A 71,438-nucleotide genomic window follows, 5' to 3' on the forward strand; every position below is an offset into this window, starting at 1 on the left:
TTGAATGCACGGAACAGAAAATTTCACAGAATGCTTCTGTGTAGTTTTTATTTGAAGATATTCCTTTTTCCACTGTAGGCCCCTTAGCCCTCCAAATATCTGCTTGCAGTTTCTACAGAAAGAGTGTTTCTGAATTGCTCAATCAAAAGAAAGTTTGAACTCAGTTAATTGAATGCACGGAACAGAAAGAAGTTTCGCAGAATGCTTCTCTGTAGTTTTTATTTGACGATATTCCTTTTCTCACTATAGGCCCCTTAGCGCTCCGATTATCCACTTGCAGTTTCTACAGAAATAGTGTTTCAGAACTGCTCAATCAAAGTAAGGTTCTACTCTGTTAGTTGAATGCACAGAACAGAAAGTAGTTTCGCAGAATACTTCTCTGTAGTTTGTATTTGATGATATTCCTTTTTCAACTATTTGCCTCTTAGCGCTCCGAATGTCCGCTTGCAGTTCGTACAGAAAGAGTGTTTCAGAACTGCTCTATCAAAAGTAAGGTTCCACTCTGTTAGTTGAATGCACAGAACAGAAAGATGTTTAGCAGAATGCTTCTGTGTAGTTTTTATTTGAAGATATTCCTTTTTCGACTATAGGCCCCTTAGCGCTCCAATTGTCTGCTTGCAGTTTCTACAGAAAGAGTGTTTCAGAACTGCTCAATCAAAAGTAAGGTTCAACTACGTGAGTTGAATGCACAGAGCAGAAAGAAGTTTCGCAGAATGCCTCTGTGTAGTTTATATTTGAAGATATTCCATTTTACTTTTCCACTACACGCAAATTAGCGCTCCGAATGTCCGCTTGCAGTTTCTACAGAAAGAGTCTTTCAGAACTGCTGAATCACAAGTAAAGTTGACCTCTGCGAGTTGAATACACAAAAAAGAAAGAAGTTTCGCAGACTGCTTCTGTGTAGGTTTTATTGGAAGATATTCCTTTTTCCACTATAGGCCCCTTAGCGCTCCGAATGTCTGCTTGCAGTTTCTACAGAAAGTGTGTTTCAGAACTGCTCAATGAAAAGTAAGTTTCAACTCTGTTAGTTGAATGCACAGAACAGAAAGAAATTACGCAGAATACTTCTGCGTAGTTTTTATTTGAAGAGATTCCTTTTTCCGCTATATGCCCCCTAGCTCTCTGAATGTCCCTTTGCAGTTTCTACAGAGAGAGTTTTTGAGAACTGCTCAATCAAAAGTAAGGTTGAAGTGTTAGTTGAATGCACAGAACAGAAAGAATTTTCGTGGAATATTTCTGTGTAGTTTTTATTTGAAGATATTATTTTTTCCACTATAGGCCCCTAAGTGCTCTGAATGTCTGCTTCCATTTCCTACAGAAACAGTGTTTCAGAACTGCTGAATCAAAAGTAAGTTTCAACTCTGCGAGTTGAATGCTCAGAAGAGAAAGAAGTTTCGCAGAATGATTCTGTGTAGTTTTTATTTGAAAATTTTTCTTTTTCCACTGTAGGCCCCATAGCGTTCCGAATGACGGCTTGCAGTTTCTACAGAAAGTGTGTTTCAGAACTGCTCAATCAAAAGTAAGTTTCAACACTGTTAGTTGAATGCACAGAACAGAAGAAGTCTCGCAGAATGCTTCTGTTTAGTTTTTATTTGAAGATATTCCTTTTTCCACTATAGGTCCCTTAGCTCTCTGAATGTCCGCTTGCAGTTTCTACAGAAAGAGTTTTTCACAACTGCTCAATCAAAAGTAAGGTTCAACTCTGTTAGTTGAATGCACAGAACAGAAAGATGTTTAGCGGAATGCTTCTGTGTAGTTTTTATTTGAAGATATTCCTTTTTCCAGTATAGGCCCCTTAGCGCTCCGAATGTCCGCTTGCAGTTTCTACAGAAAGAGTGTTTCAGAACTGCTCAATAAAAAGTAAGGTTCAACTACGTGAGTTGAATGCACAGAATAGAAAGATGTTTAGCGGAATGCTTCTGTGTAGTTTTTATTTGAAGATATTCCTTTTTGCACTATGGGCCCCTTAGCACTCCGAATGTCTGCTTGCCGTTACTACAGAAAGAGTGTTTCAGAACTGCTCAATCAAATGTAATGTTCAACTCTGTTAGTACATTGCACTGAACAGAAAGAATTTTCACAGAATTCTTCCATGTAGTTTTCATTTGAAGGTATTCCTTTTTCCACTGTAGGCCCCTTAGCACTCCGAATGTCCCCTTGCCGTTTCTACAGAAAGAGTGTTTCAGAACTGCTCAATCAAAAGTAAGGTTCAACTCCGTTAGTTGAATGCACAGAACAGAAGAAGTCTCACAGAATTCTTCTGTGTACTTTTTATTTGAAGATATTCCTTTTTCCACTATAGGACCCTTAGCCCTCCATATATCCGCTTGCAGTTTCTTCAGAAAGAGTGTTTCAGAACTGCTCAATCAAAAGTAAGGTTCCACTCTGTTAGTTGAATGCACAGAACAGAAAGAAATTTAGCAGAATGCTTCTGTGTAGTTTTTGTTTGAAGATATTCCTTTTTCCACTATAGGCCCCTTAGCGCTCCAATTGTCCGCTTGCAGTTTCTACAGAGTGTTTCAGAACTGCTCAATCAAAAGTAAGTTTCAACTACGTGAGTTGAATGCACAGAACAGAAAGAAGTTTCGCAGAATGCTTCTGTGTAGTTTATATTTGAAGATATTCCATTTTACTTTTTCCACTACACGCAAATTAGCGCTCCGAATGTCCGCTTGCAGTTTCTAGAGAAAGAGTCTTTCAGAACTGCTGAATCAAAAGTAAAGTTTACCTCTGCGAGTTGAATACACAGAAAACAAAGAAGTTTTGCAGACTGCTTCTGTGTAGGTTTTATTGGAAGATATTCCTTTTTCCATTATACGCCCCTTAGCGCTCCGAATGTCTGCTTGCAGTTTCTACAGAAAGAGTGTTTCAGAACTGCTGAATCAAAAATAAGGTTGAAGTATGCGTGTTGAATGCATGGAACAGAAAATTTCAGAGAATGCTTCTGTGTACTTTTTTTTGAAGATATTCCTTTTTCCACTGTAGGCCCCTTAGCCCTCCAAATATCTGCTTGCAGTTTCTACAGAAAGAGTGTTTCTGAACTGCTCAATCAAAAGAAAGTTTGAACTCAGTTAATTGAATGCACGGAACAGAAAGAAGTTTCGCAGAATGCTTCTCTGTAGTTTTTATTTGACGATATTCCTTTTCTCACTATAGGCCCCTTAGCGCTCCGATTATCCACTTGCAGTTTCTACAGAAAGAGTGTTTCAGAACTGCTCAATCAAAGTAAGGTTCTACTCCGTTAGTTGAATGCACAGAACAGAAAGTAGTTTCGCAGAATACTTCTCTGTAGTTTGTATTTGAAGATATTCCTTTTTCAACTATTTGCCTCTTAGCGCTCCGAATGTCCGCTTGCAGTTCATACAGAAAGAGAGTTTCAGAACTGCTCAATCAAAAGTAAAGTTCCACTCTGTTAGTTGAATGCACAGAACAGAAAGATGTTTAGCAGAATGCTTCTGTGTAGTTTTTATTTGAAGTTATTCCTTTTTCGACTATAGGCCCCTTAGCGCTCCAATTGTCTGCTTGCAGTTTCTACAGAAAGAGTGTTTCAGAACTGCTCAATCAAAAGTAAGCTTCAACTACGTGAGTTGAATGCACAGAGCAGAAAGAAGTTTCGCAGAATGCCTCTGTGTAGTTTATATTTGAAGATATTCCATTTTACTTTTCCACTACACGCAAATTAGCGCTCCGAATGTCCGCTTGCAGTTTCTATAGAAAGAGTCTTTCAGAACTGCTGTATCAAAAGTAAAGTTGACCTCTGCGAGTTGAATACACAGAAAAGAAAGAAGTTTCGCAGACTGCTTCTGTGTAGGTTTTATTGGAAGATATTCCTTTTTCCACTATAGGCCCCTTAGCACTCCGAATGTCTGCTTGCAGTTTCTACAGAAAGAGTGTTTCAGAACTGCTCAATGAAAAGTAAGTTTCAACTCTGTTAGTTGAATGCACAGAACAGAAAGAAATTATGCAGCATACTTCTGTGTAGTTTTTATTTGAAGAGATTCCTTTTTCCACTATATGCCCCCTAGCTCTCTGAATGTCCCCTTGCAGTTTCTACAGAAAGAGTTTTTGAGAACTGCTCAATCAAAAGTAAGGTTGAAGTGTTACTTGAATGCACAGAACAGAAAGAAATTTCGCGGAATACTTCTGTGTGGTTTTTATTTGAAGATATTATTTTTTCCACTATAGGCTCCTAAGCGCTCTGAATGTCTGCTTCCATTTCCTACAGAAACAGTGTTTCAGAACTGCTGAATCAAAAGTAAGTTTCAACTCTGCGAGTTGAATGCACAGAAGAGAAAGCAGTTTCGCAGAATGCTTCTGCGTAGTTTTTATTTGAACATTTTGCTTTTTCCAGTATAGGCCCCATAGCGTTCCGAATGACCGCTTGCAGTTTCTACAGAAAGAGTGTTTCAGAACTGCTCAATCAACAGTAAGTTTCAACTCTGTTAGTTGAATTCACAGAACAGAAAGATGTTTCACAGAATGCTTCTGTGTAGTTTTTATTTGAAGGTATTCCTTTTTCCACTATAGGCCCATAATCGCTCCGAATGTCCGCTTGCAGTTTCTACAGAAAGAGTGTTTCTGAACTGCTCAATCAAAAGAAAGTTTGAACTCAGTTAATTGAATGCACGGAACAGAAAGAAGTTTCGCAGAATGCTTCTCTGTAGTTTTTATTTGACGATATTCCTTTTCTCACTATAGGCCCCTTAGCTTTCCGAATATCCACTTGCAGTTTCTACAGAAAGAGTGTTTCAGAACTGCTCAATCAAAGTAAGGTTCTACTCTGTTAGTTGAATGCACAAAACAAAAAGTAGTTTCGCAGAATACTTCTGTCTAGTTTGTATTTGAAGATATTCCTTTTTCAACTGTTTGCCTCTTAGTGCTCCGAATGTCCGCTTGCAGTTCGTACAGAAAGAGTGTTTCAGAACTGCTCAATCAAAAGTAAGGTTCCACTCTGTTAGATGAATGCACAGAACAGAAAGATGTTTAGCAGAATGCTTCCGTGTAGTTTTTATTTGAAGATATTCCTTTTTCCACTATAGGCCCCTTAGAACTCCGAATGTCCGCTTGCAGTTTCTACAGAAAGAGAGTTTCAGCACCGCTCAATCAAAAGTAAGGTTCAACTCTGTTAGTACATTGCATTGAACAGAAAGAAGTTTCCCAGAATGCTTCCAGGTAGTTTTTATTTTAAGATATTCTTTTTCCACTATAGGCCCCTTAGCTCTCAGATTGTCCCCTTGCAGTTTCTACAGAAAGAGAGTTTCAGAACTGCTCAATCAAAAGTAAGGTTCAATTCTGTTAGTTGAATGCACAGAAGAAGTCTCACAGAATGCTTCTGTGTTGTTTTTATTTGAAGATATTCCTTTTCCCGCTATAGGCACCTTAGCGCTCTGAATGTTCGCTTGCATTTTCTACAGAAAGACTGTTTCAGAACTGCTGAATCAAAAGTAAGCTTCAGCTCTGCGAGTTGAATGCACAGTACAGAAAGAACTTTCACAGATTGTTTCTGTGTAGTTATTATTTGAAGATATTCCTTTTTCCGCTATAGGCCCCTTAGCACTCCGAATGTACGCTTGCCAATTCTACAGGAAGAGTGTTTCAGAACTGCTCAATCAAAAGTAAGCTTGAAGTGTTAGTTGAATGCACAGAACAGGAAGAAGTTTCGCAGAATGCTTCTGTGTAGATTTATTTGAAGATATTCCTTTTTCCACTATAGGCCCCTAAGTTCTCTGAATGTCTGCTTGCATTTTCTAGAGAAAGAGTGTTTCAGAATTGCTGAATCGAAAGTAAGGTTCAACTCTGCGAGTTAAATGCACAGAACAGAAAGAAGTTTCGCAAAATGCTTCTGTGTAGTTTTTATTTGAAGATATTCCTTTTTGCACTATAGGCCCCTTAGTGCTCCGAATGTCTGCTTGCAATTTCTACAGAAAGAGTGTTTCAGAACTGCTCAATCAAATGTGATGTTCAACTCTGTTAGTACATTGCACCGAACACAAAGATGTTTCACAGAATGATTCCGTGTAGTTTTTATTAGAAGGTATTACTTTTTCCACTACAGGCCCCTTAGCAATCCGAATGTCCCCTTGCAGTTTCTACAGAAAGAGTGTTTCAGAACTGCTCAATAAAAAGTAAGGTTCAACTCTGTTAGTAGAGTTCACAGAAGAGAAGACGTGTCGCAGAATGCTTCTGTGTAGTTTTTATTTAAAGATATTCATTTTTCCACTATAGGCCCCTTAGTGCTCCGAATGTCCCCTTGCAGTTTCTACAGAAAGAGTGTTTCAGAACTGCTAAATCAAAAGTAAGGTTCCACTCTGTTAGTTGAATACAAAGAAAAGAAAGAAGTTTAGCAGAATGTTTCTGTGTAGTTTTTATTTGAAGATATTCTTTTTTCCCCTATAGCCACCTTAGCGCTCAGAATGTCTGCTTGCATTTTCTACAGAAAGAGTGTTTCAGAACTGCTCAATAAAAGTAAGATTCAACTATGTGAGTTGAATGCACAGAACAGAAAGAAATTTCGCAGAATGCTTCTGTGTAGTTTTTATTTGAAGATATTCCTTTTTCCTTTTTCCACTATACGCATCTTAAGGCCCCGAATGTCCGCTTGCAGTTTCTACAGAAAGAGTGTTTCCGAACTGCTCAACCAAAAGTAACGTTCAAATCTGTTAGTTGAATGCAGAGAACAGAAGAAGTTTCCCAGAATGCTTCTGTGTAGTATTTGTTTGAAGATATTCCTTTTTCCACTGTAGGCCCCTTAGCGCAATGAATGTCCCCTTGCCGTATCTACAGAAAGAGTGTATCAGAACTGCTCAATAAAAGTAAGTTTCAACTCTGTTAGTTGAATGCAGAGAAAAAAGAAGTTTCGTGGAATGCTTCTCTGTAGTTTTTATTTGAAGGTATTCCTTTTTCCACTATAGGCCCCTTACGGCTACGAATGTCCACTTGCCCATTCTACAGAAAGACTGTTTCAGAACTGCTCAATCAAAAGTAAGTTTCAACTCTGTTAGTTGAATGCACAGAAAACAAAGAAGTTTCGCAGAATGCTTCTGTGTAGTTTTTATTTGAAGATATTCCTTTTTACACTATAGGCCCCTTAGCGCTCCGAATGTCTGCTTGCAGTTTCTACAGAAAGAGTGTTTCAGAAGTGCCCAATCAAATGTAATGTTCAAGCCTGTTAGTACATTGCACCGAACAGAAAGAATTTTCACAGAATGCTTCCGTGTAGTTTTCATTTGAGGGTATTCCTTTTTCCACTATAGGCCCCTTAGCACTCTGAATGTCCCATTGCAGTTTCTACAGAAAGAGTGTTTCAGAACTGCTCAATCAAAAGTAAGGTTCAACTCCGTTAGTTGAATGCACAGAACAGAAGAAGTCTTGCAGAATGCTTCTGCGTAGATTTTATTTGAAGATATTCCTTTTTCCACTATAGGCCCCTTAGTGCTCCGAATGTCCGCTTGAAGTTTCTACAGAAAGAGTGTTTCACAACTGCTCAATCAAAAGTAAGGTTAGACTCCGTTAGTTGAATGCACAGCAAAGAAAGAAGTTTAGCAGAATACTTCTGTGTAGTTTTTATTTGAAGATATTCCTTTATCCACTATAGGCCCTTTAGCGCTCCGAATGTAAGCTTGCAGTTTCTACAGAAAGAATGTTTCAGAACTGCTCAATGAAAAGTAAGTTTCAACTCTGTGAGTTGAATGCACAGAACAGAAAGACATTTCGCAGAATGCTTTTGTGTACTTTTTATTTGAAGATATTCCTTTTTCCACTATACACACATTAGTGCTCCGAATGTCCGCTTGCGGTTTCTACAGAAAGTGTGTTTCAGAACTGTTGAATCAAAAGTAGGGTTGAAATCTGCGAGTTGAATGCACAGAAAAGAAAGAAGTTTCGCAGAATGCTTCTCTGCAGTTTTCATTTGACGATATTCCTTTTCTCACTATAGGCACCTTAGCACTCCGAATGTCTAGTTGCAGTATCTACAGAAAGAGTGTTTCAGAACTGCTCAATCAAAGTAAGTTTCTAATCTGTTAGTTGAATGCACAGAACAGAAAGTAGTTTCGCAGAATACTTCTGTGTAATTTGTATTTGAAGATATTCCTTTTTCAACTATTTGCCTCTTAGCGCTCCGAATGTCCGCTTGCTGTTCGTACAGAAAGAGTGTTTCAGAACTGCTCAATCAAAAGTAAGGTTCCACTCTGTTAGTTGAATGCACTGAACAGAAAGATGTTTAGCAGAATGCTTCTGTGTAGTTTTTATTTGAAGATATTCCTTTTTCCACTATAGGCCCCTTAGAGCTCCGAATATCCGCTTGCAGTTTCTACAGAAAGAGTGTTTCAGAACTGCTCAATCAAAAGTAAATTTCAATTCTGTGAGTTTAATACACAGAACAGAAAGTAGTTTCGCAGAATGCTTCTGTGTAGTTCTTATTTGAAGATATTCCTTTTTCCTTTTTCCACTATATGCACTTTAGGGCTCCGAATGTCCGCTTGCAGTTTCTACAGAAAGGGTGTTTCAGCACCGCTCAATCAAAAGTAAGGTTCAACTCTGTTAGTACATTGCATCGAACAGTAAGTAGTTTCCCAGAATGCTTCCAGGTAGTTTTTATTTGAAGATATTCCTTTTTCCACTCTAGGACCCTAAGAGCTACGAATCTCGGCTTGCCGATTCTACAGAAAGAGTGTTTCAGAACTGTTCACCCAAATGTAAGGTTCAACTCTGCGAGTTAAATGCACAGAACAGAAAGAAGTTTCGCAGAATGCTTTGTGTAGTTTTTATTTGAATATATTCCTTTTTCCACTAAAGGAAACAGCGTACCGAAGGTCAGCTTGCAGTTTCTACAGAACAAGAGTTTCAGAAATGCTCAATAAAACTAAGGTTCAAATCTGTTAGATGAATGCAGAGAACAGAACGAAGTTTTGCAGAATGCTTCTGTGTACTTTTTATTTGAAGATATTCCTTTTTCCACTTGAGGCCCCTTAGGGCTCCGTATGTGCACTTGCAGTTTCTACAGAAAGAGTGTTTCAGAACTGCTCAATCAAAAGTAAGGTTCAACTCTGTTAGTTGAATGCACAGAACAGAAAGAAGTTACGCAGAATACTTCTGTGTAGTTTTTATTTGAAGATATTCCTTTTTCCACTATAGGCCCCTAGCGCTCCGAATGTGCGCTTGCAGTTTCTACAGAAAGAGTGTTTCAGAATTGCTCAATAAAAAGTAAGGTTCAACTCTGTGAGTTGAATGCACAGAACAGAAAGACGTTTTGCAGATTGCTTCTGTGTAGCTTTTGTTTGAAGACATTTCTTTTTCCACTATACGCACCTTAGCGCTCTGAATGTCCGCTTGCAGTTTCTACAGAAATAGTCTTTCAGAACTGCTGAATCAAAAGTATGGTTCAACTCTGCTAGTTGAATGCACAGAACAGAGAGAATTTTCGCAGAATGCCTCTGTGTAGTTATTATTTGAAGATATTACTTTTTCCACTACAGGACCCTTAGCACTCCAAATGTCCGTTTGCATTTTCTACAGAAATAGTGTTACAGAACTGCTAATCAAAAGAAAGTTTCAACTCTGTTAGTTGATTGCCCAGAACAGAAAGAATTTTCGCAGAACACTTCTGTGTAGTTTTTATTTGAAGATATTACTTTTTCCTCTATGGGCCCCTTAGCGCTCCGAATGTCGGCTAGCAGTTTCCACAGAAAGAGTGTTTCAGAACTGTTCAATTAAAAGTAAGGTTCAAATCTGTTAGTTGAATGCACAGAACAGAAGAAGTTTCCCAGAATGCTTTTGTGTAGTTTTTTTTTGAAGATACTCCTTTTTCCACTGTAGGCCCCTTAGCGCTACGAATGTCCGCTTTCCGATTCTACAGAAAGAGTGTTTCAGAACTGCTCAATCAAAAGTAATGTTCAACTCTGTCAGTTTAATGCACAGAATAGAAAGAAGTTTCCCAGAATGTTTCTGTTATTTTTTATCAGAAGATATTCCTTTTTCCACCGCACGTTCCTTAGCGCTCCGAATGTCCGCTTGCAGTTTCTACAGAAAGAGTGTTCAGAACTGCTGAACCAAAAGTAAGGTTCAATTCTGTTAGTTGAATGCACAGAACAGAAAGAACTTTCGCAGAATGCTTCTGTGTAGTTTTCATTTGAAGATATTCCTTTTTCCACTATAGGCCCCTTAGCGCTCCGAATGTCCGCTTGCAGTTTCTACAGAAAGAGTGTTTCAGAACTGCTCAAACAAAAGTAAGGTTCCACTCTGTTAGTTGAATGCACAGAACAGTAAGAAGTTTAGCAGAATGCTTCTGTGTAGTATTTATTTGAAGATATTCCTATTTCCACTATAGGCCCCTTAGTGCTCCGAATGTCCACTTGCAGTTTCTACAGAAAGAGTGTTTCAGAACTGCTCAATCAAAAGTAAGGTTGAACTATGTGAGTTGAATGCACATAACAGAAAGAAGTTTTGCAGAATGCTTCTGTGTAGTTTTCATTTGAACATATTCATTTTTCCACTATACGCACCTTAGCGATTCGAATGTCCGCTTGCAGTTTCTACAGAAAGAGTGTTTCAGAACTGCTGAATCAAAAGTAAGGTTGAACTCTGCGAGTTGAATGCACAGAAAAGAAAGAAGTTTCGCAGAATGCTTCTGTATAGTTTTTATTTGAAGATATTCCTTTTTCCACTATAGGACCCTTAGCGCTCCGAATGTCCAATTGCAGTTTCTACAGAAAGAGTGTTTCAGAACTGCTCCATCAAAAGTAAGATTCAACTCTGTTAGTATATTGCACCGAAAAGAAAGAAGTTTCACAGAATGCTTTCGTGTAGTTTTTATTTGAAGATATTCCTTTTTCTACTATAGGCTCCTTAGCACTCCAAATGTACCCTTGCAGTTTCTACGGAAAGAGTGTTTCAGAACTGCTCAGTCAAATGTAAGGTTCAACTCTGTTAGTTGAATGCACAGAAGAAGTCTCACAGAATGCTTCTGCGTAGTTTTTATTTGAAGATATTCCTTTTTCCACTATAGGCCCCTTAGCGCTCCGAATGTCCGCTTGCTGATTCTACAGAAAGAGTGTTTCAGAACTGCTCAATCAAAAGTAAGGTTGATCTGTGTTAGTTGAATGCACAGAACAGAAAGAAGTTATGCAGAATACTTCTGTTTAGCTTTTATTTGAAGATATTCCTTTTTCCAATATACGCCCTCTAGAGCTCTGAATGTCTGCTTGCAGTTTCTACAGAAAGAGTGTTTCAGTACTGCTCAATAAAAAGTAACGTTGAAGTGTTAGTTGAATCCAAAGAACAGAAAGAACTTTCGCAGAATGCTTCTGTGTAGTTTTTATTTGAAGATATTCCTTTTTCCACTGAAGACCCCTTAGCGCTCCGAATGTCCGCTTGCATTTTCTACAGAAAGAATGTTTCAGAACTGCTGAATCAAAAGTAAGGTTCAACTCTGCGAGTTGAATGCACAGAACAGAAAGAAGTTTCGCAGAATGCTTCTGTTTAGTTTTTGTTTGAAGATATTCCTTTTTCCTCTATAGGCCTCTTAGTGCTCCGAATGTCTGCTTGCAGTTTCTACAGAAAGAGTGTTTCAGAACCTCTCAATCAAAAGTAAGTTTCAAACCTGTTAGTTGAATGCACAGAACAGAAGAAGTTTCCCAGAATGCTTCTGTGTAGTTTTTGTTTGAAGATTATCCTTTTTCCACTCTAGGCCCCTTAGCACAATGAATGTCCGCTTGCCGATTCTACAGAAAGAGTGTTTCAGAACTGCTTAATCAAAAGTAATGTTCAAATCTGTTAGTTGAATGCACAGAACAGAAAGAAGATACACAGAATTCTTCTGTGTAGCTTTTATTTGAAGATATATCTTTTTCCAATATAGGCCCCCTAGCGCTCAGAATGTCCACTTCCAGTTTCTACAGAAAAAGTGTTTCAGAACTGCTCAATCAAAAGTAAGGTTCAACTCTGTTAGTTGAATGCACAGAACAGAAACAATTCTAGCAGAGTGCTTCTGTGTAGTTTTTATTTGAAGATATTCCTTTTTCCACTATAGGCCCCTTAGCGCTCCGAAAGTCTGCATGCAGTTTCTACAGAAAGAGTGTTTCAGAACTGCTCAATCAAAAGTAAGGTTCAACTATGTGAGTTGAATGCACAGAAGAGAACAAAATTTCGCAGAATGCTTCTGTGTAGTTTTTATTTGAAGATATTCCTTTTTCCTTTTTCCACTATACGCACCTTAACGCTCCGAATGTCCGCTTGCAGTTTCTACAGGAAGACTCTTTCAGAACTGGTGAATCAAAAGTAAGGCTGAACTCTGCGAGTTGAATGCACAGAAAAGAAAGAAGTTTCACAGAATGCTTCTGTGTAGTTTTTATTTGACGATACTCCTTTTTCCACTATAGGACTCATAGCGCTCCGAATGTCTGTTTGCAGTTTCTACAGAAAGAGTGTTTCAGAACTGTTCAATCAAAAGTAAGGTTCAACTCTGTTAGTACATTGCACCGAACCGAAAGAAGTTTTGCACAATGCTTCAGTGTAGTTTTTATATGCAGATATTCCTTTTTCCACTATAGGCCCCTTAGCAGTCAGAATGTCCCCTTGCAATTTCTACAGAAAGAGGGTTTCAGAACTGCTCAATAAAAGTAAGGTTCAACTCTGTTATTTGAATGCACAGAAGAAGTCTCACAGAATGCTTCTGTGTAGTTTTTACTTGAAGATATTAGTTTTTCCACTATAGGCCCCTTAGCGCTCCGAATGTCCGCTTGCCGATTCTACAGAAAGTGTGTTTCAGAACTGCTCAATCAAAAGTAAGGTTCAACTCTGTTAGTTGAATGCAGAGAACAGAAAGAAGTTACGCAGTATACTTCTGTGTAGTTTTTATTTGAAGATATTCCTTTTTCCACCATAGGCCCCCTAGCTCTCTGAGTGTCCGCTTGCAGTTTCTACAGAAAGAGTTTTTCACAACTGCTCAATCAAAAGTAAGCTTGAAGTGTTAGTTGAATGCACACAACAGGAAGAAGTTTCGCAGAATGCTTCTGTGTAGTTTTTATTTGAAGATATTCCTTTTTCCACTATAGGCCCCTAAGTTCTCTGAATGTGTGCTTGCATTTTCTACAGAAAGAGTGTTTCAGAACTGCTGAATCAAAAGTAAGGTTCAACTCTGCGAGTTAAATGCACAGAACAGAAAGAAGTTTCGCAAAATGCTTCTGTGTAGTTTTTACTTGAAGATATTCCTTTTTGCACTATAGGCCCCTTAGTGCTCCGAATGTCTGCTTGCAGTTTCTACAGAAAGAGTGTTTCAGAACTGCTCAATCAAATGTGATGTTCAACTCTGTTAGTACATTGCACCGAACAGAAAGAAGTTTCACAGAATGCTTCCGTGTAGTTTTTATTTGAAGGTATTACTTTTTCCACTACAGGCCCCTTAGCACTCCGAATGTCCCCTTGCAGTTTCTAAAGAACGAGTGTTTCAGAACTGCTCAATAAAAAGTAAGGTTCAACTCTGTTAGTAGAGTTCACAGAAGAGAAGAAATCTCGCAGAATACTTCTGTGTAGTTTTTATTTAAAGATATTCATTTTTCCACTATAGGCCCCTTAGTGCTCCGAATGTCCCCTTGCAGTTTCTACAGAAAGAGTGTTTCAGAACTGCTCAATCAAAAGTAAGGTTCCACTCTGTTAGTTGAATACAGAGAAAAGAAAGAAGTTTAGCAGAATGTTTCTGTGTAGTTTTTATTTGAAGATATTCTTTTTCCCCTATAGCCACCTTAGCGCTCCGAATGTCCGCTTGCAGTTTCTACAGAAAGAGTGTTTCAGAACTGCTCAATAAAAGTAAGATTCAACTATGTGTGTTGAATGCACAGAACAGAAAGAAATTTCGCAGAATGCTTCCGTGTAGTTTTTATTTGAAGATATTCCTTTTTCCTTTTTCCACTATACGCATCTTAGGGCTCCGAATGTCCGCTTGCAGTTTCTACAGAAAGAGTGTTTCCGAACTGCTCAATCAAAAGTAAGGTTCAAATCTGTTAGTTGAATGCACAGAACAGAAGAATTTTCCCAGAATGCTTCTGTGTAGTATTTGTTTGAAGATATTCCTTTTTCCACTCTAGGCCCCCTAGCGCAATGAATGTCCGCTTGCCGTATCTACAGAAAGAGTGTATCAGAACTGCTCAATCAAAAGTAAGTTTCAACTCTGTTAGTTGAATGCAGAGAACAAAAGAAGTTTCGCGGAATGCTTCTGTGTAGTTTTAATTTGAAGATATTCCTTTTTCCACTGTAGGCCCCTTACGGCTACGAATGTCCACTTGCCCATTCTACAGAAAGAGTGTTTCAGAACTGCTCAATCAAAAGTAAGGTTCAACTGTGTTAGTTGAATGCACAGAATTGAAAGAAGTTACGCAGAATAATTCTGTGTAGTTTTTATTCGAAGATTTTCCTTTTTCCACTATAGGCCCCATAGGGCTCTGAATGTCCGCTTGCAGTTTCTACAGAAAGAGTGTTTCAGAACTGCTCAATCAAAAGTAAGCTTAAACTCAGCTGAGTGTACAGAACAGAAACAATTCTATCAGAGTGCTTCTGCGTAGTTTTTATTTGAAGATATTCCTTTTTCCACTATAGGCCACTTAGTGCTCCGAATGTCCCCTTGAAGTTTCTACAGAAAGAGTGTTTCAGAACTGCTCAATCAAAAGTAAGGTTCAACTCTGCGAGTTGAATGCACTGAAGAGAAAAGTTTCACAGAATGCTTCTGTGTAGTTTTTATTTGAAGATATTCCTTTTTCCACTGTAGGCCCCTAGCGCTCCAAATGTCCGCTTGCAGTTTCTCCAGGAAGAGTGTTTCTGAACTGCTCAATCAAAAGAAAGGTTGAACTCTGTTAGTTGAATTCACAGAACAGAAAGAAGTTTCGCACAATGCTTCTGTGTAGTTTTTATTTGAAGGTATTCCTTTTCTCACTATAGGCCCCTTAGCGCTCTGAATGTCCACTTGCAGTTTCTACAGAAAGAGTGTTTCAGAACTGCTGAATCAAAAGTAAGGTTCAAATCTGCTAGTTGAATTCACGGAAAAGAGAGAAGTTTCACAGAATGCTTCTGTGTAGTTTTTATTTGAAGATATTACTTTTTGCGCTATAGGCCCCTTAGCGGTCTGAATGTCTGCTTGCAGTTACTACAGAAAGAGTGTTTCAGAACTGCTCAACCAAACGTAATGTTCAACTCTGTTAGTACATTGCACCGAACAGAAAGAAGTTTCGCAGAATGCTATCGAGTAGTTTTTATTTGAAGGTATTCCGTTTTCCATTATAGGCCCCTTAGCACTCCGAATGTCCCCTTGCAGTTCCTACAGAAAGACTGTTTCAGAACCGCTCAATCAAAAGTAAGTTTCAACACTCTTAGTTGAATGCACAGAACAGAAGATGTCTCGCAGAATGCTTCTGTGTAGTTTTTATTTGAAGATATTACTTTTTCCACTATAGGCCCCTTAGCTCTCTGAATGTCCGCTTGCAGTTTCTACAGAAAGAGTTTTTCACAACTGCTCAATCAAAAGTAAGGTTCAACTCTGTTAGTTGAACGCACAGAACAGAAAGATGTTTAGCGGAATGCTTCTGTGTAGTTTTTATTTGAAGATATTCCTTTTTCCAGTATAGGCCCCTTAGCGCTCCGAATGTCCGCTTGCAGTTTCTACAGAAAGAGTGTTTCAGAACTGCTCAATCAAACGTAAGGTTCAACTACATGAGTTGAATGCACAGAACAGAAAGAAGTTTTGCAGAATGCTTCTGTGTAGTTTTTATTTGAAGATATTCCTTTTTGCACTATGGGCCCCTTAGCACTCCGAATGTCTGCTTGCCGTTACTATAGAAAGAGTGTTTCAGAACTGCTCAATCAAATGTAATGTTCAACTCTGTTAGTACATTGCACTGAACAGAAAGAATTTTCACAGAATTCTTCCGTGTAGTTTTCATTTGAAGGTACTCCTTTTTCCACTATAGGCCCCTTAGCACTCCGAATGTCCCCTTGTAGTTTCTACAGAAAGAGTGTTTCAGGACTGCTCAATCAAAGGTAAGGTTCAACTCCATTAGTTGAATGCACAGAACAGAAGAAGTCTCGCAGAATTCTTCTGTGTAGATTTTATTTGAAGATATTCCTTTTTCCACTATAGGCCCCTTAGCCCTCCAAATATCCGCTTGCAGTTTCCTCAGAAAGAGTGTTTCAGAACTGCTCAATCAAAAGTAAGTTTCCACTCTGTTAGTTGAATGCACAGAACAGAAAGAAATTTAGCAGAATGCTTCTGTGTAGTTTTTGTTTGAAGATATTCCTTTTTCCACTATAGGCCCCTTAGCGCTCCAATTGTCCGCTTGCAGTTTCTACAGAAAGAGTGTTTCAGAACTGCTCAATCAAAAGTAAGGTTCAACTACGTGAGTTGAATGCACAGAACAGAAAGAAGTTTCGCAGAATGCTTCTGTGTAGTTTATATTTGAAGATATTCCATTTTACTTTTTCCACTACACGCAAATTAGCGCTCCGAAAGTCCGCTTGCAGTTTCTACAGAAAGAGTCTTTCAGAACTGCTGAATCAAAAGTAAAGTTGACCTCTGCGAGTTGAATCCACAGAAAAGAAGGAAGTTTCGCAGACTGCTTCTGTGTAGGTTTTATTGGAAGATATTCCTTTTTCCACTATACGCCCCTTAGCGCTCCGAATGTCTGCTTGCAGTTTCTACAGAAAGAGTGTTTCAGAACTGCTCAATGAAAAGTAAGTTTCAACTCTGTTAGTTGAATTCACAGAACAGAAAGAAATTACGCAGAATAGTTCTGTGTAGTTTTTATTTGAAGATATTCCTTTTTCCGCTATATGCCCCCTAGCTCTCTGAATTTCCCCTTGCAGTTTCTACAGAAAGAGATTTTGAGAACTGCTCAATCAAATGTAAGGTTCAACTCTGTTAGTTGAATGCACAGAACAGAAGGAAGTTTCGCAGAGTAGTTCTGTGTAGTTTTTATTTGAAGATATTCCTTTTTCCACTATAGGCCCCCTAGAGCTCAGAATGTCCGCTTGCAGTTTCTACAGAAAGTGTGTTTCCGAACTGCTCAATCAAAAGTAAGGTTCAACTCTGTTAGTTGAATGCACAGAAAACAAAGAAGTTTCGCAGAATGCTTCTGTGTAGTTTTTATTTGAAGATATTCTTTTTTACACTATAGGCCCCTTAGCGCTCCGAATGTCTGCTTGCAGTTTCTACAGAAAGAGTGTTTCAGAAGTGCCCAATCAAATGTAATGTTCAAGTCTGTTAGTACATTGCACCAAACAGAAAGAATTTTCACAGAATGCTTCCGTGTAGTTTTCATTTGAGGGTATTCCTTTTTCCACTATAGGCCCCTTAGCACTCCGAATGTCCCATAGCTGTTTCTACAGAAAGAGTGTTTCAGAACTGCTCAATCAAAAGTAAGGTTCAACTCCGTTAGTTGAATGCACAGAACAGAAGAAGTCTTGCAGAATGCTTCTGCGTAGATTTTATTTGAAGATATTCCTTTATCCTGTATAGGCCCCTTAGTGCTCCGAATGTCCGCTTGCTGTTTCTATAGAAAGAGTGTTTCACAACTGCTCAATCAAAAATAAGGTTAGAATCTGTTAGTTGAATGCACAGCAAAGAAAGAAGTTTAGCAGAATACTTCTGTGTAGTTTTTATTTGAAGATATTCCTTTTTCCACTATAGGCCCCTTAGCGCTCCGAATGTAAGCTTGCAGTTTCTACAGAAAGAAGGTTTCAGAACTGCTCAATGAAAAGTAAGTTTCAACTCTGTGAGTTGAATGCACAGAACAGAAAGACATTTCGCAGAATGCTTCTGTGTACTTTTTATTTGAAGATATTCCTTTTTCCACTATACACACCTTAGTGCTCCGAATGTCCGCTTGCGGTTTATACAGAAAGTGTGTTTCAGAACTGCTGAATCAAAAGTAGGGTTGAAATCTGCGAGTTGAATGCACAGAAAAGAAAGAAGTTTCGCAGAATGCTTCTGTGTAGTTTTATTTGAAGATATTCCTTTTTCCACTGTAGGTCCCTTAGCGCTTCAAATGTCTTCTTGCAGTTTCTACAGAAAGAGTGTTTCAGAACTGGTCAATGAAAAGTAACGTTCAACTATGTTAGTACATTGCACCGAACAGAAAGAAGTTTAGCAGAATGCTTCCGTGTAGTTTTTATTTGAAGATATTACTTTTTCCACTGTATGACCCTTAGCACTCCAAATGTCCCCTTGCAGTTTCTACAGAAAGAGTGTTTCAGAACTGCTCAATCAAATGTAAGGTTCAATTCGGTTAGTTGAATGCGCTGAACAGAAAGATGTTAGGCAGAATACTTATGTGTAGTTTTTATTTGAAGATATTCCTTTTTCCAGTATAGGCCCCTTAGCGCTCCGAATGTCCGCTTGCAGTTTCTACAGAAAGAGTGTTTCAGAACTGCTCAATGAAAAGTAAGGTTCAACTTTGTTAGTTGAATCCACAGAATGAAAGAAGTTTTGCAAAATGCTTCTGTGTCGTTTTTATTTGAAGATAATCCTTTTTACACTATAGGCCCCTTAGCGCTCCGAATGTCCGCTTGCTGATACTAGAGAAAGAGTGTTTCAGAACTGCTCAATCAAAAGTAAGTTTCAACTCTGTTAGTTGAATTCACGGAACAGAAAGATGTTACTCAGAATACTTATGTGTAGTTTTTATTTGAAGATATTCCTTTTTGCACTATTGGCCCCCTAGGATTCCGAATGTCCCGTTTCAGTTTCTACAGAAAGAGTGTTTCAGAACAGCTCAATTAAAAGTAAGGTTGAACTTTTATTTGAATGAACAGAACAGAAAGAATTTTCTCAAAATGCTTCTGTGTAGTTTTTATTTGCAGATATTCCTTTTTCCACTATAGGCCCCTTAGCGCTCCGAATGTCCGCTTGCAGTTTCTACTGAAAGAGTGTTTCAAAACTGCTCAATCAAAAGTAAGTTTGAACTGTTATTTGAATGCACAGAAGAGAAAGAAGTTTCACAGAATGCTTCTGTGTAGATTTTATTTTCAGATATTCCTTTTTCCACTATAGGCCCCTTAGTGCTCCGAATGTCCGCTTCCAGTTTCTACAGAAAGAGTGTTTCAGAACTGCTGAATCAAAAGCAAGGTTCAATTCTGCGAGTTGAATGCACAGAACAGAAAGAAGTTTCGCAGAAAGCTTCTGTGTAGTTTTTATTTGAAGATATTGAATATTCCACTATAGGCCTCTTAGCGCTCCGAATGTCCGCTTCCAGTTTCTACGGAAAGTGTGCTTCAGAACTGCTCAATCAAATGTAAGGTTCAACTCTGTTAGTTGAATGCACAGAACAGAAAGAAGTTTCGCAGAATGCATCTGTGTAGTTTTTATTTGAAGATATTCATTTTTCCACTGTAGGGCCCATAGCGATACGAATGTCCACTTGCCGATACTACAGAAACAGTGTTGCAGAACTGCTCAATCAAAAGTAATGTTCAACTCTGTTAGTTGAATGCACAGAACAGTAGAAATTTCGCAGAATGCTTCTGTGTAGTTTTTATTTGAACATCCTCCTTTTTCCACTATAGCCCCCTTAGCGCTCCGAATGTCCGCTTGTCGATTCTACAGAAAGAGTGTTTCAGAACTGCTCAATCAAAAGTAAGTTTCAACTCTGTTAGTTGAATGCACAGAAAAGAAAGAAGTTTCGCAGAATAGTTCTGTGTAGTTTTTATTTGAAGATATTCCTTTTTCCACTATAGGCCCCGTAGAGCTCGGAATGTACGGTTGCAGTTTCTACAGAAAGTGTGTTTCCGAACTGCTCAATCAAAAGTAAGTTTCAACTCTGTTAGTTGAATGCACAGAAAACAAAGAAGTTTCGCAGAATGCTTCTGTGTAGTTTTTATTTGAAGATATTCCTTTTTAAACTATAGGCCCCTTAGCGCTCCGAATGTCTGCTTGCAGTTTCTACAGAAAGAGTGTTTCAGAAGTGCCCAATCAAATGTAATGTTCAAGTCTGTTAGTACATTGCACCGAACAGAAAGAATTTTCACAGAATGCTTCCATGGAGTTTTCATTTCAGGGTATTCCTTTTTCCACTATAGGCCCCTTAGCACTCCGAATGTCCCATTGCAGTTTCTACAGAAAGAGTGTTTCAGAACTGCTCAATCAAAAGTAAGGTTCAACTCCATTAGTTGAATGCACAGAAAAGAAGAAGTCTTGCAGAATGCTTCTGCGTAGATTTTATTTGAAGGTATTCCTTTTTCCACTATAGGCCCTTTAGCGCTCCGAATATCCACTTGTAGTTTCTACAGAAAGAGTGTTTCAGAACTCCTCAATCAAAAGTAAGTTTCCACTCTGTTAGTTGAATGCACAGAACAGAAAGAAGTTTAGCAGAATGCTTCTGTGTAGTTTTTGTTTGAAGCTATTCCTTTTTCCACTATCGGCCCCTTAGAACTCCGATTGGCCGCTTGCAGTTTCTACAGAAAGAGTGTTTCAGAACTGCTCAATCAAAAGTAAGGTTCAACTACGTGAGTTGAATGCACAGAACAGAAAGAAGTTTCGCAGAATGCTTCTGTGTAGTTTTTATTTGAAGATATTATATTTTCCTTTCTCCACTACACGCAAATTAGCGCTCTGAATGTCCGCTTGCAGTTTCTACAGAAAGAGTCTTTCAGAACTGCTGAATCAAAAGTAAGATTGAACTCTGTGAGTTGAATGCTCAGAAAAGAAAGAAGTTTCACGGAATGCTTCTGTGTAGTTTTTATTTGAAGATATTTCTTTTTCCACTACAGGCCCCTTAGCGCTCCGAATGTCTGCTTGCAGTTTCTACAGAAAGTGTGTTTCAGAACTGCTCAATCAAACGTAAGGTTCAACTCTGTTAGTTGAATGCACAGAACAGAAAGAAGTTACGCAGAATACTTCAGTGTAGTTTTTATATGAAGATATTCCTTTTTCCACTGTGTGCCCCCTAGCTCTCTGAATGTCCGCTTGCAGTTTCTACAGAAAGAGTTTTTCAGAACTGCTCAATCAAAAGTAAGGTTGAAGGGTTAGTTGAATGCACAGAACAGAAAGAAGTTTCCCAGAATGCTTCTGCGTAGTTTTTATTTGAAGATATTCCTTTTTCCACTATAGGCCCCTAAGCGCTCTGAATGTCTGCTTCCATTTTCTACAGAAACAGTGTTTCAGAACTGCTGAATCAAAAGTAAGGCTCAACTCTACGAGTTGAATGGACAGAACAGAAAGAAGTTTCGCAGAATGCTTCTGTGTAGTTTTTATTTGAAGATTTTCCTTTTTCCACTATAGGCCCGATAGCGCTCCGAATGTCCGCTTGCAGTTTCTACAGAAAGAGTGTTTCAGAACTCCTCAATCAAGAGTAAGGGTCAATTCTGTTAGTTGAATGCACAGAACAGAAAGAAGGTTCGCAGAATGCTTCTGTGTAGTTTTTATTTGAAGATATTCCTTTTTCCACTTTAGGCCCCCTAGGGCTCTGAATGTCCCCTTGCAGTTTCTACAGAAAGAGTGTTTCTGAACTGCTCAACAAAAAGTAATGTTCAACTCTGTTAGATGAATGCACAGAACAGAAAGAAGTTTCACAGAATGCTTCTGTGTAGTTTTTATTTGAAGATATTACTTTTTCCACCATAGGCCCCTTAGCGCAACGAATGTCTCCCTGCCGATCCTACAGAAATAATGTTTCAGAACTGCTCAATCAAAAGCAAGGTTCAACTCTGTTAGTTGAATGCACAGAAGAAAAGAAGTTTCGCAGAATTCTTCTGTGTAGTTTTTATTTGAAGACATTCCTTTTTCCACTATAGGCCCCTTAGCGCTCCGTATGTCCGCTTGCCGATTCTACAGAAAGAGTGTTTCAGAACTGCTAAATGAAAAATAAGCTTCAACTCTTTTAGTTGAATTCACAGAAGAGAAAGGTGTTATGCAGAATACTTCTGTGTGGTTTTTTTTTAAGATGTTCCTTTTTCCACTATAGGCCCCCTAGCCCTCCGAATGTCCGCTTGCAGTTTCTACAGAAAGAGTGTTTCAAAACTGCTCAATCAAAAGTAAGTTTGAACTGTTATTTGAATGCACAGAAGAGAAAGAAGTTTCGCAGAATGATTCTGTGTAGATTTTATTTCCAGATATTCCTTTTTCCACTATAGGCCACTTAGTGCTCCGAATGTACGCTTCCAGTTTCTACAGAAAGAGTGTTTCCGAACTGCTGAATCAACAGTAAGGTTCAATTCTGCGAGTTGAATGCACAGAACAGAAAGAAGTTTCGCAGAAAGCTTCTGTGTATTTTTTATTTGAAGATATTCCTTTTTCCACTATAGGCCTCTTAGCGCTCCGAATGTCCGCTTCCAGTTTCTACAGAAAGTGTGCTTCAGAACTGCTCAATCAAATGTAAGGTTCAACTCTGTTAGTTGAATGCACAGAACAGAAAGGAGTTTCACAGAATGCATCTGTGTAGTTTTTATTTGAAGATATTCCTTTTTCCACTGTAGGGCCCTTAGCGCTACGAATGTCCGCTTGCCGATACTACAGAAAGAGTGTTGCAGAACTGCTCAATCAAAAGTAATGTTCAACTCTGTTAGTTGAATGCACAGAACAGTAGAAATTTCGCAGAATGCTTCTGTGTAGTTTTTATTTGAAGATATTCCTTTATCCACTAAAGGCCGCTTAGCGCAATGAATGTCCACTTACCGATTCTACAGAAAGAGTGTTTCACAACTGCTGAATCAAAAGGAATGTTCAACTCTAGGAGTTGAATGCACAGAACAGAAAGAAGTTTCGCAGAATGTTTCTGTGTAGTTTTTATTTGAAGATATTCCTTTTTCCGCCATAGGCCCCTTAGCGCTCCGAATGTCCGCTTGCATTTTCTACAGAAAGACTGTTTCAGAACTGCTGAATCAAAAGTAAGGTTCAACTCTGTCGTTTGAATGCACAGAACAGAAAGAAGTTTCGCAGAATGCTTCTGTGTAGTTTTTATGTGAAGATATTCTTTTTTCCACTATAGGCCCCCTAGCGCTCCGAATGTCCTCTTGCAGTTTCTACAGAGAGTGTTTCAGATCTCCTCAACCAAAAGTAAGGTTCAACTCTGTTAGTTGAATGCACAGAACAGAAAGAAGTTTTGCAGAATGCTTCTCTGTAGTTTTTATTTGAAGGTACTCCTTTTTCCACCATAGGCCCCTTAGTGCTCCGAATGTCCTCTTGCAGTTTCTACAGAAAGGGTGTTTCAGAACTGCTCAATCAAATGTAAGGTTCCACTCTGTTAGTTGAATGCACAGAACAGAAAGAAGTTTTACAGAATACTTCTGTGTAGTTTTTATTTGAAGATATTCCTTTTTCCACTATAGGCCCCTTTGTGCTCCGAATGGAAGCTTGCAGTTTCTACAGAAAGAATGTTTCAGAACTGCTCAATGAAAAGTAAGGTTCAACACTGTGAGTTGAATGCACAGAACAGAAAGCCATTTCTCAGAATGCTTCTGTGTACTTTTTATTCAAAAGTATTCTTTTTTCCACTATACGCACCTTAGAGCTCCGAATGTCCGCTTGCAGTTTCTACAGAAAGAGTGTTTCAGAACTGCTCAATCAAAAGTAAGGTTCAACTCTGTTAGTTGAATTCACGGAACGAAAAGAAGTTTCACAGAATGCTTCTGTGTAGCTTTAATTTGAAGATAGTCCTTTGTCCACTATAGGCCCCTTAGCGCTACGAATGTCCCCTTGCTGATTCTACAGAATGAGTTTTTCAGAACGGCTCAATCAAAAGTATCGTTCAGCTCTGTTAGTTGAATGCACAGAACAGAAGAATTTTTGCAGAATGCTTCTGTGTAGTTTTTATTTGAAGCTTTTTCTTTTTCCACTATAGGCCCCTTAGCGTTCCAAATATCCGCTTGCCGATTCTACAGAAAGTGTGTTTCACAACTGCACAATCAAAAGTAATGTTCAACTCTGTGGGTTGAATGCAGAGAACAGAAAGAAGTTTTGCAGAATGCTTCTGTGTATTTTTCTTTTGAAGATATTTATTTTTCCACTCTAGGCCCCTTAGCACTGTGAATGTGCACTGCAGTTTCTACAGAAAGAGTGTTTCAGAAGTCCTCAATCAAAAGTAAGGTTCAACTCTGTGAGCTGAATGCACAGAAGAGAAAGAAGTTTCGCAGAATGCTTCTGTTTAGTTTTTATTTGAAGATATTCCTTTTTCCACTATAGGCCCCTAAGCTCTCCGAATGTCTGCTTGCAGTTTCTACAGAGTGTTTCACAACTGCTTAATCAAAAGTAAGGTTCAAATATGTTTGTTGAATGAACAGAACAGAAAGAAGTTCCACAGAATGCTTCTGTGTAGTTCTCATTTGAAGATATTTGTTTTTCCACTAGAGGCTCCTTAGCGCTCCGAATGTCCGCTTGCAGTTTCTACAGAAAGAGTGTTTCAGAACTGCTCAATGAAAAGAAAGGTTCAACTCTGTTAGTTGAATGCACAGAACCAAAGGAGTTTCGCAGAATGCTTCTGTGTAGTTTATATTTGAAGATATTCCTTGCTCCACTATAGGCCCATTTGCGTCCCGAATGTCCACTTTCACTTTCTACACAAAGAGTGTTTCAGAACTACTCAATCAAATTAAGGTTGAAGTCTGTTAGTTGAATTCACGGAACAAAAAAAGTTTGGTAGAATGCTTCTGTATAGTTTTTATTTGAAGATATTTCTTTTTCCACCATAGGCGCCTTAGCGCTCTGAATGTCCGCCAGCCAATTCTACAGAAAGATTGTTTCAGAACTGCGCAATGAAAAGTAAGATTCAAGTCTGTTAGTTGAATGCAGAGAACAGAAAGGAGTTTCACAGAATATTTCTGTGTAGTTTTTATTTGAAGATATTCCTTTTTCCACTACAGGTCCCCTAGCGCTCCGAATGTCGGCTGGCAGTTTCTACAAAAAGAGTGTTTCAGAACTGCTCAATCAAAAGTAAGGTTCAACTCTGTTAGTTGAATGCACAGAACAGAAAGAAGATTCACAGAATGCTTCTGTGTAGTTTTTATTTGAAGATTTCCCTTTTTCCACTACAGGCCCCTTAGCGCTCCGAATGTCCACTTGCAGTTTCTACAGAAAGAGTGTTTCAGGACTGCTCCATCAAAAGTAAGGTTCAACTCTGTTTGTTGAATGCAGAGAGCAGAAAGATGTTTCGCAGAATGCTTCTAAGTAGTTTTTATTTGAAGATATTCCTTTTTCCACTATAGGCCCCTTAGGGCTCCAAATGGGCACTTGCAGTTTCTACAGAAAGAGTGTTTCAGAACTGCTCAATCAAAAGTAAGGTTCAACTCTGTTAGTTGAATGCACAGAACAGAAAGATGTTTCACAGAATGCTTCTGTGTAGTTTTTATTTGAAGATTTTCCTTTTTCCACTATAGGCCCCTAAGCGCTGTGAATGTCTGCTTGCAGTTTCTACAGAAAGAGTGTTTCAGAACTGCTCAATCAAAAGTAAGGTTGAACTCTGTTAGTTGAATGCACAGAACAGAAAGAAGTTTCGCAGAATGCTTCTGTGTAGTTTTTATTTAAGATATTCTTTTTTCCACTATAGGCCCCTTAGCACTCTGAACGTCTGCTTGCACTTTCTAAAGAAAGAGTGTTTCAGAACTGCTCAATCAAATGTAAGGTTCAACTCTGTTTCTTGAATGCACAGAAGAGAAAGATGTTTCGCAGAATGCTTCTGTGTAGTTTTTATTTGAAAATATTCCTTTTTCCACTATAGGCCCCTTAGCGCTCCGAATGTCTGCTTGCAGTTTCTACAGAAGGAGGGTTTCAGAGCTGCTACATCAAAAGTAAGGATCAACTCTGTTAGTTAAATGCACAGAATAGAAAGATGTTTCGCAGAATGCTTCTGTGTAGTTTCTATTTGAAGATATTCCTTTTTCCACTATACGCCCCTGAGCGCTTCAAATGTCCGCTTGCACTTTGTACAGAAAGGGTGTTTCAGAACTGCTCAATCAAAAGTAAGGTTGATCTCTTTTTTTTTGAATGTGCAGAACAGAAAGACGTTTCGCAGAATGCTTCTGTGTAGTTTTATTTGATGATATTACTTTTTCCACTTTAGGTCCCCTAGCTCTCCGAATGTCCGCTGGCAGTTTCTACAGAAAGAGTGTTTCAGAACTGCTGAATCAAAAGAAAGGTTCAACTCTGTTAGTTGAATGCAGAGAACAGAAGGAAGTTTCGCAGAATGCTTCTGTGTAGTTTATATTTGAAGATATTCCTAGCTCCACTATAGGCCCCTTAACGCCCCGAATGTCCGCTTTCAGTTTCTACAGAAAGAGTGTTTCAGAACTGCTCAATCAAAAGTAAGGTTCAACTCTGTTAGTTGAATGCAGAGAACAGAAAGATGTTTCGCAGAGTGTTTCTGTGTAGTTTTTATTTGAAGATATTCCTTTTTCTACTATCGGCCCCTTAGCGCTCCGAATGTGCGCTTGCAGTTTCTACAGAAGGAGTGTTTCAGAACTGCTCAATCAAAAGTAAGGTTCAACTCGGTGAGTTGAATGCACAGAACGGAAAGAAATTTCGCAGAATGCTTCTGTGTTGTTTTCATTTGAAGATATTTGTTTTTCCACTATAGGCTCCTTAGTGCTCCGAATGACCACTTGTAGTTTCTACAGAAAGAGTGTTTCAGAGCTGCTCAATCAAAAGAAAGTTTAAACTCTGTTAGTTGAATGCAGAGAAGAGAAAGAAGTTTCGCAGAATGCCTCTGTGTAGTTTTTATTTGAAGATATTCCTTTTTCCACTGTAGCCCTTTAGCGCTCCGAATGTCTGCTTGCAGTTTCTCCACAAAGAGTGTCTCAGAACTGCTCAATGGAAAGTAAGTTTCAACTCTGTTAGTTGAATGCACAGAACAGAAAGACGTTTCACAGAATGCTTCTGTGTAGTTTATATTTGAAGACATTCCTGGCTCCAATATAGGCTCTTTGCGCTCGGATATCCGCTTTCAGTTTCTAAAGAAGGAGTGTTTCAGAACTACTCATTCAAAAGTAATGTTCAAGTCTGTTAGTTGAATTCACGGAACAAAAAGAAGTTTGACAGAATGCTTCTGTGTAGCTTTTAGTTGAAGATATTCCTTTATCCACTATATGCCCCTTAACGCTACGAATGTCCGCTTGCTGATTCTACAGAATGAGGTTTTCAGATCTGCTCAGTCAAAAGTAACGTTCAACTGTGTTAGTTGAATGCACAGAACAGAAGAAATTTCGCAGAATGCTTCTGTGTAGTATTTACTTGAAGATATTACTTTTTCCACTATAGGCCACTTAGCGCTACGAATGTCCGCTGGCTGTTTCCACACAAAGAGTGTTTCAAATCTGCTCATTCAAAAGCAAGATTCAACTCTGTTATTTGAACACACAGATCAGAAAGAAGTTTCACAGAATGCTTCTGTGTAGCTGTTATTTGAAGATATTCCTTTTTCCACTATACGCCCCTGAGCGCTTCGAATGTCCGCCTGCAGTTTCTATAGAAAGAGTGTTTCAAAACTGCTCAATCAAATGTAAGGTACAACCCTGTTAGTTGAATGCACAGAAGAGAAAGAAGTTTCGCAGAATGCTTCTGTGTTGTTTTTAATTGAAGATACTCCTTTTTCCACTCTAGGCCCCTTAGCGCTCTGAATCTCTGCTTGCAGTTTCTACAGAAAGAGTGTTTCAGAACTGCTCAATCAAAAGTAAGGTTGAACTCTGTTAGTTGAAGGCACAGAACAGAAAGAAATTTCGCAGAATGCTTCTGTGTAGTTTTTATTTGAAGACATTCCTTTTTCCACTATTGGTCCCTTAGCACTCCGAATGTCTGCTTGCAGTTTCTACAGAAAGAGTGTTTCAGAACTGCTCAATCAAAAGTAAGGTTGAACTCTGTTAGTTGAATGCACAGAACAGAAAGAAGTTTCGCAGAATGCTTCTGTGTAGTTTTTATTTAAGATATTCTTTTTTCCACTATAGGCCCCTTAGCACTCTGAACGTCTGCTTGCACTTTCTAAAGAAAGAGTGTTTCAGAACTGCTCAATCAAACGTAAGGTTCAACTCTGTTTCTTGAATGCACAGAAGAGAAAGATGTTTCGCAGAATGCTTCTGTGTAGTTTTTATTTGAAAATATTCCTTTTTCCACTATAGGCCCCTTAGCGCTCCGAATGTCTGCTTGCAGTTTCTACAGAAGGAGGGTTTCAGAGCTGCTACATCAAAAGTAAGGATCAACTCTGTTAGTTAAATGCACAGAATAGAAAGATGTTTCGCAGAATGCTTCTGTGTAGTTTCTATTTGAAGATATTCCTTTTTCCACTATACGCCCCTGAGCGCTTCAAATGTCCGCTTGCACTTTGTACAGAAAGGGTGTTTCAGAACTGCTCAATCAAAAGTAAGGTTGATCTCTTTTTTTTGAATGTGCAGAACAGAAAGACGTTTCGCAGAATGCTTCTGTGTAGTTTTATTTGATGATATTACTTTTTCCACTTTAGGTCCCCTAGCTCTCCGAATGTCCGCTGGCAGTTTCTACAGAAAGAGTGTTTCAGAACTGCTGAATCAAAAGAAAGGTTCAACTCTGTTAGTTGAATGCAGAGAACAGAAGGAAGTTTCGCAGAATGCTTCTGTGTAGTTTATATTTGAAGATATTCCTAGCTCCACTATAGGCCCCTTAACGCCCCGAATGTCCGCTTTCAGTTTCTACAGAAAGAGTGTTTCAGAACTGCTCAATCAAAAGTAAGGTTCAACTCTGTTAGTTGAATGCAGAGAACAGAAAGATGTTTCGCAGAGTGTTTCTGTGTAGTTTTTATTTGAAGATATTCCTTTTTCTACTATCGGCCCCTTAGCGCTCCGAATGTGCGCTTGCAGTTTCTACAGAAGGAGTGTTTCAGAACTGCTCAATCAAAAGTAAGGTTCAACTCGGTGAGTTGAATGCACAGAACGGAAAGAAATTTCGCAGAATGCTTCTGTGTTGTTTTCATTTGAAGATATTTGTTTTTCCACTATAGGCTCCTTAGTGCTCCGAATGACCACTTGTAGTTTCTACAGAAAGAGTGTTTCAGAGCTGCTCAATCAAAAGAAAGTTTAAACTCTGTTAGTTGAATGCAGAGAAGAGAAAGAAGTTTCGCAGAATGCCTCTGTGTAGTTTTTATTTGAAGATATTCCTTTTTCCACTGTAGCCCTTTAGCGCTCCGAATGTCTGCTTGCAGTTTCTCCACAAAGAGTGTCTCAGAACTGCTCAATGGAAAGTAAGTTTCAACTCTGTTAGTTGAATGCACAGAACAGAAAGACGTTTCACAGAATGCTTCTGTGTAGTTTATATTTGAAGACATTCCTGGCTCCAATATAGGCTCTTTGCGCTCGGATATCCGCTTTCAGTTTCTAAAGAAGGAGTGTTTCAGAACTACTCATTCAAAAGTAATGTTCAAGTCTGTTAGTTGAATTCACGGAACAAAAAGAAGTTTGACAGAATGCTTCTGTGTAGCTTTTAGTTGAAGATATTCCTTTATCCACTATATGCCCCTTAACGCTACGAATGTCCGCTTGCTGATTCTACAGAATGAGGTTTTCAGATCTGCTCAGTCAAAAGTAACGTTCAACTGTGTTAGTTGAATGCACAGAACAGAAGAAATTTCGCAGAATGCTTCTGTGTAGTATTTACTTGAAGATATTACTTTTTCCACTATAGGCCACTTAGCGCTACGAATGTCCGCTGGCTGTTTCCACACAAAGAGTGTTTCAAATCTGCTCATTCAAAAGCAAGATTCAACTCTGTTATTTGAACACACAGATCAGAAAGAAGTTTCACAGAATGCTTCTGTGTAGCTGTTATTTGAAGATATTCCTTTTTCCACTATACGCCCCTGAGCGCTTCGAATGTCCGCCTGCAGTTTCTATAGAAAGAGTGTTTCAAAACTGCTCAATCAAATGTAAGGTACAACCCTGTTAGTTGAATGCACAGAAGAGAAAGAAGTTTCGCAGAATGCTTCTGTGTTGTTTTTAATTGAAGATACTCCTTTTTCCACTCTAGGCCCCTTAGCGCTCTGAATCTCTGCTTGCAGTTTCTACAGAAAGAGTGTTTCAGAACTGCTCAATCAAAAGTAAGGTTGAACTCTGTTAGTTGAAGGCACAGAACAGAAAGAAATTTCGCAGAATGCTTCTGTGTAGTTTTTATTTGAAGACATTCCTTTTTCCACTATTGGTCCCTTAGCACTCCGAATGTCTGCTTGCAGTTTCTACAGAAAGAGTGTTTCAGAACTGCTCAATCAAAAGTAAGGTTGAACTCTGTTAGTTGAATGCACAGAACAGAAAGAAGTTTCGCAGAATGCTTCTGTGTAGTTTTTATTTAAGATATTCTTTTTTCCACTATAGGCCCCTTAGCACTCTGAACGTCTGCTTGCACTTTCTAAAGAAAGAGTGTTTCAGAACTGCTCAATCAAATGTAAGGTTCAACTCTGTTTCTTGAATGCACAGAAGAGAAAGATGTTTCGCAGAATGCTTCTGTGTAGTTTTTATTTGAAAATATTCCTTTTTCCACTATAGGCCCCTTAGCGCTCCGAATGTCTGCTTGCAGTTTCTACAGAAGGAGGGTTTCAGAGCTGCTACATCAAAAGTAAGGATCAACTCTGTTAGTTAAATGCACAGAATAGAAAGATGTTTCACAGAATGCTTCTGTGTAGTTTCTATTTGAAGATATTCCTTTTTCCACTATACGCCCCTGAGCGCTTCAAATGTCCGCTTGCACTTTGTACAGAAAGGGTGTTTCAGAACTGCTCAATCAAAAGTAAGGTTGATCTCTTTTTTTTGAATGTGCAGAACAGAAAGACGTTTCGCAGAATGCTTCTGTGTAGTTTTATTTGATGATATTACTTTTTCCACTTTAGGTCCCCTAGCTCTCCGAATGTCCGCTGGCAGTTTCTACAGAAAGAGTGTTTCAGAACTGCTGAATCAAAAGAAAGGTTCAACTCTGTTAGTTGAATGCAGAGAACAGAAGGAAGTTTCGCAGAATGCTTCTGTGTAGTTTATATTTGAAGATATTCCTAGCTCCACTATAGGCCCCTTAACGCCCCGAATGTCCGCTTTCAGTTTCTACAGAAAGAGTGTTTCAGAACTGCTCAATCAAAAGTAAGGTTCAACTCTGTTAGTTGAATGCAGAGAACAGAAAGATGTTTCGCAGAGTGTTTCTGTGTAGTTTTTATTTGAAGATATTCCTTTTTCTACTATCGGCCCCTTAGCGCTCCGAATGTGCGCTTGCAGTTTCTACAGAAGGAGTGTTTCAGAACTGCTCAATCAAAAGTAAGGTTCAACTCGGTGAGTTGAATGCACAGAACGGAAAGAAATTTCGCAGAATGCTTCTGTGTTGTTTTCATTTGAAGATATTTGTTTTTCCACTATAGGCTCCTTAGTGCTCCGAATGACCACTTGTAGTTTCTACAGAAAGAGTGTTTCAGAGCTGCTCAATCAAAAGAAAGTTTCAACTCTGTTAGTTGAATGCAGAGAAGAGAAAGAAGTTTCGCAGAATGCCTCTGTGTAGTTTTTATTTGAAGATATTCCTTTTTCCACTGTAGCCCTTTAGCGCTCCGAATGTCTGCTTGCAGTTTCTCCACAAAGAGTGTCTCAGAACTGCTCAATGGAAAGTAAGTTTCAACTCTGTTAGTTGAATGCACAGAACAGAAAGACGTTTCACAGAATGCTTCTGTGTAGTTTATATTTGAAGACATTCCTGGCTCCAATATAGGCTCTTTGCGCTCGGATATCCGCTTTCAGTTTCTAAAGAAGGAGTGTTTCAGAACTACTCATTCAAAAGTAATGTTCAAGTCTGTTAGTTGAATTCACGGAACAAAAAGAAGTTTGACAGAATGCTTCTGTGTAGCTTTTAGTTGAAGATATTCCTTTATCCACTATATGCCCCTTAACGCTACGAATGTCCGCTTGCTGATTCTACAGAATGAGGTTTTCAGATCTGCTCAGTCAAAAGTAACGTTCAACTGTGTTAGTTGAATGCACAGAACAGAAGAAATTTCGCAGAATGCTTCTGTGTAGTATTTACTTGAAGATATTACTTTTTCCACTATAGGCCACTTAGCGCTACGAATGTCCGCTGGCTGTTTCCACACAAAGAGTGTTTCAAATCTGCTCATTCAAAAGCAAGATTCAACTCTGTTATTTGAACACACAGATCAGAAAGAAGTTTCACAGAATGCTTCTGTGTAGCTGTTATTTGAAGATATTCCTTTTTCCACTATACGCCCCTGAGCGCTTCGAATGTCCGCCTGCAGTTTCTATAGAAAGAGTGTTTCAAAACTGCTCAATCAAATGTAAGGTACAACCCTGTTAGTTGAATGCACAGAAGAGAAAGAAGTTTCGCAGAATGCTTCTGTGTTGTTTTTAATTGAAGATACTCCTTTTTCCACTCTAGGCCCCTTAGCGCTCTGAATCTCTGCTTGCAGTTTCTACAGAAAGAGTGTTTCAGAACTGCTCAATCAAAAGTAAGGTTGAACTCTGTTAGTTGAAGGCACAGAACAGAAAGAAATTTCGCAGAATGCTTCTGTGTAGTTTTTATTTGAAGACATTCCTTTTTCCACTATTGGTCCCTTAGCACTCCGAATGTCTGCTTGCAGTTTCTACAGAAAGAGTGTTTCAGAACTGCTCAATCAAAAGTAAGGTTGAACTCTGTTAGTTGAATGCACAGAACAGAAAGAAGTTTCGCAGAATGCTTCTGTGTAGTTTTTATTTAAGATATTCTTTTTTCCACTATAGGCCCCTTAGCACTCTGAACGTCTGCTTGCACTTTCTAAAGAAAGAGTGTTTCAGAACTGCTCAATCAAATGTAAGGTTCAACTCTGTTTCTTGAATGCACAGAAGAGAAAGATGTTTCGCAGAATGCTTCTGTGTAGTTTATATTTGAAAATATTCCTAGCTCCACTATAGGCCCCTTAACGCCCCGAATGTCCGCTTTCAGTTTCTACAGAAAGAGTGTTTTAGAACTGCTCAATCAAAAGTAAGGTTCAACTCTGTTAGTTGAATGCAGAGAACAGAAAGAAGTTTCGCAGAGTGTTTCTGTGTAGTTTTTATTTGAAGATATTCCTTTTTCTACTATCGGCCCCTTAGCGCTCCGAATGTGCGCTTGCAGTTTCTACAGAAGGAGTGTTTCAGAACTGCTCAATCAAAAGTAAGGTTCAACTCGGTGAGTTGAATGCACAGAACAGAAAGAAGTTTCGCCGAATGCTTCTGTGTAGTTTTTATTTGAAGAAATTCCTTTTTCTACTATAGGCCCATTAGCGCTCCTAATGTTCGCTTGCAGTTTCTACAGAAGGAGTGTTTCAGAACTGCTCAATCAAAAGTAAGGTTCAACTCGGTGAGTTGAATGCACAGAACGGAAAGAAATTTCGCAGAATGCTTCTGTGTTGTTTTCATTTGAAGATATTTGTTTTTCCACTATAGGCTCCTTAGTGCTCCGAATGACCACTTGTAGTTTCTACAGAAAGAGTGTTTCAGAGCTGCTCAATCAAAAGAAAATTTCAACTCTGTTAGTTGAATGCAGAGAAGAGAAAGAAGTTTCACAGAATGCCTCTGTGTAGTTTTTATTTGAAGATATTCCTTTTTCCACTATAGCCCTTTAGCGCTCTGAATGTCTGCTTGCAGTTTCTCCACAAAGAGTGTCTCAGAACTGCTCAATGGAAAGTAAGTTTCAACTCTGTTAGTTGAATGCACAGAACAGAAAGAAGTATCACAGAATGCTTCTGTGTAGTTTATATTTGAAGACATTCCTGGCTCCAATATAGGCTCTTTGCGCTCGGATATCCGCTTTCAGTTTCTAAAGAAGGAGTGTTTCAGAACTACTCATTCAAAAGTAATGTTCAAGTCTGTTAGTTGAATTCACGGAACAAAAAGAAGTTTGACAGAATGCTTCTGTGTAGCTTTTAGTTGAAGATATTCCTTTATCCACTATATGCCCCTTAACGCTACGAATGTCCGCTTGCTGATTCTACAGAATGAGGTTTTCAGATCTGCTCAGTCAAAAGTAACGTTCAACTGTGTTAGTTGAATGCAGAGAACAGAAGAATTTTCGCAGAATGCTTCTGTGTAGTATTTACTTGAAGATATTACTTTTTCCACTATAGGCCACTTAGCGCTACGAATGTCCGCTGGCTGTTTCCACACAAAGAGTGTTTCAAATCTGCTCCTTCAAAAGCAAGATTCAACTCTGTTATTTGAACACACAGATCAGAAAGAAGTTTCACAGAATGCTTCTGTGTAGCTGTTATTTGAAGATATTCCTTTTTCCACTATACGCCCCTGAGCGCTCGGAATGCCCACTTTCAGTTTCTACAGAAAGAGCGTTTCAGAACTGCTCAATCAAAAGTAAGGTTCAAGTATGTTCGTTTGACATCACGAAAAAAAGAAGTTTCGCAGAATGCTTCTGGGTAGTTTTTATTTGAAGATATTTCTTTTGCCACTATAGGCTCATTACCGCGCCGAATGTCCGCTTGCCGATACTACAGAAAGAGTGATTCAGAGCTACTCTGTCAAAAGGAACGTTCAACCCTGTTAGTTGAATGCACAGAACAGAGAGAAGTTTCGCAGAATACTTCTGTGTAGTTTTTATTTGAAGATATTCCTTTTTCCACTATAGGCCCCCTAGCGCTCCGAATCTCCACTTGCAGTTTCTATAGAAAGAGTGTTCCAAAACTGCTCAACGAAAAGTATGGTTCAACTCTGTGAGTTGAATGCACAGAACAGAAAGGAGTTTCACAGAATGCTTCTGTTTAGTTTTTATTTGAAGTTATTCCTTTTTCCACTATAGGCCCCTTAGTGCTCTGAATGTCCGCTTGCAGTTTCTACAGAAAGAGTGTTTCACAACTGCTCAATCAAAAGTAAGGTTCAATTCTGCGGGTTGAATGCACAGAACAGAAAGGAGTTTCGCAGAATGCTTCTGTGTGGTTTTCATTTGAAGATAATCTTTTTTCCACTATAGGCCCCTTAGAGCTCCGAATGTCCGCTTACAGTTTCTACAGATAGAGTGTTTCAGAACTGCTCAATCAAAAGTAAGGTTCAACTCTGTTAGTTGAATACACAGAAGAGAAAGTCGTTTCACAGAATGCTTCTGTGTACTAGTTTTTTGAAGATATTCGTTTTTCCACTATAGGCCCAATAGCGCTCCGAATATCGGCTTGCAGTTTCTACAGAAAGAGTGTTTCAGAACTGCTCAATCAAAAGTAAGGTTCAACTCTGTTAGTTGAATGCACAGAACAGAAAGAAGTTTCGCAGAATACTTCTGTGTAGTTTTTATTTGAAGATATTCCTTTTTCCACTATATGCACCCTAGCGCTCCGAATGTCTGCTTGCAGTTTCTACAGAAAGAGTGTTTCAAAACTGCTCAATCAAAAGTAATGTTCAACTCTGTTACTTGAATGCACAGAACAGAAAGTACATTCGCAGAATGCTTCTGTGTAGTTTTTATTTGAAGATATTCCTTTTTCCACTATAGGCCCCTTAGAGCTCTGAATGTCCGATTCTACAGAAAGAGTGTTTCACAACTGCTCCATCAAAAATAAGGTTCAACTCTGTTAGATGAATGCAGAGAACAGAAAGAAGTTTCGCAGAATACTTCTGTGCAGTTTTTATTTGAAGATATTCCTTTTTCCACTATAGGTCCCCTAGCGCTCTGAATGTCTGCTGGCATTTTCTACAGAAAGAGTGTTTCAGAACTGCTGAATGAAAAGTAAGGTTCAACCCTGTTACTTGAATGCACAGAACAGAAAGAAGATTCGCAGAATGCTTCTGTGTAGTTTTTATTAGAAGATTTTCCTTTTTCCACTAAAGGCCCCTTGGTGCTCCGAATGTCCGCTTGCAGTTTCTACAGAAAGAGTGTTTCAGTACTGCTCAATCAAAAGAAAGATTCAACTCTGTTAGTGGAATGCAGAGAACAGAAAGTAGTTTCGCAGAATGCTTCTGTGTAGTTTCCATTTGAAGATATTCATTTTTCCACTCTAGGCCCCTTAGCACTCCGAATGTGCGCTGCAGTTTCTACAGAAACAGAGTTTCAGAACTGCTCAATCAAAAGTAATGTTTAACTCACTTAGTTGAGTGCACAGAACAGAATGAAATCTCGCTGAATGCTTCTGCGTAGTTTCTTTGAAGATATTCCTTTTTCCACTATAGGCCCCTTAGCGCTCCGAATATCCGCTTGCAGTTTCTACAGGAAGAGTGTTTCAGAACTGCTCAATCAAAAGTAAGGTTCAACTCTGTGAGCTGAATGCACAGAACAGAAAGCAGTTTGGCAGAATGCTTCTGTTAAGTTTTTATTGGAAGATATTCCTTTTTCCACTATAGGCCCCTAAGCAATCCGAATGTCCGCTTGCAGTTTCTACAGAGTGTTTCACAACTGCTCAATCAAAAGTAACGTTCAAATATGTGGGTTGAAAGCATAGAACAGAATGAAGTTTCACAGAATGCTTCTGTGTAGTTTTCATTTGAAGATATTCGTTTTTCCACTATAGGCCCCATAGCGCTCCGAATGTCCGCTTGCAGTTTCTCCACAAAGATTATTTAAGAACTCCTCAATCGAAAGTAAGTTTCAACTCTGTTAGTTGAATGCAGAGAACAGAAAGAAGGTTCGCAGAATGCTACTGTGTAGTTTTTATTTGAAGATATTCCTTTTTCCACTATAAGCCCGTTAGCGCTCCGAATGTCCGCTTGCAGTTTCTCCACAAAGAGTGTTTAAGAACTGCTCAATCGAAAGTAAGTTTCAACTCTGTTAGCTGAATGCAGAGAACAGAAAGAACGTTCACAGAATGCTTCTGTGTAGTTTATATTTGAAAATAATCCTTTCCCCAATATAGGCCCCTTTGCGCCCTGAAAGTCCGCTTTCAGTTTCTACAGAAATTGTGTCTCAGAACTACTCATGCAAAAGTAAGGTTCAAGTCTGTTAGTTGAATCACGGAACAAAAGTTTCACAGAATGCTTCTCTGTAGCTTTTATTTGAAGATATTCCTTTTTCCACTATAGGCCCTTTAGCGCTCCTAATGTCTGCTAGCAGTTTCTACAGAAATAGTGTTTCAGAACAGCTCAATCAAAAGTAAGTTTCAACTCTGTTAGTTGAATGCACAGAACAGAAAGAAGTTTCGCAGAATGCTTCTGTGTAGTTTTTATTTGAAGATATTCCTTTTTCCACTATAGGACCCTTAGCTCTCCGAATGTCCGCTTGCAGTTTCTACAGAAAGAGTGTTTCAGAACTGCTCAAACAAAAGTAAGGTTGAACTCTGCTAGTTGAATGCACAGAACAGAATGAAGTTTCGCAGAATGCTTCTGTGTAGTTTTTATTTGAAGATATTCCTTTTTCCACTATAGGCCCCTAAGATCTCCGAATGTCCGCTTGCAGTTTCTACAGAGTGTTTCACAACTGCTCAATCAAAAGTAAGGTTCAAATATGTGGGTTGAATGCACAGAAAAAAAGAAGCTTCGCAGAATCCTTCTGTGTAGTTTTCATTTGAAGATATTCGTTTTTCTACTATAGACTCCTTAGCGCTCCGAATGTCCGCTTGCAGTTTCTTCAGAAAAAGTGTTTCAGAACTGCTCAATCAAAAGTAAGTTTCAACCCTGTTAGTTGAATTCACGGAACAAAAAGCAGTTTCGCAGAATGCTTCTGTGTAATTTTTATTTGAAGATATTGCTTTTTCCACTATAGACGCCTTAGCGCGCCAAATGTCCGCTTGCCGATTGTACAGAAGGAGTGTTTCAGAACTGCTCTATCAAAAGTGAGGTTCAAATCTGTTACTTGAATGCACAGAACAGAAAGAAGTTTCACAGAATACTTCTGTGTAGTTTTTATTTGTAGATATTCCTTTTTCCACTAGAGGCCCCCTAGCGCTCCGAATCCACGCTTGCAGTTTCTACAGAAAGTGTGTTTCAGAACCGCTCGATCAAAGGTAAGGTTCAACTATGTTAGTTGAATGCCCAGAACAGAAAGAAGATTCACAGAATGCTTCCGTGTAGTTTTTATTTGAAGATATTCCTTTTTCCACGATAGGCCCCTTAGCGCTCCGAATGTCCACTTGCATTTTCTACAGAAAGAGTGTTTCAAAACTGCTCAATCACAAGTAAGGTTCAACTCTGTTAGTTGAATGCAGAGAACAGAAAGTAGTTTTGTAGAATGCTTCCGTGTCATTTTTATTTGAAGATATTCCTTTTTTCACTATAGGCCCCTTAATGCTCCGCATGTGCGCTTGCAGTTTCTACAGAAAGAGTGTTTCAGAACTGCTCAATAAAAAGTAAGGTTCAAATCTGTTAGTTGAATGCACAGAAAAGAAAGAAGTTTCGCTGAATGCTTCTGTGTAGTTTTTATTTGAAGATATTCCTTTCCCCACTATAGGCCCGTTAGTGCTCCGAATGTCCGCTTACAGTTTCTTTAGAAAGAGTGTTTCAGAACTACTCAATCAAAAGTAAGGTTCAAATCTGTGAGTTGAATGCACAGAACAGGAAGAAGTTTCACAGAATGCTTCTGTTAATTTTTATTTGAAGATATTCCTTTTTCCACTCTAGGCCCCTTAGCGCTCCGAATGTCCGCTTGCAGTTTCTACAGAAAGAGTGTTTCAGAACTGCCCTATCAAAAGTAAGGTTCAACTCTGTTAGTTGAATACAGAGAACAGAAAGAATTTTCGCAGAGTGTTTCTGTGTAGTTTTTATTTGAAGATATTCCTTTTTCCACTATAGTCCCCTTAGCTCTCCGAATATACGCTTGCAGTTTCTCCACAAAGAGTGTTTCAGAACTGCTCAATCAAAAGTCAGTCTCAACTCTGTTAGTTGAATGCACAGAACAGAAAGGAATTTCGCAGAATGCTTCTGTGTAGTTTATATTTGAAGATATTCCTTGTTCCTCTATAGGCCCCTTTGCGCTCGGAATGTCCACTTTCAGTTTCTACAGAAAGAGTGTTTCAGAACTGCTCAATCAAAAGTAAGGTTCAACTCTGTTAGTTGAATGCAGAGAACAGAAAGAAGTTTCGCAGAATGCTTCTGTTTAGTTTTTATTTGAAGATAATCCATTTTCCACTATACGCCCCTTAGCGCTCCGAATGTGCGCTTGCAGTTTCTACAGAAAGAGTGTTTCAGAACTGCTCAATTAAAAGTAAGGTTCAACTCTGTTAGTTGAATGCACAGAACAGAAAGAAGTTTCGCAGAATGCTTCTGTGTAGTTTTTATTTGAAGATATCTTTTTCTACTATCGGCCCCTTAGTGCTCCGAATGTGTTCTTTTACTTTCTACAGAAAGATTGTTTCAGAACTGCTCAATGAAAAGTAAGGTTCAACTCTGTTTGTTGAATGCACAGAACACAAAGAAGTTTCGCTGAGTGCTTCTGTGTAGTTTTCATTTGAAGATATTCGTTTTTCCGCTATAGGCCCTTTAGCGCTCTGAATATCCGCTTGCAGTTTCTACAGAAAGGGTGTTTCAGAACTGGTCAATCGAAAGTATGGTTGAACTCTGCTAGTTGAATGCACAGAACGGAAAGAAGTTTCGCAGAATCCTTCTGTGCAGTTTTTATTTGAAGTTATTCCTTTTTCCACTATGGGCTCCTAAGCGCTTCAAATGTCCGCTGGCAGTTTCCACAGAAAGAGTGTTTCAAATCTGCTCATTCAAAAGCAAGTTTCCACTCCGTTATTTGAATGCACAGAACAGAAAAAAGTTTCACAGAATACTTCTGTGTAGCTTTTATTTGAAGACATTCCTTTTTCCACTATACGCCCGTGAGCGCTTCGAATGTCTAGTTGCGGTTTCTACACACACAGTTTTTCAGAAGTGCTCAATCAGATGTAAATTTCAACTCTGTTAGTTGAATGCACAGAAAAGAAAGAAGTTTCGCAGAATGCTTCTGTATAGTTTTTATTTGAATATATTCCTTTTTTCACTGTAGCCCTCTTAGCGCTCTGAATGTCCCCTTGCAGTTTCTTCAGAAAGAGTGTTTCAGAACTGCTCAACCCAAAGTATGGTTGAACTCTGCTAGTTGAATGCCCTGAACAGAAACTAGTTTCACAGAATCCTTCTGTGCAGTTTTTATTTGAAGACAGTCCTTTTTCCACTATAGGCCGTTATGTGCTCAGAATGTCCGCTTGCAGTTTCTACAGAAAGAGTGTTTCAGAACTGCTCAATCAAAAGTACGGTGGAACTCTGTTAGCTGAATGCACAGAACAGAAAGTAGTTTCACAGAATGGTTCTGTGTAGTTTTTATTTGAAGATACTTCTTTTTCCAGTATAGGCCCCTTAGCGCTACGATTGTCCACTTGCAGTTTCTACAGAAAGAGTGTTTCAGAACTACTCCATCAAAATTAAGGTTCAACTCTGTTAGTTGAATGCAAAGAATAGAAAGAAGTTTCACAGAATGCTTCTGTGTAGTTTTTATTTGAAGATATTCCTTTTTCCACTATAGGTCATTTAGCGCTCCGAATGTCCGCATGCAGTTTCTACAGAAAGAGTGTTTCAGAACTGCTCAATCAAAAGTAATGTTGAACTCTGTCAGTTGAATGCAAAGAATAGAAAATTGTTTCGCCTAATGCTTCTGTGAAGTTTTTCTTTGAAGATATTCGTTTTTTTACTATAGGCCCCTTAGCGCTCCGAATGTCCACTTGCAGTTTCTACAGAAAGAGTGTTTCAGAACTGGTCAATCAAAAGTATGGTTGAAGTCTGCTAGTTGAATGCACAGAATGGAAAGAAGTTTCACAGAATAGTTCTGTGCAGTTTTTATTTGAAGATATTCCTTTTTCCACTGTAGGCTTCTAAGCGCTCCAAATGTCTGCTGGCAGTTTCCACAGAAAGGGTGTTTCAAATCTGCTCATTCAAAAGCAAAGTTCAACTCTGTTGTTTGAACGCACAGAACAGAAAGAAGTTTCACAGAATGCTTCTGTGTAGCTTTTATTTGTAGATATTCCTTTTTCCACTATACGCCCCTGAGCGCTTCGAATGTCCGCTTGCAGTTTCTACAGAAAGAGTGTTTCAGAACTGCTCATTCAAATGTAAGGTACAACTCTGTTAGTTGAGTACACAGAAGAGAAAGATGTTTCGCAGAATGCTTCTGTGTTGTTTTTAATTGAAGATACTCCTTTTGCCACTATAGGCCCCTTAGCGCTCTGAATGTCCGTTTGCAGTTTCTACAGAAAGAGTGTTTCACAACTGCTCAATCAAAAGTAAGGTTGAACTCTGTTAGTTGAAGGCACACAACAGAAAGAAATTTCACAGAATTCTTCTGTGTAGTTTTTATTTGAAGATATTCCTTTTTCCACGATAGGTCCCTTAGCGCTCCGAATGTCCGCTTGCAGTTTCTACAGAAAGAGTCTTTCAGAACTGCTCAATCAAAAGTAAGGTTGAACTCTGTTAGTTGAATGCACAGAACAGAAAGAAGTTTTGCATAATGCTTCTGTGTAGTTTTTATTTGAAGATATTCCTTTTTCCACTATAGGCCCGTTAGCGCTCCGAATGTCCGCTTGCATTTTGTACAGAAAGAGTGTTTCAGAACTGCTCAAGGAAAAGTAAGGTTGAACTCTGTTAGTTGAATAGACAGAACAGAAAGAAGTTTCGCATAATGATTGTGTGTAGTTTTTATTTGAAGATATTCATTTTCCACTATAGGCCGCTTAGCGCTCCGAATGTCCGCTTGCAGTTTGTACAGAAAGAGTTTTTCAGAACTGCTGAATCAAAAGTAAGGTTGAACTCTGTTAGTTGAATGCACAGAACAGAAACAAACTTTGCAGAATGCTTCTGTGTAGTTTTTATTTCAAGATATTACTTTTTCCACTGTAGGCCCTATAGCGCTCCGAATATCAGCTTGCAGTTTCCACAGAAAGAGTGTGTCAGATCTGCTCAATCAAAAGTAAGGTTGAACACTGTTAGCTGAATGCACAGAAGAGAAAGAAGTTTCACAGAATGATTCTGTGTAGTTTTATTTGAAGATATTCCTTTTTCCAGTATAGGCCCCTTAGGGCTCCGATAGTCCGCTTGCATTTCCTACAGAAAGAGTTTTTCAGAACTGGTCAATCAAAAGTATGGTTGAACTCTGCTAGTTGAATGCACAGAACAGAAAAAAGTTTCACAGAATCCCTCTGTGTAGTTTTTATTTGAAGATAGCCCTTTTTCCACTGTAGGCCCCTAAACGCTCCAAATGTCCGCTTGCAGTTTCTACAGAAAGAGTGTTTCAGATGTGGTCAATCAAAAGTAAGGTGCAATGCTGTTAGTGGAATGCACAGAACAGGAAAAAGTTTCGCAGAATGCTTTTGTGTAGTTTTTATTTGAAGATATTCCTTTTTCCACTATAGGCCCCTTAGCACTCTGAATGTCCGCTTGCACGTTCTACAGAAAGAGTGTTTCAGAACTGCTCAATAAAAAGTAAGTTTGAACTCTGTTAGCTGAATGCACAGAACATAAAGAAGTTTCACAGAATGATTCTGTGTAGTTTTTATTTGAAGATACTCCTTTTTCCACTACAGGCCCCTAAGCGCTCTGAATATCCGCTTGCAGTTTCCACAGAAAGAGTATTTCAAATCTGCTCATTCAAAAGTAAAGTTCATCTCTGTTAGTTGAATGCAGAGAATAGAAAGTAGTTTCACAGAATGCTTCTGTGTAGTTTTTATTTGAAGATATTCTTTTTTCCACTATAGGCCCCTTAGCGCTCCAAACCTCTGCTTGCACTTTCTTTTTTTTTTTTTTTTTTTTTTTTATTATTATTATACTTTAGGGTTTTAGGGTACATGTGCACAATGTGCAGTTTTGTTACATATGTATCCATGTGCCATGTTGATTTCCTGCACCCATTAACTCGTCATTTAGCATTAGGTGTATCTCCTAATGCTGTCCCTCCCCCCTCCCCCCACCCCACAACAGTCCCCGGAGCGTGATGTTCCCCTTAATGTGTCCATGAGTTCTCATTGTTCAATTCCCACCTATGAGTGAGAACATGCGGTGTTTGGTTTTTTGTCCTTGTGATAGTTTACTGAGAATGATGTTTTCCAGTTTCATCCATGTCCCTACAAAGGACACGAACTCATCATTTTTTATGGCTGCATAGTATTCCATGGTGTATATGTGCCACATTTTCTTAATCCAGTCTATCGTTGTTGGACATTTGGGTTGGTTCCAACTCTTTGCTATTGTGAATAGTGCCGCAATAAACATACGTGTGCATGTGTCTTTATAGCAGCATGATTTATAGTCCTTTGGGTATATACCCAGTAATGGGATGGCTGGGTCAAATGGTATTTCTAGTTCTAGATCCCTGAGGAATCGCCACACTGACTTCCACAATGGTTGAACTAGTTTACAGTCCCACCAACAGTGTAAAAGTGTTCCTATTTCTCCACATCCTCTCCAGCACCTGTTGTTTCCTGATTTTTTAATGATGGCCATTCTAACTGGTGTGAGATGGTATCTCACTGTGGTTTTGATTTGCATTTCTCTGATGGCCAGTGATGAGGAGCATTTCTTCATGTGTTTTTTGGCTGCATAAATGTCTTCTTTTGAGAAGTGTCTGTTCATGTCCTCTGCCCACTTTTTGATGGGGTTGTTTGTTTTTTTCTTGTAAATTTGTTTGAGTTCATTGTAGATTCTGGATATTAGCCCTTTGTCAGATGAGTAGGTTGCAAAAATTTTCTCCCATTGTGTAGGTTGCCTGTTCACTCTGATGATAGTTTCTTTTGCTGTGCAGAAGCTCTTTAGTTTAATGAGATCCCATTTGTCGATTTTGGCTTTTGTTGCCATTGCTTTTGGTGTTTTAGACATGAAGTCCTTGCCCACGCCTATGTCCTGAATGGTATTGCCTAGGTTTTCTTGTAGGATTTTAATGGTTTTAGGTCTAACATATAAGTCTTTAATCCATCTTGAATTAATTTTTGTATAAGGTGTAAGGAAGGGATCCAGTTGCAGCTTTCTACATATGGCTAGCCAGTTTTCCCAGCACCATTTATTAAATAGGGAATCCTTTCCCCATTTCTTGTTTTTGTCAGGTTTGTCAAAGATCAGATTGTTGTAGCTATGCGGCATCATTTCTGAGGGTTCTGTTCTGTTCCATTGATCTATGTCTCTGTTGTGGTACCAGTACCATGCTGTTTTGGTTACTGTAGCCTTGTAGTATAGTTTGAAGTCAGGTAGCGTGATGCCTCCAGCTTTGTTCTTTTGGCTTAGGATTGACTTGGCGATGCGGGCTCTTTTTTGGTTCCATATGAACTTTAAAGTAGTTTTTTCCAATTCTGTGAAGAAAGTCATTGGTAGCTTGATGGGGATGGCATTGAATCTATAAATTACCTTGGGCAGTATGGCCATTTTCACGATATTGATTCTTCCAACCCATGAGCATGGAATGTTCTTCCATTTGTTTGTATCCTCTTTTATTTCATTGAGCAGTGGTTTGCAGTTCTCCTTGAAGAGGTCCTTCACATCCCTTGTAAGTTGGATTCCTAGGTATTTTATTCTCTTTGAAGCAATTGTGAATGGGAGTTCACTCATGATTTGGCTCTCTGTTTGTCTGTTATTGGTGTACAAGAATGCTTGTGATTTTTGTACATTAATTTTGTATCCTGAGACTTTGCTGAAGTTGCTAATCAGCTTAAGGAGATTTTGGGCTGAGACAATGGGGTTTTCTAGATATGCAATCATGTCATCTGCAAACAGGGACAATTTGACTTCCTCTTTTCCTAATTGAATACCCTTTATTTCCTTCTCCTGCCTGATTGCTCTGGCCAGAACTTCCAGCACTATGTTGAATAGGAGCGGTGAGAGAGGGCATCCCTGTCTTGTGCCAGTTTTCAGAGGGAATGCTTCCAGTTTTTGCCCATTCAGTATGATATTGGCTGTGGGTTTGTCATAGATAGCTCTTATTATTTTGAGATACGTCCCATCAATACCTAATTTATTGAGAGTTTTTAGCATGAAGGGTGGTTGAATTTTGTCAAAGGCCTTTTCTGCATCTATTGAGATAATCATGTGGTTTTTGTCTTTGGTTCTGTTTATATGCTGGATTACATTTATTGATTTGCGTATGTTGAACCAGCCTTGCATCCCAGGGATGAAGCCCACTTGATCATGGTGGATAAGCTTTTTGATGTGCTGCTGGATTCGGTTTGCCAGTATTTTATTGAGGATTTTTGCATCAATGTTCATCAAGGATATTGGTCTGAAATTCTCTTTTTTGGTTAAGTCTCTGCCAGGTTTTGGTATCAGGACGATGCTGGCTTCGTAAAATGTGTTAGGGAGGATTCCCTCTTTTTCTATCAATTGGAATAGTTTCAGAAGGAATGGTACCAGTTCCTCCTTGTACCTCTGGTAGAATTCAGCTGTGAATCCATCAGGTCCTGGACTCTTTTTGGTTGGTAAGCTATTGATTATTGCCACAATTTCAGAACCTGTTATTGGTCTATTCAGAGATTCAACTTCTTCCTGGTTTAGTCTTGGGAGGGTGTATTTGTCGAGGAATTTATCCATTTCTTCTAGATTTTCTAGTTTATTTGCATAGAGGTGTTTGTAGTATTCTCTGATGGTAGATTGTATTTCTGTGGGATTGGTGGTGATATCCCCTTTTTCGTTTTTTATTGCATCTATTTGATTCTTCTCTCTTTTCTTCTTTATTAGTCTTGCTAGTGGTCCATCAATTTTGTTGATCTTTTCAAAAAACCAGCTCCTGGATTCATTAATTTTTTGAAGGGTTTTTTTGTGTCTCTATTTCCTTCAGTTCTGCTCTGATTTTAGTTATTTCTAGCCTTCTGCTAGCTTTTGAATGTGTTTGCTCTTGCTTTTCTAGTTCTTTTAATTGTGATGTTAGGGTGTCAATTTTGGATCTTTCCTGCTTTCTCTTGTGGGCATTTAGTGCTATAAATTTCCCTCTACACACTGCTTTGAACGTGTCCCAGAGATTCTGGTATGTTGTGTCTTTGTTCTCATTGGTTTCAAAGAACATCTTTATTTCTGCCTTCATTTCATTATGTACCCAATAGTCATTCAGGAGCAGGTTGTTCAGTTTCCATGTAGTTGAGCGGTTTTGAGTGAGTTTCTTAATCCTGAGTTCTAGTTTGATTGCACTGTGGTCTGAGAGACAGTTTGTTATAATCTCTGTTCTTTTACATTTGCTGAGAAGAGCTTTACTTCCAACTATGTGGTCAATTTTGGAATAGGTGCGGTGTGGTGCTGAAAAAAATGTATATTCTGTTGATTTGGGGTGGAGAGTTCTGTAGATGTCTATTAGGTCCACTTTATGTAGAGCTGAGTTCAATTCCTGGATATCCTTGTTAACTTTCAGTCTCGTTGATCTGTCTAATGCTGACAGTGGGGTGTTAAAATCTCCCATTATTATTGTGTGGGAGTTTAAATCCCTTTGTAGGTCACTGAGGACTTGCTTTATGAATCTGGGTGCTCCTGTGTTGGGTGCATATATATTTAGGATAGTTAGCTCTTCTTGTTGAATTGATCCCTTTACCATTATGTAATGGCCTTCTTTGTCTCTTTTGATCTTTGTTGGTTTAAAGTCTATTTTATCAAAGACTAGGATTGCAACCCCTGCCTTTTTTTGTTTTCCAGTTGCTTGATAGATCTTCCTCCATCCCTTTATTTTGAGTCTATGTGTGTCTCTGCACGTGAGATGGGTTTCCTGAATACAGCACACTGATGGGTCCTGACTCCTTATCCAGTTTGCCAGTCTGTGTCTTTTGATTGGAGCATTTAGCCCATTTACATTTAACGTGAATATTGTTATGTGTGAATCTGATCCTGTCATTATGATGTTAGTTGGTTATTTTGCTCGTTAGTTGCTATAGTTTCTTCCTAGCCTCGATGGTCTTTACAATTTGGCATGTTTTTGCAGGGGCTGGTACCGGTTGTTCCTTTCCATGTTTAGTGCTTCCTTCAGGAGCTCTTTTAGGGCAGGCCTGGTGGTGACAAAATCACTCAGCGTTTGCTTGTCTGTAAAGTATTTTATTTCTCCTTCACTTATGAAGCTTAGTTTGGCGGGATAGGAAATTCTGGGTTGAAAATTCTTTTCTTTAAGAATGTTGAATATCGGCCCCCACTCTCTTCTGGCTTGTAGAGTTTCTGCTGAGAGATCAGCTGTTAGTCTGATGGGCTTCCCTTTGTGGGTAACCCGACCTTTCTCTCTGGCTGCCCTTAACATTTTTTCCTTCATTTCAACTTTGGTGAATCTGACAATTATGTGTCTTGGAGTTGCCCTTCTCGAGGAGTATCTTTGTGGCATTCTCTGTATTTCCTGAATCTGAATGCTGGCCTGCCTTGCTAGATTGGGGAAGTTCTCCTGGATAATATCTTGCAGAGTGTTTTCCAACTTGGTTCCATTCTCCCCATCATTTTCAGGTACACCAATCAGACGTAGGTTTGGTCTTTTCACATAGTCCCAAATTTCTTGGAGGCTTTGTTCATTTCTTTTTATTCTTTTTTCTCTAAACTTCCCTTCTCTCTTCATTTCATTCATTTCATCTTCTATCAGCGATACCCTTTCTTCCAGTTGATCACATCTGCTACTGAGGCTTCTGCATTCTTCGCGTAGTTCTCGAAACTTGGCTTTCAGCTCCATCATCTCCTTGAAGCCCTTCTCTCCATTGGTTATTCTAGTTATCCATTCTTCTAATTTTTTTTCAAAGTTTTTAACTTCTTTGCTATTGTTTTGAATTTCCTCTCGTAGCTCAGAGTAGTTTGATCGTCTGAAGCCTTCTTCTCTCAACTCATCAAAGTCATCCTCCATCCAGCTTTGTTCCGTTGCTGGTGAGGAACTGCGTTCCTTTGGAGGAGGAGAGGTGCTCTGTTTTTTAGAGTTTCCAGTTTTTTTGGTCTGTTTTTTCCCCATCTTTGTGGTTTTGTCTACTTTTTGTCTTCGATGATGGTGATGTACAGATGGGTTTTTGGTGTGGATGTCCTTTGTGTTTGTTAATTTTCCTTCTACCAAACAAGACCCTCAGCTGCAGGTCTGTTGGAGTTTACTAGAGGTCCACTCCAGACCCTGTTTGGCTGGGTGTCAGCAGCGGTGGCTGCAGAACAGTGGATTTTCGTGACACCACAAATTCAGCTGTCTGATAGTTCCTCTGAAAGTTTTGTCTCAGAGGAGTACCCGGTTGAATGAGGTGTCAGTCTGTCCCTACTGGGGGGGTGCCTCCCAGTTAGGCTGCTCAGGGGTGAGGGACCCACTTTAGGAGGCAGTCTGTCCGTTCTCAGATCTCCAGCTGCGTGCTGGGAGAACCACTACTCTCTTCAAAGCTGTCAGTCAGACAGGGACATTTAAGGCTGTGGAGGTTCTCGCTGAGTTTTTGGTTGTCTGTGCCCTGCCCCCAGAGGTGGAGCCTACAGAGGCAGGCAGGCCTCCTTGAGCTGTGGTGGGCTCCACCCAGTTCGAGCTTCCTGGCTGCTTTGTTTACCTAAGCAAGCCTGGGCAATGGCGGGCGCCCCTCCCCCAGCCTCGTTGCCGCCTTGCAGCTTGATCTCAGACTGCTGTGCTAGCAATCAGCAAGACTCTGTGGGTATAGGACCCTCCGAGCCAGGTGCGGGACACAATCTCCTAGTGTGCCGTTTTCCAGGCCCGTTGGAAAAGCGCAGTATTAGGACGGGACTGACCCGATATTCCAGGTGCCGTCTGTTTCCCCTTTCTTTGACTAGGAAAGGGAACTCCCTGACCCCTTGCGCTTCCCGAGTGAAGCAATGCCTCGCCCTGCTTCGGCTCACGCACAATGCGCTTCACCGACTGTCCTGAACCCACTGTTAGGCACTCCCTAGTGAGATGAAACCGGTACCTCAAGCAGAAATGCAGAAATCACCTGTCTTCTGTGTCGCTGGGGCTGGGAGCTGGAGACCAGAGCTGTACCTATTCGGCCATCATGGCTCCACCCCTCTGCTTGCACTTTCTACAGAAAGAGTGTTTCAGAACTGCTCAATCAAAAGTAAAGTTGAACTCTGTTAGTTGAATGCACAGAAGAGAAAGAAGTTACGCAGAATGCTTCTGTGTAGTTTTTATTTCAAGATATTATTTTTTCCACTATAGGCCACTTTGCGCTCTGTATATCCGCTGGCAGTTTCAACAGAAAGAGGGTTTCAGAGCTGCTCCATCAAAAGTAAGGTTCAACTCTGCTGGTTGAATGCACAGAACAGAAAGATGTTTCACAGAATGCTTCTGTGTAGATTTTATTTGAAGATATTCATTTTTCCACTATAGGCCCCTTAGCGCTCCAAATGTCCGCTTGCAGTTTGTACAGAAAGAGTGTTTCAGAACTGCTCAATTAAAGTAAGGTTCAACTCTGTTAGTTGAATGCACAGAAGAGAAAGAAGTTTTGCAGAATGCTTCTGTGTAGTTTTTATTTGAAGATATTCCTTTTTCCACTGTAGGCCCCATAGTGCTCCGAATTTCTGCTTGCAGTTTCTACAGAAAGAGTGTTTCAGAACTGCTCAATCAAAAGTAAGGTTGAAATCTGTTTGTTGAATGCACAGAACAGAAAGAAGTTTTGCAGAATTCTTCTGTGTAGTTTTTATTTGAAGATATTCCTTTTTCCGCTCTAGGCCCTATAGCGCTACGAATATCTGCTTGCAGTTTCCACAGAAAGAGTGTTTCAGATCTGCTCAATCAAAAGTAAGGTTGAACTCTGTTAGCTGAATGCACAGAACAGAAAGAAGTTTCACAGAATGATTCTGTGTAGTTTTTATTTGAAGATATTCCTTTCTCCAGTATAGACCACTTAGCGCAAAGAATATCCCCTTGCAGTTTCTGCAGAAAGAGTGTTTCAGAACTGGACAACCAAAAGTATGGTTGAACTCTGCTAGTTGAATGCACAGAACAGAAAGAAGTTTCGCAGAATCCTTCTGTGCACTTTTTATTTGAAGATAGTCCTTTTTCCACTATAGGCCCATTAGCGCTCCGAATGTCTGCTTGCAGTTTCTACAGAAAGAGTGTTTCAGATCTGCTCAATAAAAAGTAAGATTCAACTGTGTTAGTGGTATGCACAGAACAGGAAGAAGTTTCGCAGAATGCTTCTGTGTAGTTTTTATTTGAAGATATTCCTTTTTCCACTATAGGCCCCTTAGCAATATGAATGTCCGCTTGCTGTTTCTACAGAAAGAGTGTTTCAGACTGCTCAATGAAAAGTAAGGTGGAACTCTGCTAGCTGAAAGCACAGAACACAAAGATGTTTCACAGAATGATTCTGCGTAGCTTTTATTTGAAGGTACAATTTTTTCCAGTATAGGCCCCTTAGCGCTCTGAATATCCGCTTGCACTTTCTACAGAAAGAGTGTTTCAGCACTACTCCATCAATGGTAAGGTTCAATTCTGTTAGTTGAATGCACAGAAGAGAAAGTAGTTTCGCAGAATGCTTCTGTGTAGTTTTTATTTGAAGAGATTCCTTTTTCCACTATAGGCCCCTTAGCGCTCTGAATATCCGCTTGCAGTTTCTACAGATAGAGTGTTTCAGAACAGCTCAATCCAAAGCAGGGTTCCACTCTGTTAGTTGAATGCACAGAAGACAAAGAGGTTTCGCAGAATGCTTCTGTGTAGTTTCTATTTGAAGATATACCTTTTTCCACTGTAGGGCCCTTAGGGCTAAGAATGTACACCTGCAGTTTCTACAGAAAGAGTGTTTCAGAACTTGTCAATCAAAAGTCCTGTTGAACTCTGCTACTTGAATGCACAGAACAGCAAAAAGTTTCGCAGAATCCTTCTGTGCAGTTTTTATTTGAAGATATACTTTTTTCCACTATAGGCCCATAAGCGCTCCGAATGTCCGCTTGCAGTTTCTACAGAAAGATTGTTTCAGATCTGCACATTCAAAAGTAATGTTCACATCTGTTAGTTGAATGCACAGAACAGAAAGTAGTTTCGCAGAATGCTTCTGTGTAGTTTTTATTTGAAGATATACTTTTTTCCACTATAGGTCCCTTAGCACTCTAAACGTCTGCTTGCAGTTTCTACAGAAAGAGTGTTTCAGAAGTGCTCAATCAACTGTAAGTTTCAAAGCTGTTAGTTGAATGCACAGAACAGAAAATTGTTTGGCTGAATGCTTCTGTGTAGTTTTTATTTGAAGATAATCCTTTTTCCACTATAGGCCCCTTAGCGCTCCGAATATCTGCTTGCAGTTTCTACAGAAAGAGTGTCTCAGAACTGCTCTATCAAAAGTAAGGTTGAACTCTGTTAGTTGAATGCACAGAACAGAAAGGAGTTTTGCAGAATGCTTCTGTGTAGTTTTTATTTTCAGATATCCTTTTTTCCACTATAGGCCCCTTAGCGCTCTGAATGTCCGCTTGCAGTTTCCACAGAAAGAGTGTTTGAGATCTGCTCAATCAAAGGTAAGGTTGAACTCTGTTAGCTGAATGCACAGAATAGAAATAAGTTTTGCAGAATGCTTCTGTGTAGTTTTTATTTGAAGATATTCCTTTTTCCACTATAAGCCCCATAGCGCTCCGAATGTCCGCTTGCAGTTTCTACAGAAAGATGTTTCAGAGCTGCTCCATCAAAAGTAAGTTTCAACTCTCTTAGTTGAATGCACAGAACAGAAAGATGTTTCACAGAATGCTTCTGTGTAATTTTTATTTGTAGATATTCCTTTTTCCACTATAGGCCCCTTACCGCTCCGAATTTCCGTTTGCAGTTTGTACAGAAAGAGTGTTTCAGAAGTGCTCAATCAAAAGTAAGGTTCAACACAGTTATTGGAATGCACAGAACAGAAGGAAGTTTTGCAGAATGCTTCTGTGTAGTTTTTATTTGAAGATATTCCTGTTTCCGCTGTAGGCCCTATAGCGCTCCGAATATCTGCTTGCAGTTTCCACAGAAAGAGTGTCTCAGATCTGCTCAATCAAAAGTAAGGTTGAACTCTGTTAGCTGAATGCAGAGAACAGAACTAAGTTTCACAAAATGATTCTGTGTAGTTTTTATTTGAAGATATTCCTTTCTCCAGTATAGGCCCCTTAGCGCTACGAATATCCGCTTGCAGTTTCTACAGAAAGAGTGTTTCAGAACTGGTCAACCAAAAGTATGGTTGAACTCCGCTAGTTCAATGCACAGAACAGAAAAAAGTTTCGCAGAATCCTTCTGTACAGTTTTTATTTGAAGATAGTCCTTTTTCCACTATAGGCCCCAAGTGCTCCGAATGTCCGCTTTCAGTTTCTACGGAAAGAGTGTTTCAGATCTGCTCAATCAAAAGTAAGGTTCAACACTGTTAGTGGAATGCACAGAACAGGAAGAAGTTTCGCAGAATGCTTCTTCGTAGTTTTTATTTGAAGATTTTCCTTTTTCAACTGTAGGCCCATTAGTGCTCTGAATATTCACTTGCAGTTTCCACAGAAAGAGTGTTTCAAATCTGCTCATTCAAAATAAGGTTCAACTCTGTTAGTTGAATGCACAGAACAGAAAGAGGTTTCGCAGAATGCTTCTGTGTAGTTTTTATTAGAAGATATTTTTTTCTCCACTATATGCCCCTTAGCACTCTGAACGTCTGCTTGCACTTTCTACAGAAAGAGTGTTTCAGAACTGCTCAGTCAAATGTAAGGTTGAACTCTGTTAGTTGAATGCACAGAAGAGAAAGAAGTTTCGCAGAATGCTTCTGTGTAGTTTTTATTTGAAAATATTCTTTTCCACTATTGGCCCCTTAGTGCTCCGAATGTCCGCTTGCAGTTTCTACAGAAAGGGGGTTTCAGAGCTGGTACATCAAAAGTAAGGATCAACTCTTTTAGTTAAATGCACAGAACAGAAAGAAGTTTCACAGAATCCTTCTGTGTAGTTTTTATTTGAAGATATTCCTTTTTCCACTATACGCCCCTGAGCGCTTCCAATGTCCGCTTGCACTTTCTACAGAAAGAGTGTTTCAGAACTGCTCAATCAAACTTAAGGTTCAACTCTGTTAGTTGAATGCACAGAAGAGAAAATAGTTTCGCAGAAAACTTCTGTGTAGTTTTTATTTGAAGGTATACCTTTTTCCACTATAGGCCCCTTAGCACTCTGAATCTCCGCTTGCACTTTCTACAGAAAGAGTGTTTCAGAGCTGCTCAATCAAATGTAAGGTTGAACTCTGTTAGTTGAATGCACAGAACAGAAAGAAGTTTCGCAGAAAGCTTCTGTGTAGTTTTTATTTGAAGATATCCCTTTTTCCACTATAGGCCCCATAGCACTGTGAATGTCTGCTTGCAGTTTCTACAGAAAGAGTGTTTCAGAACTGCTCAATCAAAAGTAAGGTGGAACTCTGTTAGCTGAAAGCACAGAACGGAAAGAAGTTTCACAGAATGATTCTGTGTAGTTTTTATTTGAAGATACGCCTTTTTCCAGTATAGGCCCCTTAGTGCTAGGAATGTCCGCTTGCAGTTTCTACAGATAGAGTGTTTCAGATCTGCTCACTCAAAAGTAAGGTGTAACTCTGTTAGTGGAATGCACAGAACAGAAAGTAGTTTCACAGAATGCTTCTGTTTAGTTTTTATTTGAAGTTATTCCTTTTTCCACTAATGGCCCCTTAGGACTCTGAATGACCGCTTGCAGTTTCTACAAAAAGAGTGTTTCAGAAGTGCTCAATCAAAAGTAAGGTGGAACTCTGTTAGCTGAAAGCACAGAACAGAAAGGAGTTTCACAGAATTATTCTGTGTAGTTTTCCTTTGAAGATACTTCTTTTTCCAGCATAGGCCCCTTAGCGCTACGAATGTCCGCTTACAGTTTCTACAGAAAGAGTGTTTCAGAACTGCTCCTTCGAAAGTAAGGTTCAACTCTGTTAGTTGAATGCACAGAACAGAAAGAAGTTTCACAGAATGTTTCTGTGTAGTTTTTATTTGAAGATATTACTTTTTCCAGTATGGGCCCCTTAGCGCTACGTATGTCCGCTTGCAGTTTCTACAGAAAGAGTGTCTCAGAACTACTCCATGAAAAGTAAGGTTCAACTCTGCTAGTTGAATGCACAGAACAGAAAGTAGTTTCGCAGAATCCCTCAGTGCAGTTTTTATTTCAAGATATTTCTTTTTCCAGTATACGCCCCTGAGCGCTTCGAATGTCCGCTTCCACTTTCTACAGAAAGAGTGTTTCAGAACTGTTCAATCAAATGTAAACTTCAACTCTGTTAGTTGAATGCACGGAACAGAAAGAAGTTTCGCAGAATGCTTCTGTGTAGTTTTTATCTGAAGATATTCCTTTTTCCACTATTGGCCCATTAACACTCTGAGTGTCAGCTTGCAGTTTCTACAGAAAGAGTATTTCACAATTGCTCAATCAAAAGTAAGGTTGGACTCTGTTAGCTGAATGCACAGAACAGTACGAAGCTTCACAGAATGATTCTGTGTAGTTTTTATTCGAAGATACTCCTTTTTCCAGTATAGGCCCCTTAGCGCTCCGAATGTCCGCTTGCAGTTTCTACAGAAAGAGGGTTTCAGAACTGCTCCATCAGAAGTAAGGTTGAACTCTCTTAGTTGAATGCACAGAACAGAAAGAAGTTTCACAGAATGCTTCTGTGTCGTTTTTATTTGAAGATATTCCTTTTTCCACTATACGCCCCTGAGCGCTTTGAATGTCAGCTTGAACTTTCTACAGAAAGGGTGTTTCAGATCTGCTTAATCAAAAGTATGGTTGCACTCTGTTAGTTGAATGCACAGAAGAGAAAAAAGTTTCACAGAATGCTTCTGTGTAGTTTTTATTTCAAGATATTCCTTTTTCCACTATAGGCCCCTTAGCCCTCTGAATGTTCGCTGGCAGTTTCTACAGATAGAGTGTTTCAGAACACCTCAGTCCAAAGTAAGGTTCAACTCTGTTAGTTGAATGCATAGGACAGAAAGAAATTTCGCAGAATGCTTCTGTGTAGTTTTTATTTGAAGATATTCCTTTTTCCACTATAAGCCCATTATCGCTCCGAATGTCCGCTTGCAGTTTCTACAGAAAGAGAGTTTCAGAACTGCTCAATCAAAAAAAAGGTTCAACTTTTTTAGTTGAATGCATAGAAGAGAAAGTAGTTTCACAGAATTCTTCTTTGTAGTTTTTATTTGAAGATATTGCTTTTTCCACTATAGGCCCCTTAGCGCTCCGAATGTCCGCTTGCAGTTTACTCAGAAAGAGTGTTTCAGAGCTGTCAAATCAAAAGTTCAAGTCTGTTAGTTGAATGCACAGAACAGAAAGAAGTTTCGCAGAATGCTTCTGTGTAGTTTTTATTTTAAGATATTCCTTTTTCCACTATAGGCCCCTGAGGGCTCCAATTATCTGCCTGCAGTTTCTACAGAAAGAGTGTTTCAGTACTGGTTAATCAAAAGTATGGTTGAACTCTGCTAGTTGAATGCACAGAACAGAAAGAAGTTTCGCAGAATGATTCTTTGTAGTTTATATTTGAAGATACTCCTTTTTCCAGTGTACTCCCTTTAGCGCTACGTATGTCCGCTTGCAGTTTCTACAGAAAGAGTGTTTCAGAACTGCTCCATCAAAAGTAAAGTTCAACTCTGTTAGATGAATGCACAGAACAGAAAGAAGTTTCACAGAATGTTTCCGTGTAGTTTTTATTTTAAGATATTCCTTTTTCCAATATAACCACTTAGTGCTCGGAAAGTCTGCTTGCAGTTTCTACAGATAGAGTGTTTCAGATCTGCTCAATCAAAAGTAAGGTTCAGCTCTGTTACCTGAATGCACAGTACAGAAAGAAGTTTTGCAGAATGCTTCTGTGTAGTTTTTGTTTGAAGATATTCCTTTTTCCAGTATAGGCCCCTTAACGCTCTGAATGTCCGCTTGCAGTTTCTACAGAAAGAGTGCTTCAGAACTGCTCAATCGAAAGTAATGTTGAACTCTGCTAGTTGAATACACAGAACAGAAAGAAGTTTCACAGAATAATTCTGTGCATATTTTATTTGAAGATATACCTTTTTCTACTATAGGACCCTAAGCGCTCGGAATGACGTCTTGTAGTTTCTACAAAAAGAGTGTTTCAGAACTGTGCCTTCAAAAGTAAGGTTCAACTCTGTTAGATGAATGCACAGAACAGGAAGAAGTTTCACAGAATGCTTCTGGGTAGTATTTATTTGAAGATATTCCTTTTTCCACTATAGACCCCTTAGCGCTCCGAATGTCCGTTGGCAGTTTCTACAGAAAGAGAGTTTCAGAACTGCTCAATCAAAAGTAAAGTTCAACTGTTTTAGTTGAATGCATAGAACAGAAAGTAGTTTCACAGAATGCTTCTTTGTAGTTTTTATTTGAAGATATTCCTTTTTCCACTATAGGCCCCTTAGTGCTCCGAATGTCCGCTTGCAGTTTCTACAGAAAGAGTGTCTCAGAGCTGCTGAATCAAAAGTAATGTTCAACCTTGTTAGTTTAATGCACAGAACAGAAAGAAGTTTCACAGAATGTTTCTGTGTAGTTTTTATTTGAAGATATTCCTTTTTCCACTATAGGCCCCTTAGCGATACGTACGTCTGCTTGCAATTTCTACAAAGAGAGTTTCAGAACTGCTCAATCAAATGTAAAGTTCAACTCTGTTAGTTGAATGCACGGAACAGAAACAAGTTTCAGAGAATGATTCTGTGTAGTTTTTATTTGAAGATAATCCTTTTTCCACTATAGGCCCCTTAGCGCTCCGAATATCCGCTTCCAGTTTTCACAGAAAGAGTTTTTCAGATCTGCTCATTCAAAAGTAAGGTTGAACTCTGTTAGTTGAATGCACAGAACAGAAAGTGGTTTCACAGAATGCTTCTGTGTAGTTTTTATTTGAAGATATTCATTTTTCCACTATAGGCCCCTTAGTGCTCTGAAATTCCGCTTGCAGTTTGTACAGAAAGAGTGTTTCAGAACTGCTCAATCAATAGTAAGGTTGAACTCTGTTAGCTGAATGCACAGAGCAGAAACAAGTTTCACGGAATGATTATGTGTAGTTTTTATTTGAAGATATTCCTTTTTCCAGTACAGACCCCTTAGCACTAAGAATGTCCGCTTGCAGTTTCTACAGAAAGAGTGTTTCAGAACTGGTCAATCAAAAGTATGGTTGAAATCTGCTAGTTGAATGCACAGAACAGAAAGAAGTTTCGCAGAACCCTTCTGTGCAGTTGTTATTTTAAGATACATCTTTTTCCATTATAGGCCCCTAAGCGCTCCGACTGTCTACTTGCAGTTTCTATAGAAAGTGTGTTTCAGATCTCCTCAGTCAGAGTAAAGTTCAACTCTGTTAGATGAATTGGCAGAACAGGAAGAAGTTTCGGAGAATGCTTCTGTGTAGTTTTTATTTGAAGATACTCCTTTTTCCACTATAGGCCCCTTAGCGCTCCGAATGTCCACTTGCAGTTTCCTAAGAAAGAGTGTTTCAGAACTGTCGAATCAAAAGTAAGGTTCAAGTCTGTTAGTTGAATGCACAGAACAGAAAGAAGTTTCGCAGAATGCTTCTGTGTAGTTTTTATTTGAAGATATTCCTTTTTCCACTATAGGCCCCTGAGCGCTCCAATTATCCGTTTGCAGTTTCTACAGAAAGAGTGTTTCAGTACTGGTTAATCAGAAGTATGGTTGAACTCTGCTAGTTGAATGCACAGAACAGAAAGAAGTTTCGCAGAATGATTCTTTCTAGTTTATATTTGAAGATATTCCTTTTTCCAGTATAGGCCCCTTAGCGCTACGTATGTCCGCTTGCAGTTTCTACAGAAAGAGTGTTTCAGAACTGCCCCATCAAAAGTATAGTTCAACTCTGTTAGATAAATGCACACAACAGAAAGAAGTTTCACAGAATGCTTCTGTGTAGTTTTTATTTTAAGATATTCCTTTTTCCACTATAACCACTTAGCGCTCGGAAAGTAGGCTTGCAGTTTCTACAGAAAGAGTGCTTCAGAACTGCTCAATCAAAAGTAATGTTGAACTCTGCTAGTTGAATGCACAGAACAGAAAGAAGTTTCACAGAATACTTCTGTGCAGATTTTATTTGAAGATATACTTTTTTCCACTATAGGCCCTTAAGCTCTCGGAATGTCCACTTGCAGTTTCTACATAAAGAGTGTTTCAGAACTGCGCCATCAAAAGTAAGGTTCAACTCTGTTAGATGAATGCACAGAACAAGAATGACTTTCACAGAATGCTTCTTTGTAGTTTTTATTTGAAGATATTGGTTTTTCCACTATAGGCCCCTTAGCGCTCCGAAAGTCCGCTTGCAGTTTCTACAGAAAGAGTGTTTCAGAACTGCTGAATCAAAAGTAATTTTCAACTCTGTTAGTTTAATGCACAGAACAGAAAGAAGTTTCACAGAATGCTTCCCTGTAGTTTTTATTTGAAAATATTCCTTTTTCCACTATAGGCCCCTTAGCGGTCCGAATATCTGCTTGCAATTTCTACAAAGAGTGTTTCAGAACTGCTCAATCAATGTAAGGTTGAACTCTGTTAGTTGAATGCACAGAACAGAAAGAAGTTTCGCAGAATGCTTCTGTGTAGTTTTTATTTTAAGATATTTCTTTTTCCACTGTAGGCCCCTTAGCGCTCCGATAGTCCGCTTGCAGTTTCTACAGAAAGAGTGTTTCAGAACTGGTCAGTCAAAAGTATGGTTGAACGCTGCTAGTTGAATACACAGAACAGAAAGAATTTTTGCAGAATCCTTCTGAGCAGTTTTCATTTGTAGATATTCCTTTTTCCACTATAGGCCCCTAAGCGCTCCGAATGTCCACTTACAGTTTCCACAGAATGAGTGTTTCAGATCTGCTCATTCAAAAGTAATGTTCAACTCTGTTAGTTGAATGCACAGAACAGGAAGAAGTTTCGCAGAATGATTCTGTGTAGTTTTTATTTGAAGATATTCCTTTTTCCACTGTGGGCAGCTTAGCACTCCGAATGTCTGCTTGCAGTTTCTACAGAAAGAGTGTTTCAAAAATGCTCATTCAAAAGTAAGGTTGAACTCTGTTAGTTGAATGCACAGAACACAAAGTAGTTTCGCAGAATGCTTCTGTGTAGTTTTTATTTGAAGATATTCCTTTCTGCACTATAGGCCCCTTCTCGCTCCGAATCTCTACTTGCAGTTTCTACAAAAAGAGTGCTCCAGTACTGCTCAATCAAAAGTAAGGTTGAACTCTGTTAGTTGAATGCACAGAACAGAAAGAATATTCGCAGAATGCTTCTGTGTAGTTTTTCTTTGAAGATATTCCTTTTTCCACTATTAACCTTAACTCTCCGAATATCCGCTTGCAGTTTCTACAGAAAGAGTGTTTCAGAACTGCTCAATCAAAAATAAGGTTCAACTCCGTTAGTTGAATGCACGGAACAGAAACAAGTTTCAGAGAATGCTTCTGTGTAGTTTTTATTTGAAGATAATCCTTTTTCCAGTATAGGCCCCTTAGCGCTCCGAATGTCCGCTTCCAGTTTTCACAGAAAGAGTGTTTCAGATATGCTCATTCAAAAGTAAGGTTGAACACTGTTAGTTGAATGCACGGAACAGAAAGAGGTTACGCAGAATGCTTCTGTGTACTTTTTATTTGAAGATATTCATTTTTCCACTATAAGCCCCTTAGTGCTCTGAAATTCCGCTTGCAGTTTCTACAGAAAGAGTGTTTCAGAACTGCTCAATCAATAGTAATTTTGAACTCTGTTACCTGAATGCACAGAGCAGAAACAAGTTTCACAGAATGATTATTTGTAGTTTTTATTTGAAGATATTCCTTTTTCCACTCTAGGCCCCTTAACACTCTGAATGTCCGCTTGCAGTTTCTACGGAAAGAGTGTTTCTGAACTGCTCAATCAAAGTAATGTTGAACACTTTTAGCTGAATTCACAGAACAGAAAGTAGTTTCACAGAATACTGCTGTGTAGTTTTTATTTGAAGATGCTCCTTTTTCCACTTTATGCCCCTGTGCTCTTCAACTCTCAGCTTGAACTTTCTACAGAAAGAGTGTTTCAGATCTCCTCAATCAAATGTAATTTTCAACTCTGTTATTTGAATGCACAGAAGAGAAAATAGTTTCACAGGATGCTTCTGTGTAGTTTTTACTTTAAGATATTCCTTTTTCCACTATAAGCCCCTTAGTGCTCAAAATGTCCGTTTTCAGTTTCTACAGATAGAGTGTTTCAGATCTGCTCAATCAAAAGTAATGTTCACCTCTGTTAGCTGAATGCACGGTACAGAAAGAAGTTTCGCACAACGCTTCTGTGTAGATTTTATTTGAAGATATTCCTTTTTCCAGTATATGCCCCTTAACACTCGGAATGTCCGCTTGCAGTTTCTACAGAAAGAGTGTTTCAGAACTGCCCAATCAAAAGTAATGTTGAACTCTGCTAGTTGAATGCACAGAACCGCAAGAAGTTTCACAGAATCCTTCTGTGCAGTTTTTATTTGAAGATATTCCTTTTTCCACTATAGGCCCCTAAGTGCTCGGAATGTCCACTTGCAGTTTCTACAAAAAGAGTGATTCAGAACTGTGGCATTAAAAGTAATTTTCAACTCTGTTAGATGAATGCACAGAACAGGAAGTAGTTTCACCGAATGCTTCTGTGCAGATTTTATTTGAAGATATTCCTTTTTCCACTATAGGGCCCTTAGCACTCTGAATGTCCGTTGCAGTTTCTACAGAAAGAGAGTTTCAGAACTGCTCAATCAAAAGTAAGTTTGAACTCTGTTAGTTGAATGCACAGAACAGAAAGTAGTTTCACAGAATGATTCTGTGTAGTTTTTATTTGAAGATACACCTTTTTCCAGTATAGGACCCTAAGCGCACCAAATGTCCGCTTGCAGTTTCCACAAAAAGAGTGTTTCAGAACTGCTCCATCAAAAGTAATATTCAACTCTGTTAGTTGAATGCATAAAACAGAAAGAAGTTTCACAGAATGCTTCTGTGTAGTTTTTATTTGAAGGTATTCCTTTTTCCATTATACGCCCCTGAGCGCTTCGAATGTCAGCTTGCAGTTTCTACCGAAAGAGCGTTTCAGAAGTGCTTCATCAAAAGTAAGATTCAACTCTGTTAGTTGAATGCACAGAACAGAAAGAAGTTTCAGAGAATACTTCTGTGTCGTTTTTATTTGAAGATATTCCTTTTTCCACTATACGCCCCTGAGCGCTTCGAATGTCCGCTTGCGGTTTCTACAGAAAGAGTGTTTCAGAACTGCTTCATCAAAAGTAAGATTCAACTCTGTTAGTTGAATGCACAGAACAGTAAGAAGTTTCACAGAATACTTCTGTGTCGTTTTTATTTGAAGATATTACTTTTTCCACTATATGCCCCTGAGCGATTAGAATGTCAGCTTGAACTTTCTACAGAAAGGGTGTTTGAGATCTGCTTAATCAAAAGTATGGTTGCACTCTGTTAGTTGAATGCACAGAAGAGAAAGAAGTTTAACAGAATGCTTCTGTGTAGTTTTTATTTCAAGATATTCCTTTTTCCACTATAGGCCCCTTAGCGCTCTGAATGTCCGCTTGCAGTTTCTACAGATAGAGTGTTTCAGAACACCTCAATCCAAAGTAGGGTTCAACTCTGTTAGTTGAATGCACAGGACAGAAAGAAATTTTGCAGAATGCTTCTGTGTAGTTTTTATTTGAAGATATTCGTTTTTCGACTGTAAGCCCATTATCGCTCCGAATGTTCGCTGGCAGTTTCTACAGAAAGAGAGTTTCAGAACTGCTCAATCAAAAATAAGGTTCAACTTTTTTAGTTGAATGCATAGAAGAGAAAGTAGTTTCACATAATGCTTCTTTGTAGTTTTTTTTTGAAGATATTCCTTTTTCCACTATAGGCCCCTGAGCGATCCTATTATCCGCTTGCAGTTTCTACAGAAAGAGTGTTTCAGTACTGGTTAATCAAAAGTGTGCTTGATCTCTGCTAGTTGAATGCACAGAACAGAAAGAAGTTTCACAGAATGATTCTTTGTAGTTTATATTTGAAGATATTCCTTTTTCCAGTATAGGCCCCTTAGCGCTACATATGTCCGCTTGCAGTTTCTACAGAAAGAGTGTTTCAGAACTGCTCCATCAAAAGTAAAGTTCAACTCTGTTAGATGAATGCACAGAACAGAAAGAAGTTTCACAGAATGTTTCTGTGTAGTTTTTATTTTAAGATATTCCTTTTTCCACTATAACCACTTAGTGCTCGGAAAGTCTGCTTGCAGTTTCTACAGATAGAGTGTTTCAGATCTGCTCAATCAAAAGTAAGATTCAGCTCTGTTACCTGAATGCACAGTACAGAAAGAAAATTTGCAGAATGATTCTGTGTAGTTTTTGTTTGAAGATATTCCTTTTTCCAGTATAGGCCCCTTAACGCTCTGAATGTCCGCTTACAGTTTCTACAGAAAGAGTGCTTCAGAACTGTTCAATCGAAAGTAATGTTGAACTCTGCTAGTTGAATGCACAGAACAGAAAGAAGTTTCACAGAATAATTCTGTGCAGTTTTTATTTGAAGATATTCCTTTTTCCACTATAGGCCCCTAAGCGCTCTGAATGTCCACTTGCAGTTTCTACAAAAAGAGTGATTCAGAACTGTGGCATCAAAAGTAATTTTCATCTCTGTTAGATGAATGCACAGAACAGGAATTAGTTTCACCGAATGGTTCTGTGCAGTTTTTATTTGAAGATATTCCATTCTCCACTATAGGCAACTTAGCATTCTGAATGTCCGTTGCAGTTTCTACAGAAAGAGAGTTTCAGAACTGCTCAATCAAAAGTAAGTTTGAACTCTGTTAGTTGAATGCACAGAACAGAAAGTAGTTTCACAGAATGACTCTGTGTAGTTTTTATTTGAAGATACACCTTTTTGCAGTATAGGACCCTAAGTGTTCCGAATGTCCGCCTGCAGTTTCCACGGAAAGAGTGTTTCAGAACTGCTCCATCAAAAGTAATGTTCAACTCTGTTAGTTGAATGCATAGAACAGAAAGAAGTTTCACAGAATGCTTCTGTGTAGTTTTTATTTGTAGGTATTCCTTTTTCCATTACACGCCCCTGAGCGCTTCGAATGTCAGCTTGCAGTTTCTACCGAAAGAGTGTTTCAGAAGTGCTTCATCAAAAGAAAGATTCAACTCTGTTAGTTGAATGCACAGAACAGAAAGAAGTTTCAGAGAATACTTCTGTGTCGTTTTTATTTGAAGATATTCCTTTTTCCACTATACGCCCCTGAGCGCTTCGAATGTCCGCTTGCGGTTTCTACAGAAAGAGTGTTTCAGAACTGCTTCATCAAAAGTAAGATTCAACTCTGTTAGTTGAATGCAAAGAACAGAAAGAAGTTTCACAGAATACTTCTGTGTCGTTTTTATTTGAAGATATTCCTTTTCCACTATATGCCCCTGAGCGCTTCGAATGTCAGCTTGAACTTTCTACAGAAAGGGTGTTTGAGATCTGCTTCATCAAAAGTATGGTTGCACTCTGTTAGTTGAATGCACAGAAGAGAAAGAAGTTTAACAGAATGCTTCTGTGTAGTTTTTATTTCAAGATATTCCTTTTTCCACTATAGCCCCTTAGCGCTCTGAATATCCGCTTGCAGTTTCTACAGATAGTGTGTTTCAGAAGACCTCAATCCATAGTAGGGTTCAACTCTGTTAGTTGAATGCACAGGACAGAAAGAAATTTTGCAGAATGCTTCTGTGTAGTTTTTATTTGAAGATATTCGTTTTTCGACTGTAAGCTCATTATCGCTCCGAATGTCCGCTTGCAGTTTCTACAGAAAGAGAGTTTCAGAACTGCTCAATCAAAAATAAGGTTCAACTTTTTTAGTTGAATGCATAGAAGAGAAAGTAGTTTCACATAATGCTTCTTTGTCGTTTTTTTTTGAAGATATTCCTTTTTCCACTATAGGCCCCTGAGCGATCCTATTATCCGCTTGCAGTTTCTACAGAAAGAGTGTTTCAGTACTGGTTAATCAAAAGTGTGCTTGATCTCTGCTAGTTGAATGCACAGAACAGAAAGAAGTTTCACAGAATGATTCTTTGTAGTTTATATTTGAAGATATTCCTTTTTCCAGTATAGGCCCCTTAGCGCTACATATGTCCGCTTGCAGTTTCTACAGAAAGAGTGTTTCAGAACTGCTCCATCAAAAGTAAAGTTCAACTCTGTTAGATGAATGCACAGAACAGAAAGAAGTTTCACAGAATGTTTCTGTGTAGTTTTTATTTTAAGATATTCCTTTTTCCACTATAACCACTTAGTGCTCGGAAAGTCTGCTTGCAGTTTCTACAGATAGAGTGTTTCAGATCTGCTCAATCAAAAGTAAGATTCAGCTCTGTTACCTGAATGCACAGTACAGAAAGAAAATTTGCAGAATGATTCTGTGTAGTTTTTGTTTGAAGATATTCCTTTTTCCAGTATAGGCCCCATAACGCTCTGAATGTCCGCTTGCAGTTTCTACAGAAAGAGTGCTTCAGAACTGTTCAATCGAAAGTAATGTTGAACTCTGCTAGTTGAATGCACAGAACAGAAAGAAGTTTCACAGAATAATTCTGTGCAGTTTTTATTTGAAGATATTCCTTTTTCCACTATAGGCCCCTAAGCGCTCTGAATGTCCACTTGCAGTTTCTACAAAAAGAGTGATTCAGAACTGTGGCATCAAAAGTAATTTTCATCTCTGTTAGATGAATGCACAGAACAGGAATTAGTTTCACCGAATGGTTCTGTGCAGTTTTTATTTGAAGATATTCCATTCTCCACTATAGGCAACTTAGCATTCTGAATGTCCGTTGCAGTTTCTACAGAAAGAGAGTTTCAGAACTGCTCAATCAAAAGTAAGTTTGAACTCTGTTAGTTGAATGCACAGAACAGAAAGTAGTTTCACAGAATGATTCTGTGTAGTTTTTATTTGAAGATATACCTTTTTGCAGTATAGGACCCTAAGTGTTCCGAATGTCCGCCTGCAGTTTCCACGGAAAGAGTGTTTCAGAACTGCTCCATCAAAAGTAATGTTCAACTCTGTTAGTTGAATGCATAGAACAGAAAGAAGTTTCACAGAATGCTTCTGTGTAGTTTTTATTTGAAGATATTCCTTTCTGCACTATAGGCCCCTTCTCGCTCCGAATCTCTACTTGCAGTTTCTACAAAAAGAGTGCTCCAGTACTGCTCAATCAAAAGTAAGGTTGAACTCTGTTAGTTGAATGCACAGAACAGAAAGAATATTCGCAGAATGCTTCTGTGTAGTTTTTCTTTGAAGATATTCCTTTTTCCACTATTAACCTTAACTCTCCGAATATCCGCTTGCAGTTTCTACAGAAAGAGTGTTTCAGAACTGCTCAATCAAAAATAAGGTTCAACTCCGTTAGTTGAATGCACGGAACAGAAACAAGTTTCAGAGAATGCTTCTGTGTAGTTTTTATTTGAAGATAATCCTTTTTCCAGTATAGGCCCCTTAGCGCTCCGAATGTCCGCTTCCAGTTTTCACAGAAAGAGTGTTTCAGATATGCTCATTCAAAAGTAAGGTTGAACACTGTTAGTTGAATGCACGGAACAGAAAGAGGTTACGCAGAATGCTTCTGTGTACTTTTTATTTGAAGATATTCATTTTTCCACTATAAGCCCCTTAGTGCTCTGAAATTCCGCTTGCAGTTTCTACAGAAAGAGTGTTTCAGAACTGCTCAATCAATAGTAATTTTGAACTCTGTTACCTGAATGCACAGAGCAGAAACAAGTTTCACAGAATGATTATTTGTAGTTTTTATTTGAAGATATTCCTTTTTCCACTCTAGGCCCCTTAACACTCTGAATGTCCGCTTGCAGTTTCTACGGAAAGAGTGTTTCTGAACTGCTCAATCAAAGTAATGTTGAACACTTTTAGCTGAATTCACAGAACAGAAAGTAGTTTCACAGAATACTGCTGTGTAGTTTTTATTTGAAGATGCTCCTTTTTCCACTTTATGCCCCTGTGCTCTTCAACTCTCAGCTTGAACTTTCTACAGAAAGAGTGTTTCAGATCTCCTCAATCAAATGTAATTTTCAACTCTGTTATTTGAATGCACAGAAGAGAAAATAGTTTCACAGGATGCTTCTGTGTAGTTTTTACTTTAAGATATTCCTTTTTCCACTATAAGCCCCTTAGTGCTCAAAATGTCCGTTTTCAGTTTCTACAGATAGAGTGTTTCAGATCTGCTCAATCAAAAGTAATGTTCACCTCTGTTAGCTGAATGCACGGTACAGAAAGAAGTTTCGCACAACGCTTCTGTGTAGATTTTATTTGAAGATATTCCTTTTTCCAGTATATGCCCCTTAACACTCGGAATGTCCGCTTGCAGTTTCTACAGAAAGAGTGTTTCAGAACTGCCCAATCAAAAGTAATGTTGAACTCTGCTAGTTGAATGCACAGAACCGCAAGAAGTTTCACAGAATCCTTCTGTGCAGTTTTTATTTGAAGATATTCCTTTTTCCACTATAGGCCCCTAAGTGCTCGGAATGTCCACTTGCAGTTTCTACAAAAAGAGTGATTCAGAACTGTGGCATTAAAAGTAATTTTCAACTCTGTTAGATGAATGCACAGAACAGGAAGTAGTTTCACCGAATGCTTCTGTGCAGATTTTATTTGAAGATATTCCTTTTTCCACTATAGGGCCCTTAGCACTCTGAATGTCCGTTGCAGTTTCTACAGAAAGAGAGTTTCAGAACTGCTCAATCAAAAGTAAGTTTGAACTCTGTTAGTTGAATGCACAGAACAGAAAGTAGTTTCACAGAATGATTCTGTGTAGTTTTTATTTGAAGATACACCTTTTTCCAGTATAGGACCCTAAGCGCACCAAATGTCCGCTTGCAGTTTCCACAAAAAGAGTGTTTCAGAACTGCTCCATCAAAAGTAATATTCAACTCTGTTAGTTGAATGCATAAAACAGAAAGAAGTTTCACAGAATGCTTCTGTGTAGTTTTTATTTGAAGGTATTCCTTTTTCCATTATACGCCCCTGAGCGCTTCGAATGTCAGCTTGCAGTTTCTACCGAAAGAGCGTTTCAGAAGTGCTTCATCAAAAGTAAGATTCAACTCTGTTAGTTGAATGCACAGAACAGAAAGAAGTTTCAGAGAATACTTCTGTGTCGTTTTTATTTGAAGATATTCCTTTTTCCACTATACGCCCCTGAGCGCTTCGAATGTCCGCTTGCGGTTTCTACAGAAAGAGTGTTTCAGAACTGCTTCATCAAAAGTAAGATTCAACTCTGTTAGTTGAATGCACAGAACAGTAAGAAGTTTCACAGAATACTTCTGTGTCGTTTTTATTTGAAGATATTACTTTTTCCACTATATGCCCCTGAGCGATTAGAATGTCAGCTTGAACTTTCTACAGAAAGGGTGTTTGAGATCTGCTTAATCAAAAGTATGGTTGCACTCTGTTAGTTGAATGCACAGAAGAGAAAGAAGTTTAACAGAATGCTTCTGTGTAGTTTTTATTTCAAGATATTCCTTTTTCCACTATAGGCCCCTTAGCGCTCTGAATGTCCGCTTGCAGTTTCTACAGATAGAGTGTTTCAGAACACCTCAATCCAAAGTAGGGTTCAACTCTGTTAGTTGAATGCACAGGACAGAAAGAAATTTTGCAGAATGCTTCTGTGTAGTTTTTATTTGAAGATATTCGTTTTTCGACTGTAAGCCCATTATCGCTCCGAATGTTCGCTGGCAGTTTCTACAGAAAGAGAGTTTCAGAACTGCTCAATCAAAAATAAGGTTCAACTTTTTTAGTTGAATGCATAGAAGAGAAAGTAGTTTCACATAATGCTTCTTTGTAGTTTTTTTTTGAAGATATTCCTTTTTCCACTATAGGCCCCTGAGCGATCCTATTATCCGCTTGCAGTTTCTACAGAAAGAGTGTTTCAGTACTGGTTAATCAAAAGTGTGCTTGATCTCTGCTAGTTGAATGCACAGAACAGAAAGAAGTTTCACAGAATGATTCTTTGTAGTTTATATTTGAAGATATTCCTTTTTCCAGTATAGGCCCCTTAGCGCTACATATGTCCGCTTGCAGTTTCTACAGAAAGAGTGTTTCAGAACTGCTCCATCAAAAGTAAAGTTCAACTCTGTTAGATGAATGCACAGAACAGAAAGAAGTTTCACAGAATGTTTCTGTGTAGTTTTTATTTTAAGATATTCCTTTTTCCACTATAACCACTTAGTGCTCGGAAAGTCTGCTTGCAGTTTCTACAGATAGAGTGTTTCAGATCTGCTCAATCAAAAGTAAGATTCAGCTCTGTTACCTGAATGCACAGTACAGAAAGAAAATTTGCAGAATGATTCTGTGTAGTTTTTGTTTGAAGATATTCCTTTTTCCAGTATAGGCCCCTTAACGCTCTGAATGTCCGCTTACAGTTTCTACAGAAAGAGTGCTTCAGAACTGTTCAATCGAAAGTAATGTTGAACTCTGCTAGTTGAATGCACAGAACAGAAAGAAGTTTCACAGAATAATTCTGTGCAGTTTTTATTTGAAGATATTCCTTTTTCCACTATAGGCCCCTAAGCGCTCTGAATGTCCACTTGCAGTTTCTACAAAAAGAGTGATTCAGAACTGTGGCATCAAAAGTAATTTTCATCTCTGTTAGATGAATGCACAGAACAGGAATTAGTTTCACCGAATGGTTCTGTGCAGTTTTTATTTGAAGATATTCCATTCTCCACTATAGGCAACTTAGCATTCTGAATGTCCGTTGCAGTTTCTACAGAAAGAGAGTTTCAGAACTGCTCAATCAAAAGTAAGTTTGAACTCTGTTAGTTGAATGCACAGAACAGAAAGTAGTTTCACAGAATGACTCTGTGTAGTTTTTATTTGAAGATACACCTTTTTGCAGTATAGGACCCTAAGTGTTCCGAATGTCCGCCTGCAGTTTCCACGGAAAGAGTGTTTCAGAACTGCTCCATCAAAAGTAATGTTCAACTCTGTTAGTTGAATGCATAGAACAGAAAGAAGTTTCACAGAATGCTTCTGTGTAGTTTTTATTTGTAGGTATTCCTTTTTCCATTACACGCCCCTGAGCGCTTCGAATGTCAGCTTGCAGTTTCTACCGAAAGAGTGTTTCAGAAGTGCTTCATCAAAAGAAAGATTCAACTCTGTTAGTTGAATGCACAGAACAGAAAGAAGTTTCAGAGAATACTTCTGTGTCGTTTTTATTTGAAGATATTCCTTTTTCCACTATACGCCCCTGAGCGCTTCGAATGTCCGCTTGCGGTTTCTACAGAAAGAGTGTTTCAGAACTGCTTCATCAAAAGTAAGATTCAACTCTGTTAGTTGAATGCAAAGAACAGAAAGAAGTTTCACAGAATACTTCTGTGTCGTTTTTATTTGAAGATATTCCTTTTCCACTATATGCCCCTGAGCGCTTCGAATGTCAGCTTGAACTTTCTACAGAAAGGGTGTTTGAGATCTGCTTCATCAAAAGTATGGTTGCACTCTGTTAGTTGAATGCACAGAAGAGAAAGAAGTTTAACAGAATGCTTCTGTGTAGTTTTTATTTCAAGATATTCCTTTTTCCACTATAGGCCCCTTAGCGCTCTGAATATCCGCTTGCAGTTTCTACAGATAGTGTGTTTCAGAAGACCTCAATCCATAGTAGGGTTCAACTCTGTTAGTTGAATGCACAGGACAGAAAGAAATTTTGCAGAATGCTTCTGTGTAGTTTTTATTTGAAGATATTCGTTTTTCGACTGTAAGCTCATTATCGCTCCGAATGTCCGCTTGCAGTTTCTACAGAAAGAGAGTTTCAGAACTGCTCAATCAAAAATAAGGTTCAACTTTTTTAGTTGAATGCATAGAAGAGAAAGTAGTTTCACATAATGCTTCTTTGTCGTTTTTTTTTGAAGATATTCCTTTTTCCACTATAGGCCCCTGAGCGATCCTATTATCCGCTTGCAGTTTCTACAGAAAGAGTGTTTCAGTACTGGTTAATCAAAAGTGTGCTTGATCTCTGCTAGTTGAATGCACAGAACAGAAAGAAGTTTCACAGAATGATTCTTTGTAGTTTATATTTGAAGATATTCCTTTTTCCAGTATAGGCCCCTTAGCGCTACATATGTCCGCTTGCAGTTTCTACAGAAAGAGTGTTTCAGAACTGCTCCATCAAAAGTAAAGTTCAACTCTGTTAGATGAATGCACAGAACAGAAAGAAGTTTCACAGAATGTTTCTGTGTAGTTTTTATTTTAAGATATTCCTTTTTCCACTATAACCACTTAGTGCTCGGAAAGTCTGCTTGCAGTTTCTACAGATAGAGTGTTTCAGATCTGCTCAATCAAAAGTAAGATTCAGCTCTGTTACCTGAATGCACAGTACAGAAAGAAAATTTGCAGAATGATTCTGTGTAGTTTTTGTTTGAAGATATTCCTTTTTCCAGTATAGGCCCCATAACGCTCTGAATGTCCGCTTGCAGTTTCTACAGAAAGAGTGCTTCAGAACTGTTCAATCGAAAGTAATGTTGAACTCTGCTAGTTGAATGCACAGAACAGAAAGAAGTTTCACAGAATAATTCTGTGCAGTTTTTATTTGAAGATATTCCTTTTTCCACTATAGGCCCCTAAGCGCTCTGAATGTCCACTTGCAGTTTCTACAAAAAGAGTGATTCAGAACTGTGGCATCAAAAGTAATTTTCATCTCTGTTAGATGAATGCACAGAACAGGAATTAGTTTCACCGAATGGTTCTGTGCAGTTTTTATTTGAAGATATTCCATTCTCCACTATAGGCAACTTAGCATTCTGAATGTCCGTTGCAGTTTCTACAGAAAGAGAGTTTCAGAACTGCTCAATCAAAAGTAAGTTTGAACTCTGTTAGTTGAATGCACAGAACAGAAAGTAGTTTCACAGAATGATTCTGTGTAGTTTTTATTTGAAGATATACCTTTTTGCAGTATAGGACCCTAAGTGTTCCGAATGTCCGCCTGCAGTTTCCACGGAAAGAGTGTTTCAGAACTGCTCCATCAAAAGTAATGTTCAACTCTGTTAGTTGAATGCATAGAACAGAAAGAAGTTTCACAGAATGCTTCTGTGTAGTTTTTATTTGAAGGTATTCCTTTTTCCATTACACGCCCCTGAGCGCTTCGAATGTCAGCTTGCAGTTTCTACCGAAAGAGTGTTTCAGAAGTGCTTCATCAAAAGAAAGATTCAACTCTGTTAGTTGAATGCACAGAACAGAAAGAAGTTTCAGAGAATACTTCTGTGTCGTTTTTATTTGAAGATATTACTTTTTCCACTATAAGCCCCTGAGCGCTTCGAATGTCCGCTTGCGGTTTCTACAGAAAGAGTGTTTCAGAACTGCTTCATCAAAAGTAAGATTCAACTCTGTTAGTTGAATGCAAAGAACAGAAAGAAGTTTCACAGAATACTTCTGTGTCGTTTTTATTTGAAGATATTCCTTTTCCACTATATGCCCCTGAGCGCTTCGAATGTCAGCTTGAGCTTTCTACAGAAAGGGTGTTTGAGATCTGCTTCATCAAAAGTATGGTTGCACTCTGTTAGTTGAATGCACAGAAGAGAAAGAAGTTTAACAGAATGCTTCTGTGTAGTTTTTATTTCAAGATATTCCTTTTTCCACTATAGGCCCCTTAGCGCTCTGAATGTCCCCGCTTGCAGTTTCTACAGATAGAGTGTTTCAGAACACCTCAATCCATAGTAGGGTTCAACTCTGTTAGTTGAATGCACAGGACAGAAAGAAATTTTGCAGAATGCTTCTGTGTAGTTTTTATTTG

The sequence above is a fragment of the Symphalangus syndactylus genome, chromosome 20, assembly GCF_028878055.3.
Source record: "Symphalangus syndactylus isolate Jambi chromosome 20, NHGRI_mSymSyn1-v2.1_pri, whole genome shotgun sequence".
NCBI classification, from domain to species: Eukaryota; Metazoa; Chordata; class Mammalia; order Primates; family Hylobatidae; genus Symphalangus; species Symphalangus syndactylus.